Source organism: Chionomys nivalis, chromosome 1, assembly GCF_950005125.1.
Source record: "Chionomys nivalis chromosome 1, mChiNiv1.1, whole genome shotgun sequence".
NCBI lineage: Eukaryota > Metazoa > Chordata > Mammalia > Rodentia > Cricetidae > Chionomys > Chionomys nivalis.
The window spans coordinates 47832280-47904368 of NC_080086.1; positions in this window are offsets into that span (position 1 = coordinate 47832280).

The following is a 72089-nucleotide window of genomic DNA, read 5'->3' on the forward strand; positions in this document are numbered from 1 at the left end:
ATCAACCATCTCCAAGAGCTTACAGAGGACTTGATAGTTTTCTGCTGAGCATCTTGTTTCCAGATGCCTTTGATATGGTCTTCAATGTGAACCTTTCACAGACTTTCATAGCCTTGCTGGCTTCTACAGTTATTGAACTTTCTGACTCCTGTTTTAAAACTTAGATAAGTATAGGCTTATCCAGAACATTAAAATTATTTTATACTAATTTATGAATTCAGGGAACAGTTTCTGTAGCATTAGAGAGGGACTCACATACAAATTTAAGCCAAGTAACACATGCTGTAAAAATAAAATATGCTAATATATTCTGGAGCAATGGTATATTTGCCACCTTAAGTTGAATGTTATTTTCATTTAAAATTAAAGTATTATGAAAAGTAATAAATGATTTTTATGTTTTAAATGTGTTTGGATGTAACCCTAAAGAACTCTGTAAAATAGAAATACAAAGGATTCTGAATATTTTAGAAGAATTTTTATATAACATACATGTATAGCTTCTTCCAGTCCAAAGCATTTGTACTAATCAATGTTATTGAGAATCTAAAAGCATTATTTAGACAGTTGCAGTGTAACAAAAAAGCTAAAATGTATTAGGACTATGGATGTCTGTTATTACATTATGTAGACGTTCCTATAACAAAATAGGTTACAAAAGAGATTAATCATGTGCTTCCCCTTCAAAAGACACAAACTTCTGAATGTTTCTATAGCAACTACATACAATTACAACTATTAATGTTTTTATTACAGGAAAAAAATTAATATATACATCCACTGCCTGAGATAGCACATAGCTTTAGAAGATGACTATTTATTTACTAATTATTATTACAAAAACTACATTGTTATGAGAAATCAAAAACACATGCATTGTGTGTTAGCTGAATATATCAGCACCATAAAAGGTTTAGCAGAGTTAGCCACACTGACCTCTTCCTAGTGATTCAAACACATGTCTGAACTAATTATGTGTAAAGTATAACCTCCCCTGGTCAGCCAGGCCTGATCTAATCATGCTAGTTCCAACCATAAAGAGATACCAATAACCTTTGCAATTTCCTTTCAAATTAAAACAGCAGTTAACTTTCTTCCAGTTCAAACTAAATGTTTCTGGCCTGAATTTCCAGAACAAGGTTAGAATACTTAAACGTAGATCAATGAAGTTTTCTCTTTTCCCCAGAAAAACTGTCAAATTAAATGGTTTGTATCTTTGGGGAGTTAGCTAAACAATTATTTGATCCACATTTCACCTGGTAACAGGCTTAACTTTCGTGACTTTCATTTCGACACTCTTTAATTTTCTCTCTCAGATTCAAATGCCTTTGCTTTGCAATTGAACAAATAGAAATGTTGTCATAGTTGTAAAAATGGGTTTGGAAAGGCAAGTGAAGTTCCAATGAATGAGAAGATCTTGTTTGGTCAAAATAATTATCATTTGTTCACCCGTTTAAGCTTCTGGTCACATAAACAATCACCTCTGTGTGTCTTGTATAGAGGGAAAGGAAAATTGCTTAATTGAAAACATTCTTCCCACTTTTATCCCAACCTTTACTTGATTAAACACAAAGAATTTGTGTTTTCTTTTACTTTTTCTTTTGGTATGGAAACAAGACACAATCCAAATACTTATGTATACCCTTATTCATTCCCTTGACCTCCAAAGTACAAAATCAAAAAGGAAATGTAATCATATTATTTGGTTCATTCTTTTTTTTCTATTCCTTTCTTTTCTCTGTAGCCAAAGGATTGAAATAAAAAATGCAGCTGCATGATATCCAGTAGCCAGAAGGGTTCATGGTTTTTATCTTTCACACTGAAAATGGGTCTCAGGCTTTAGATGTGAAAAAGAATGGTTTATACTTTTATCTAAGTCTTCCTGCCCCACTCATGGAACAATAGCTTCTGAAATTTGGCTCGAGGTATCAATTTTTTTAGTCGCATTTCAGCCTGAAACATAAAAAGGGCAAGGCATAAAAGCAAAGTGGTGAACTATGTTACAATTCTTGAATACTCAGATCTGGAAAAGCCATGGCTGTTTCTATTATTTGACTTTTATTGTGATGGTGGTAAGGCATAAAAAGATTCTTACTGGATTCCATTATAGCCTACTCACTGACTAATCACATGTACTGAGATGTATCTGAACCCTTTTCAAATAGAGACTCTGCTGGACTGAATTCCTAGAGACTGGAAATTGACCCAAGATGATCTTCTCTCCAAAGCAAGGTCCATTGTTCTTAGTACTAGCCAATGTCTGCATAATCAACTGATTTTTTTTTAACCTGGCTTTCCTTGATCCCAAGGCTCTTCATCATTTATTATCTTTTGAGCTATGGTACCTTCAAATGAAATAAGCAAAATAATGCTTAGCAACCAATTCAGGCATGCTTCCATAATGGGTTCAACTTCATTAAATTCAGTTTCACAAATGAGAAAGCCAGCAAAAACTATATCTAATTTAGAAATTTAACTGTGAGTGCACATATCATTTTCACATCCCCTATTGGACTTCCACATTATTAAATTTGTTATCACAGAATCAAGTGGTGTGGTGCCTCACAATGCAGGGGCATTTCACCTATGGTAGTTCCTAATGGATGATAGGTATGGAGACTTTCACAGCATCTAGTGTTTAAAACCTTTATTACAATACCCAAAATATTTTCTTACATAAAGTCAGTGTACTCCTGTTTATCACTCTCACTGAAGTCGTATTAATATACAGTGGCCTCTTAATTTTATTCATTCTTGCTGACATAGCATAGCTTTTTATTTGTTTCTATTTATTTTGCTGGAGGAAATGGGAATTAAAACACTCATTCCTCAGAAAATCATACAGGAAAAGATTTCAAATGAAAATCATCTTCTTATCAATTGGATGATTCTGAAGTATCATAGGTATTGGGAGATAAATCTTACCCTTAATCGAAAAACACTCCTTTTGAACACCCCATATGCACACTGAAGCCCCCACTATTCATATGAAATGGGACCATGTTCGCATTTACTTTGAAAAGTCTACTGTAGATAGAACCATATGATTAATAGAGTATCCTGGGAAATGTAATAAAGAAGGCTATGCATATTTTGGATATCAGACCTCTGTCTGATGTGGGGTTGGTGAAGATCTTTTCCCATTCTGTAGACTGTCATTTTTTTCTTGTTGACCATGTCCTTTGCTTTACAGAAGCTTTTCAGTTTCAGGAGGTCCCATTTATTAATTTTTTCTCTCAGAGTCTGTGCTGCTGGGGTTTTATTTAGGAAGTGGTCTCGTGTGCCAATACATTCAAGTGTACTCCCCACTTTCTCTTCTATAAGTTTCAGTGTGGCTGGCTTCATGTTGAGGTCTTTGATCCTTTTGGACTTGCATTTTGTGCATGGTGATAGATATGGGTCTATTTTCATTTCTACATGTTGATATCCAGTTATGCCAGCATCATTTGTTAAGATATTTTTTGCTTCTTTGTAAAAAATCAGTTATTTGAAGGTGTGTGGAATAATAGCAGGGTCTTTAATTTGGTTCCATTGGTCCTCGTGTCTGTGTTTATGCCAATACCAGACATAAAAGAACAAATAATCCAATAAAAAGTGGAGTACACACCTAAACAGAGAACTCTCAACAGAGGAATATAAAATGGCTGAAAGACACTTAAGGAAATGTTCAACATCCTTAGTCATCAGAGAAATGCAAATCAAAACATCTCTGAGATTCCATCTTTTTATACCTGTCAGAATGGCCAAGATAAAAAAACACTGATGACAACTTATGCTGGATAGGATGTGGGGTAAAGGGAATACACCTGCATTGCTGGTAGGAGTGCAAACTGGTACAGCCCCTTTGGATGTTAGTGTGGTGATTTTTCAAAAAATTAGGAAACAACCTCCCTCAAGACCCAGTAATACCACTATTGGGTATTTATCCAAAGGATGCTCAGTCGTAAGGACATGTGCTTTACTATGTTCATAGCAGCATTGTTTGTCATAGCCAGAACCTTGAAACAACCTAAATGCCCCTCAATCAAAGAATGGATAAGAAAAATGTGGTACATTTACCACAATGGAGTACTACAGAAAAAATAAGAACATCTTGAATTTTGCAGGCAAACGGATGGAGCTAGAAAACATCATTTTGAGTGAGGTAACCCAGACCCAGAAAGACAATTATCACATGTATTCACTGATAAGTGGATTTTAAACATAAATCAAAGAAAACCAGCACACAAATCACAATCCCAGAGAACTTAGACAACAATGAGTACCCTAAGAGAAACATACATAGATCTAATCTACATGGGTAGTAGAAAAAGACAAGATCTCCTGAGTAAACTGGGAGCATGTGGACCTTGGGAGAGGAATGAAGGGGATGGGAATGGCAGGGAAGGGAGCAGAGCAAAATGTAGAGCTCAATAAAAATCAATAAAATAAAAGCAAAAACAAACAACAAAAAAAGCTATGACCATAGTCCACATGTTTATCTCAGCTAATGGCTAATGGCAGATGAATACAAATCTATTTTTTGCTCTGATTTGTTTATTAATTGTCATTCCGAACTCCGAGAAAGTATTTCAATCCCATCCTCTGTTACATTTCTGGATGGTGCTGCCTTAACATGTGTGTGTGTGTGTGTGTGTGTGATAACATGTAGTAAAAAAGATGCCATGAATTTGAACATACACACAGACATAAATATATATCTTTAGAATTAAAGTTTATATAACTTGTAAAAAAATATGACTTTACCTGCTATTGTCTTCCCTGTTTTCAGTTGATGGAGGAAGGTCATTGGTTAAAAAATAAAGAAACTGCTTGGCCCTCATAGGTTAGAACATAGGTGGATGGAGTAAACAGAACAGAATGCTGGGAGGAAGAGGAAGTGAGCTCAGATGCCATGCAGTTGCTCCCCAGGGCAGATGCGATGAAGCTCCAACCCAGGATTGACATAGGCTAGAATCTTCCTGGTAAGCGCACCTCAAGGTGCTACACAGATTATTAGAAATGAGCTAAATTAATATGTGAGAATTAGCCAAGAAGAGGCTAGATATAATGAGCCAGGCAGTGTTTAAAAGAATACAGTTTGTGCGTTGTTATTTTGGGGCATAAGCTAGCCAGACGACCAGGAGCTGGGGCGGCAGGAACACAGCCTGCAGCTTCCCATAACAGAATGGCCCCCAACGTGTGGACAACTATATCCACAGAAAGCCTGAGAAAGCTTGGGAAAGAATAGAGTACAGCATGGCTTCTTGTTAGCAGCAATTTCTAGGTTCTGCTCTGCTTGCCAGAGGCAAGCATGCACTCTCATCTAAGAGAGGCTTCCTGACTCAGCTTTAGCTGCAAAACCCTGCAGCTCTTAAGAGGTCCTGCCATGAAACACTTAAATGGTATTGATAAAAGCTGACTGAATGCTTGTTGTTTTCAGCTGTAGCAGGAAAAAAGTTGTGCTGTTTTAAAATGCTGGCGTTCTGGTCTGTCCTGCCAGGGCAAACTCTGACTGTTTGAGGCAGGAGGGTCGACTACAGAGAGAGGACTTGAGTGTTGTCTGTGGACATAATGCTGTAGCTTGCTTGTTGACAGGGACCTTGAAACGCCACAGAGTTGTGGTGATAAACATGGCTACAACTGGTATCTCCGCCATGAGGCTGGAAAACTAAGGATTGGTCTAAATCCAGCCGCCAAAGCCACAGCTTTAATCCTACCCATATTGCTCAGTAATTTCAAGGCTTGTGTGCTCAGAAAAAGAGAGATATACAGTAAAGAGAGATTCAAAGACAAAGAAAACCTTTAAATGATTTACAGTGTGTTTAAAAATATATGCAGGCTAAAAGTTAAAGTTCTTAAAAGTAAAAAAAAGGAAGACAGAAAATAGTTGGGTGTGGTAGTATACACCTTTAATCCCAACACTTGGGAGGCAAAGGTAGATTGACCTCGGAGTTGAACTCTGTGACTTCAAGGTGTGGTAGCACACACCTTTAATCCCAATGCCTGGGAGGCAGAGACAGATGGATCACTGAGAGTTCAAGGACAGCCTGGTCTAGAGTTATTCCAGGACAAATATATACAGAGATGTTGTAATAAGAGCTGCGGGGCTGGGTCCCCGGCACCCGGCTGCCCGCATGGCTTTACCCAAAATAATTACACGGAAACTGTATTCTTTTAATCACTGCCTGGCCCATTAGTTCCAGCCTCTTATTGGCTAGCTCTTACATATTGATCTAACCCATTTCTAATATTCTGTGTAGTACCACGAGCTGGCTTACCAGGAAAGATGTTAACCTGCGTCTGTCTGGTGTGGGAGAATCATGGCGACTCACTGACTCGGCTTCTTTCTCCAAGCATTCTGTTCTTTTTACTCCACCCACCTAAGGGTTGGCCTATCAAATGGGCCTAGGCAGTTTCTTTATTTAACCAATGAAATTAACTCCTCCATCACAGAGAATGTAAAATATAAGTAAAAATAAACAAAATAGAGATTAAAACAAAGCCGCACAAAGATGGAAAATACAATGAGAATCTTGATACTATATGTTATTATGCTCTGTTTGAATTGTTTGAATGCTGAGGAAGGAGCAATAGCTGCTAAAAGATATTTGTTTATTAATGCTTCTGAACTAATCCAACATAGATATTTTGAAAATACCTTGACTTTAAAATTTGGATCTAAGGACATGATGCTTTGTAGAGGAGTTTCTTCTTTTGTTTTCACAGACGATGAGATCCTGTGTATTGCTTCTATCCCAATATGGTATGATAAACCACGCCCTCCTGAAAGGTTGCTGTGAACACCCTCAAAAAATTACTTCACTCAACTGCAGACAGAGAGGAACCTAGCAGACAGGTTATACCATGAAAGACTTGATTAACAGCGCCCCCATTCAGCAGGAAGCAGTTTGGAGAGAAATAACTACGTCCATATTCCCAAATATTGTTTATAAATGTTCTTCTACATTTAAAGGGGGAGATGATATAGATGTGAATAATTTGCATTGATATGAATCTTGGTTTATTGATACAAATTTAAAGTCAATTTTGTTATATGTATATGTATTTCTGATATTGATTAAGGTATTGTGATTGTGTGGTTCACTTAAAAATGTAATGTATATAGGTTGTTAATGGATAATTATCAATAATAGTCAAGCTCGTAGTTATGTTAGTTAAGATTTTCTAGATGTACATAGATATATTTCAGATAGGCATTCATCATATCTTTCAAAGGCTAGAGAATATGGTATTTTAAATGCTTTAATAACTTAGGGTTTTTCATGACAATGAGACATGTCTGCTCCTGGCAGCACCAATCTACTTAAAGAGGAAGATGGGCATCAAAGAGGATCGTTATGGAGTTTGATAGCCATTTGGGCAAGAAACTGCTCTTGACTGGACCATTGCATAAACTGGACACAGAGAACCCGCAGAAAGAGGACTGCTGAACTTGCCTAAAGATGAGATGATCTTTCAGGGTTCCTGATTCATGAAGGAGTCTGCAAGACATTCTGCAGGACACAGCAGATAGTGACTGAACTGCCTTTGAAATTTCCTGCCCACAGCTCCCCACTACATTCAGTAACTGTATTTCATTATTGATTGGATTTTTACTTTCTTGTATTGAGAATTTTTTTCCCATACAGTATTCCCTGATTATAGTTTCCTCTCACTCTACTCCTCCCAATTCTCTCTACCTTCCCTACCTCTCTGGATCTATACCTTTTCTGTCTCTTTTTAGAAAAGAACGGGTTTCTAAGAAATAATAATCAAACATGATAAAATAAAATATAATAAAATGAAGCAAAAATTGTCATATAAAAGTTGGACATGGCAGTCCAACAGGAGGAAAAGTGTCTCAAGAGCATGCACAAGAGTCATAGACTCAGTCATTCTCCTAGTCAGGAGTCCCATAAAAACACTTAGATATTAGCTTTATTATATATGAAGAGAACCTATTGTCAATTCAGGTAGGGCCCATGCTTTCTGCTTCAGTCTCTGTGAGTGCATATTATCCTTGTTGAGTTGATACAGAGTACCTTGTTTTTCTAATGTCCTCTATTACCTAAGGCTCATACACTATTTCTGCCTCCTCCTTCTCCTCAGGATTGCCTGAGCTCTGTGAAAAGGCATTGAAGGAGACCTCCAAAATAGACATAATTTCTGGTGGTGTGTCTCTGTATTTGTTCTCCTCTATTGCCAGAGAAAGTTTCTCTGATTATAATGCATTGGTCTATGAATATAGCAGAATAGCATCAGAAATCACTGTATTGCTATTTTTAGACCAGTGGTGTTTGATATTTCACTAGGTCTCTCAGCTATCTATTCTCTGTTTCTCGGTTACCCAATCAATGTTGGAGATGGGTTCTTTCATGTGGAATGTGACTTAGATCAGTTAAGACATTGAATGGATACTCCCACAAGTTCAGTGTTACTATTGCCCTGGCACATTTATGTAGAGAGTACAGATTGTAGGTCAAAGGGTTTGTGGCTGGGCTGGGGTCCACATATCTCTTTTAGTAATCTGCTGAATACCTTCCTGCATCAAAAAACTACAACATAGGTGTGAGGGGTCAGTGTAGGTACCAGAGGTACCAGCTCAACTTTGCCATATTGAATTACTTCTGTAGGTATTGTTTTGGGAAATGACATCTCTCTGTCAGTTTGCAGAGAGCAACCTGTGTCTTAGCAGCAGCCAGTATTGTTTGGTGATTTCCAGGAAACTAGCTATCAAAACAACAACAATGAATGATAATGTAATTAAAAAGTGAAGAACAGCCGGGCAATGGCAGCGCATGCCTTTAATCCCAGCAGTCGGCCAGCTGGCCTTGGTGAGTTCCCGATAGAACATCACCATTGTCTCAGTGTGTGGGTGCACCTCTCGCGGTCCTGAGTTCCTTGCTCGTGCTCTGTCTCCTTCTGCTCCTGATTTGGATCTTGCGATTTCAGTCCGGACCTCCAATGTGGGTCTCTGTCTCCTTTCATCGCCTGATGAAGGTTAATATTCAGGAGGATGCTTATATGTTTTTCTTTGGGTTTACCTTCTTATTTAGCTTCTCTAGGATCACGAATTATAGGCTCAATGTCCTTTATTTATGGCTAGAAACCAAATATGAGTGAGTACATCCCATGTTCCTCTTTTTGGGTCTGGCTTACCTCACTCAGAATAGTGTTTTCTATTTCTGTCTATTTGTATGCATGGGATAAAACCGGACTTGCTGAACATAGCGGACAATGAGGACTACTGAGAACTCAAGAACAATGGCAATGGGTTTTTGATCCTACTGCACATACTGGCTGTGTGGGAGCCTAGGCAGTTTGGATGCTCACCTTACTAGACCTGGATGGAGGTGGGTGGTCCTTGGACTTCCCACAGGGTAGGGAACCCTGATTGTTCTTTGGGCTGACGAGGGAGGGAGACTTGATGGGGGAGGGGGAGGGAAATGGGAGGCGGTGGCAGGGAAGAAGCAGAAATCATAAATAAATAAATAAATAAATAAATAAATAAATAAATAAATCCCAGCAGTCGGGAGGCAGAGGCAGATGGATCTCTGTGTGAGTTCAAGGCCAGTCTACTCTACAGAGTGAGTTCCAGGACAGGCTCCAAAGCTACACAGTGAAACTCCATCTCAAAAATTAAAAAAACAAAACAAACAAACAAAAACAGTGGAGGAAAGTTCTAAACAGACAGTTATTAATAGAGGAATCTCAAATGACTATAAAACACTTAAAGCAATGTTCGATATGCCTAGCTGATGTGGGAGTGATTTCTTTCCAATCTGTTGCTTTCATTGGTTATTTAATAAAGAAACTGCCTAGGCCCATTTGATAGACCAACCCTTAGGTGGGTGGAGTAGACAGAACAGAATGCTGAGAGAAAGAAGCCAAGTCAGCCAGTCGCCATGATTCTCCCGCCAGACACAGAGGCAGGTTAAGATCCTCCCTGGTAAGCCACCAGCTTGTGGTGCTACACAAAATATTAGAAATGGGTTAGATCAATATGTAAGAGCTAACCAATAAGAGGCTGAAACTAATGGGCCAGGCAGTGATTAAAAGAATACAGTTTCTGTGTAATTATTTTGGGGCATAAACTAGCCATGCAGGTGGCCGGGTGCCGGGGACGCAGCCCTGCCGCTCCTATCAACACCTAGCCATGAGGGAAATGCAAATCAAGCCAATTCTTTCACCTACATATGTCAGAATAGCTAAGATCAATAATACAAGTGACAGCTCATGCTGGCAAGGATGTGGAGCAAGGCAAACACTCCTGCATTGCTGGTGGGAGTACAAACTTGTACAGCTATTATGGAAATCAATATGGTGGTTCTTCCGAAGGTTGTGAATCTATCTACTTCAAGTTCCAGCTATACTACTATTGGGCATATACCCAAAGGATGTTCCATCTTACCAAAAGGACACTTGTGAAGCTATGTTCAAGCTTTATTTATAACTAAAAGAAACTCAAAAACACCTAGATGTCTCTTAACTGAAGGATGGAATAGGAACATCTGATAAATTTACACAATGGGCTATTACTCAGCTGTTAAAAATGACATCATGAAATTTTCAAGCAAATAATTGGGACTTGAAAAAACACACAAGAAAGATAAATATGATTTATATTCATTTATAAGGGGGATATTAGCCATTAAGTAAATGATAACCAAACTACAATCCATAGATCTAGAAATTTAGGTAAAATAGGAGAATGTAGGGAGGATGCATGGATCTCCCTGGGAAAGGGAGATTGCAGAGATCCTACGAACTGACTGGGGGCAGGTGGGAATAGGAGCAGGGGATCAGGTTGGGGTGACAGGGGGTGGAGGAACAGAGTACAGGGAGAGACAGGTGGAATTGGTGGGCTATCTGGTGGGGGGACGTATGCAGTGGTGAATTCCTGGAATCAATGAAAGTGATCTTAGTGAGGACTTCCTGCAATGGAGAGTATGGATTCAAAATTGGCCATCTCTGGTAGCCTGGAAAGGCTTCAAGCAACAGGACTAGGTTGTATTCAATTGAGTTATTGGCTCTCACTAAATTTGGAGAAAGTACTGTGTAACTTGCCTTCAGATATTTATCAGCTTATTCTTGATAGATAAGAGCAAACAAATACGGTTCTATTTAAAATGGAATATTTAGGGTATTTTATTTTTTGCCTCTGAGAATGCTAACTTTTATTTTTTTTGATATTGAAATTTTAGGATTTAAAAAATATTAGCCATTATTATTTCATTAACCAGAAACTAATTGATGATAATATATACATGAAATACTGTTTGTTTAATTTATTCAGTATTTAAAAATCTTTTGATTCTCTTTAATTAATAAATCAAAGCCTTATTTAATGTTTTTTATCCAGAAAACCTAGATGACATTGGCTACATAATCACTTCATTTTAGTTTATCTACATACAACCAAGGGGTGACATTTTCCATGGGGTGAAATTAATACTTAATAACTTTAATTAAATTTATAATAATGATTTTAATTGAACTTCATTCCTTTAAAACTTTAATTGGAAATTCTTAACTGTCCCTACCTCCTTCATGAATCTTGTCCTCTCTCCTAAATCTATCTTTTATTCTCTGACTCTTGGGTTTTTTTGTTTTTTTATTTATGTGTTTGTTAATTTCTCAGACAGGATCTCACTATGTAGCTCTACCTGTCCTGGAACTTGCTTTGGAGACCAGGCTAGCCTGGAGCTCACAAAGATCCACCTACCTGTGCCTTCCTGAGTGCTAAGATTAAAAGCATGCAACACCACCTCCTGGTTTAATCCCTTGTTTTTATATGGACACTATTAAGTAGCTCATTTATACTCTCTAGAAAAGATACCTAACATCTGACATAAAAAACAATCTATAATTTTTAATGTGATCACATTATGGCTGATTATTATTAAAAATTATAGAAATGGTCTATTTTATTATATATTGATATCAATATGAAGTCTGCTTTAAGTAAATAAGTACAATGATACTCATCTGTAGCTTTTAGCCAGTTTTATTTCATAGCATGTGAAAGTGGAAAGCTTAAATCAATTTTTACATCTTCAGTTGCTGATGCCAGATTTCTGAGAAGTAAATAAGTGGAACCAAAAATAGTTAACCCTAAAAGTCATACTTATTACTAAAATTGAAATACTAGATTTTTAAACAACATTACCTTATAATACATTCTCAGGTTCAAAACTTGAGGTTCTTCATTTGTATCTAAAACATTTTGAGTAGTCATGATGATAAAGAAGATACATAAGCTCTTTTTCCTATTCCTTTCAGTTTTCACTCTTTCAAACAAATGATTCACAGTCAACATCTCCCAAATATTTCTATTATCAAAAATACAGTTTTTGCTCTACAGTGAATCTGTTTTTTTTTTTTTTGCACTTATCTTTAATCCTAGTACTTGGGAGGCATACACAGGAGTTAATGATCTTTCATGCAAATTTATCAAAGTTAATGTTCCATCATGATAAATTTAGGCATATTTATAAGTATTTATTGTTTCAAAAAGTATTCTGAAGAGGTAAGGGGATGGATCAGAGAGTAAAGTGTTTGCTACACAAGCATGAGAACCTGAGTTCAGAACCTCAGTTTGTGACTTGGAAACAGAGAATCCACAAAGCATGCTGGGTAACCAAACTAATCAAAACAGCAAGTTCATAAATGGCTAAGTGACTTTATCTAAATGTTCAATGTCAATCTTCAGCCTACACACTCATGTGATTTCAAATACATGCACATATACCACAAAAATTATACCGAGAAATAAGAATGTGTCAAGCATCGAGAAGCATCCTTGAATCATAGTGACATGAACACATCCAAAAAAAGAAGGCAGTTCTCCATAAATAACCGTTTCAGCTACGTAATGTCAATTCAATATGCTGTCCCAAATTAATTTATTTCTTTTAAAATAGGTTTCTCATCCCATCTGTTTTATAAAACATTCTTGACGCATGTGCTTATATTATATATTAACTTGATTGTTTTTGCATTCACATAACAAACTTCTTTTTACCATAGAGAAAAAAGGGAGTGATGCAGCCACTTAAAAATAGAACAAAACAATTGCCACCTCAACTGAATTGTTTGCTTTACAAAGTCTTGTCATTGAACCCTAAACATATGATTTTGAGAGATTATTTTTAAGAAAATCTATGATCTTATCAGAAAAACCAAACTAGAAGTAATCTAATTCACAGACAAAATACAATAGCACAAATATGCTTTCTTTCTGTGGTAGACAAATGGCCATGATTTCAACACTTTATCAGTCTCTGAGATCGAATCTCAGGCTTCAGTTCTAGAGAGAATGCCTATAGATTTTTGGTGTGAACTCTCCTTCAATCTTTAGGCCCACTCATCTTAAGTTTCTCAGTGCAGGTACCTATGGCAGCTAGGAACAGATAATTTTTGACTGTAGGATCTGACCTACCCTTCATATAGTGTTTCATAGCATCACTGAATGCCAAAAGCTTAGACATCACCTGAGAATCTACGAGGAATATGGATTAACATGTAAAATCCCAACTTGCTAAATGCATTTTAATGTGGGTATACAATGACCTGAATTGCAGCCAAAATTTGAGGAGTGAGGCACTCAAAATGTGGGAAACACTAACTTAGGACTTTAATCTCAAATTGGAGTAAGTTTGTTCACAGGAGGTCTTTGGAAATGTTGTGAGACATTACTGACATAACTGGAGGGTGATAGGTATGTGATACTCCTAGCATTTAATGGATGGAGATCAGATGTTAAACATCCTATAATGCACTGGAAAGTCATTCTCCTTCAACAAAGGTATATTCTGAGCAAAACGTCAATCCCTTTCCCCATTACTGAGATTGCCTGGTGTAAGAGGAAGAGGATAATGAAGCAATATACACAGGCCTTCCGTGGTACCTTCACATATTTTTACGCTTTTATTTCATTTACTTCCAAGCACTATTGTGCTTTCAATCTGGAAATAGCACTGAACACCCAGCTCTTCATGCAGACTCCAAGTACACACCTATTATTACCATTACTTCCTTTCACCTTGGATAAAGCCAGCTCAGCTTCTTTCTCACCTCTTTTCATTTGGTTTTTCGAGACAGGGTTTCTCTGTGGTTTTGGAGCCTGTCCTGGAACTAGCTCTTGTAGACCAGGCTGGTCTCGAACTCACAGAGATCCGCCTGCCTCTGCCTCCCGAGTGCTGGGATTAAAGGCGTGCGCCACCACCGCCCGGCGTACCTCTTTTCATTTGGACTTCTGAGAACATTCTTTACTATGGAACGAAACAGCCATAGTCTTCCAAAACCCACTATTATACATTGTTATATACAGCCAAAACTGTTGTCACTGTTCCTGTGGCTCCTGTCACATTTATCCAATGGTGGCTCACCTAAGGGCTTTCTTCAGAAACCCAACTGCCCTAAACTGAGAGCAGAAAGCTGCCTAATCATTAGTCCACTCAGGCTTCGGAATATATGGAAAAATTCACACTCCCTTGCTAATATTTAGTCTTTGGTTTCAAGTATTATCATTGAAACACTCTAATATCTCCCAGTATAGCAGGACCCTACATTATTCAAATGAGATATCTTGGGGCTTCTATTTCTGTGATAAAACAGCTTGACCAAAAGCAGTTTGGGGAAGAAAGGGCTTATTTCATCTTATAGCTTGAAGTCCACCATCCATGGAAATCAAGTCGGAAACTCAAGGGAGGAATCTATAGACAAGAACTAATGCTAAAGACCAGACCTAGAGGAGTGTTGCTTACTGTCTTGCTCCTCATGGCTTTATCAGCCTCATTTCTCATACAACCTAGGACCATGGGCCCAGGGTTGGCATCACCAACAGTAGGTAGGGCCTTGCAACATCAATTACTAATCAAGGAGATGCCCAAGTTTGCCTAGCATAGGTCAGTCTTATGTGACCATTTTCTCAACCATGGTTCCCTCTTTTCAGATAGCTCTGTCTTATGTAAAGTTGACAAACAAACAAAAAAGCCCTAAACAGGGCATGAGCCCAATGTAATTTTGCAAGCTAAGCAGAAATGGAGGAAGATACCACAAAAAGAGGATCAGGTACCCTTTTCTGGTCTCTGTGAACACAAGGCACACACACATTACACATGAGTACATGCACCAGAACATACAAATTCATAAAAAAGTGAAAATTCTAAAATTATGAAGACCAGAGCTCAGACCACAGGCACCTAATACCAAGCCAGGTGTCTGCAACAAGGGCTGTAACCACAATTCCAAGAGGGGAGGAAACAAAAATCTGGGCCTTACTAACTTCTAGCCTATCTAAGATGTGAACCCCGGGTTTAAGGAGTGGATAGAGAGTGTTAGAGTGTGACACCCCTATACCATCTTCTGAGCTCCACTCACAAGCACTAGAACAAACACGTTGGCACATGCTCACCCAGATATACACAGCCAGACACATACACATATAAATAAACAGATAAATCTTATGAAGTTTTCACAGGCCAGCACTGACACCTGCTTTAGCTCCATGAGGCCCTCCTGGACTTATAACTTACAAACTATACAGTAGTAAAGTAAAAGTTGAGATTGTGATGATCCATTTGTACCAATTGAAAGCCAATACATGCAGCGTTTTCTTTTAGACTCACGTCAACAGTCTAAGTCAACATTTTCTTTCCTTCTATTTAGGAAACCAAGGTTTAGAAATATTGAGTATATCGATCAAGGTTCCAAAGCTACAAAATCAAACAGCTGAGATAATAATTTAGATCTTAATCCAAAGACTTAAGCCTTATCAACTGCTCAAATGTGCTTATGAAGGAGAGCATTCCAAGTTAAAAAAAAATAGATCTCACATATTTTTCTAAACAGAGACTGCCTGTTTGTTTTTTGAACCCAGACCTGAGTAATCACACAAAACTATATTAATTACAACACTGCTTGGCCAATGGCTCAGACATATTTCTAACTAGTTTTTATATTTTAAATTAATCCATTTCTATTATTTTATATTTAACCATGAAACCCGTGGTTTGTTACCTTATATTTTGCTTCTTGGGCTACATGGTGTCTTCCTGACTCTGTTTTCTTTCTTCCATCTCTAGTTAGATTTCCCGCCTTGCTATATTCTACCCTGCCACAGGCCAAAGAAGCTTCTTTATTAACCGATGGTAGTAAAACATATTCACAGCATACAGAGGGGTAATGCTACATCAGATTTTATTTTATATTACATATTGGTGGTATTTCCTAAAGAATTTGAACAACTGAGTGACTTATACTAGGATTAGATAAATCTAGATGAGAAAAATGATCTGAAAATCATATAACCATGAGAATACATGGCCTCTGTTGAGATGTTTTGCATTAATTCTGACTCAGAACAGCTGGATTATATAATTACAAGTGAAAAGTGTCAACCAGCTGGAAGGACTATAAACAAAACATGACATTCCAAGTCTTCAAAGAAGAAACTATAAGGGACCTAATGATGTAATGTGCTTTGTTGGGGGGACTCTTCATTTTAGCCCTCCTTGACCCATTCAACCCAACACATTTTTTAAACGTAACATCCCACTGCCAAACAAAATCAACATTAAAAGGGGCACCTTAGTTTTGCTCACGGTGTTGTACGTATTATGTTATCTTTACTTCGTTTCTTAGGTCTTTCTTAAAATCAGTAATGGCATATAACTTCGTATTTTGTATTCATACAACTGTATGAATTTGTATTCATACAACTGTGCTTTTGGGAGAGAAACTTATAAGGGAACAGATTAAGGAGCATGTTTTAATACACATATATGACTTAGAGGAAAGACTACCAAGGAGTCTTTAAAAAATGAAGATGAATAAATGAAATATTTTGGCAACAGGATAATAATCTCAAATCAGCAGCTGCTGAGCAAATATTTATTATTATCATCCATCTGAGGTTTAGTGGAAAATAGAATTTCCAGAAAGACACTGGAAAAGGAAATGATTTCCTGATAATCAAATATGCAAAGCTCTTCACTCCAAAGGATAATTGTTTTCCAGGGAAAGACTTAAACTTTTTTAAGTGACATATAAATAACTCAAAGCTGGCATTGAGGAAAAAAATAGAAAAATAATTGAGCTCAAATCTGTGTGCAAGCAAAGCAAGAAATAAATTATGTATTATTTTGCTGGGCTAATTTGCTAATATCCTCAGATAACTCTAGTTTGTCTTAAACCTGAAAGATTGCAATTAATCTCACCTTTCCCCAGTAGCTATACTTCCAGTCTTTGTGTATGTCCACCTCCATGTCACAATGGATTACCACAGCAACCAACTATCTCCTCTCTTCTTCTCTCTTTATTTCTCTAGAAACATCAGCCTAGACAATCTACAGAGAGTGTTTGTCAAATTGGGCTATACCTCTTCTGAAAATCTCCCACTGGAACCCTTTTCATGCAAAGCTAATGACTGAGGAGGCATGATCCCTCAAACCTCCTATATCTTTGCCTGTCTGACTCAGTCTCTACCACCCTCTTTTAAATGTCTCTGTTTCATAGCTTGAGTAAACCTCATCGCTCCTCAAGTAGGTAAGTAGGTCTGATGTACTTCTACATGATGTTCCTAATGTTTGCCTTCACTCAGTGAGCAGTCTTACTCCATATTTCATGATTCTTTGTTCAAATTTTATTCCTTCCTTCCTTTTTTGAATAACAAATTTAAAGGCTGGGTCTCATGCATGCAAAACAAAGACTAATGGGATGCATTTTAGGCCTTCAAAATATGGTCAAGAATACTTCTGAGTCCTTAGAGTCTTAGGGTTTTATTGCTGTGAAAAGACACCATGACCATGGGAACTCTTATAAAGGAAAACCTTTATCTGAGGGTGGCTTACAGTTCAGAGGTTTAATGCATTGTTGTCATGGTGGGAAGCATTATGGCACACAGGCAGACATGGTGCTGGAGAGCTGAGAGTTCTACATCTGGGGATCAGCAGGTAGGAGGAAGAAAAAGTGAGCCATGGGGTCTGGTTTGAGCTTGTGAAATATCAAGGCCTATGCCACAGTGACACACCTCCTACATCAAGGACACACCTACTCCAACAAGGCCAAACTTCCTAATAGTGCCACTTCCTATTGTCATAAGTGATTATATGTACTTGTGATGGCTTTTTGGTTGTCAAATTCACTATATCTTGAATTACCTAAAACCAAAGATGGCTGGGCATACTTGTGAGTAATTTTTGTTTAATCAAATAGTTTGAAGTAGAAAGATTCACTTCTAATCCAGATTTTTGCAGTGTGAAGACCCACCTCTAATCTGTGCCACATCTTCTGCTTGAAGCATATATGATGGAAAAGGGAAAAGAGAATCTGGTTCTTTTCCTACTTGTCTTCACTAGCAAATCCATTTATTAAACTGGCATTAGAAGTTACTACTTTCAGATTTCAGTATACACTGAAGACAAGCTGAGACATCCTGCCTCATACTTCTACCTTCTGTTCATAGGCAACCATTTTTGGATTGACTGAACAACAACCTTTCAGTCATTTTAATAAATCCTATTGTTGGAGATAGAGAGATTCATACTATAAATTCTGTTACTCAAGTGATTCCTAACAAATACAACACCACATTTGTGAAGAGCCCAAGGAGGCCATAAGGGCATCAAATATGCTAGATATAGAGATAGTTCTGACAGTTTCAGAGACAGGTCTGACAGTTCTAGATCAATGGGTACTGGAAATCAAGCCCAAGTCCTATCAAAGATAACCAACACTCTTCACTATCTCAACATTCTTCACTATCACAACACTCTTCCATATCTCCCATCCCAGGACAAGGTCTTTGCTCATTTCCATATAAGTGCAGCTTTCTAGAAATATATTAAGAACCATATAGAGCATGCATTTTTATAGGGCTTTCATTAAAAAGAAATACTTAGTGCTATGAACTTTCCTCATGTAATATTATACAAATATTGGTGTATTAATCTGTGCTTTCTATCAACCTAAGAAATACCTCAGAAAGTTAAAATTCAAAGAAAAAGGATGGTCAGGTGATTAGACAATTATAATCTCTATCTGCTCTTTTAGAGGACCAGTGTTTAAAATCCAGCTTTGACATGTCCATGACTATAGTGTCAGTGCACCAGACACCCTTTTCTGGACTCTGCTACCACCAGGCATGCACATTGTGCATTGACATAATAAATGCAAGCAACACACTCACACACTTAAATGGAAATAAATAAATCTTTTTAAAAATAAAAGAGAAAAGTTTTGTTTCTACTACTGAATCTAGAGATTCCAGTCTATAATTGATTGACCATACCCACTGCTTCTCATTGGCTTGTTAGATGGTAAGGCAGGGAGTATATGAGGAACAAAATTTACCACTTCAAGGCCAAGAAGCAAGAAAGAGAGAATTGCTCTCACAATCTCTTTCAAAAGTATGCATCCCTCAAACCGTAAAAATCTCTCACTCTTTACCCATGAGTTTCTACTTTGTGCATTCATGAATCTCTAACAATGAACATTCATTCTCCATTCTAACAACAACGAAAACAAAACTTATTTTTGAAAAGCATCCAAGTGTATGTTCCTACATACTTCTGCTCTACTCAAGTCTTCCTGAAAATCTATTCTCAATATAAGAGCCAGAAAATGTTGCTTTTTCAGAAAAAAAAATGACAATAAAATAAAATACCACTCTGACCCATTAAGATAACTGTAACAAAAGATAGAAAAGAAAAGGAGTTGGGAAAACGAGAATAAATGAGAAATAGGAATCGAAAGTAATCATATATTATGTACAAGAGCTAAGTGAGTCTTTAGAGATAAATATAAACTCTCATACAAACCAGCAATCCCACATTTAGATGTATGATTAAAGAATTGAAAATGGATGCTCAAATGTTTGTGTACACATAGTGCAAATATGTCATACATTGTGAAATAAAGTACCACACACCATTGCCATTTGAAAAATAGGTTGTATGCAACCACATTGTCTATGATAGTCATGCATAAAAGGAATGAAATCTTGGCATATACTACAGTGTGGAGAGACTTTGAAATATGATGTTTAGTGACAAAAGTTACATGCAAAGATCAAATGCTGAATAGTTGCTAAATTATTTAACCCAGAGTCAGTCAACCCACACAAATTGAACACAGGTTGGCATTAGTTAATGTTAGTTGCTCCAGAGAAATGAAATGGAAAATGATTACTTATTTGAAATGGAGCATTCTTTTAGCTCATTCTGTATCACAGTATTTCACCTTGATTCATTATAGAAATGGGAAATAGTTGTCCACATCCCTTGTTTGTAAGATGTTTCAAAAACCTTCTGTATGACTTAAGGTCAAAGACCAAGTCCTACCCAAGCTCCATAGTTTGGCCCTCTGTTTCTTTGTGTTCCATTTTTCATTTGTCACTGTCTTGCTTGCTGTTCCATTTAGATTCAGTTTGGCTGTCTTCTACTTCCAAGGACCTAGACTTCAGCACCTCCCTTATCTGGACCTTGTTGTTGCAACACATACTCATGTCTTCATATCTCACTGTTTTATCTTCTTTTGGACTGAATTCAATTGCACATTTTAAACAGAGACTTTTCTTGATCACCATATTTCAACCAAATACTTTCGACCTACATATGGCTTGCTCGGTTATTCCCTTATTTTCCCAAGGCACTGCCTCACAATGCAACACAATGGAATTTATGGACTTCATTGAATAAGTGCTGCATGGGAACCGAGTAAACAAAACCCATAATAAAAAGAGTTGGTGCTCTATTTGTTGTTTTCCCAGTGCCTCACCCATGGTAGATAGTCTAGTCTGATGTCCTTCAGATTCTATACCCTTTGGAATTGATACTAGCAGAAGTGTATTCAAAGCCTGGAAATTAAATTCAGGCTAGAGGATTCCAGAGTTGATCACAGAGCAACAGTAGCACCATATTGCAATGATGGTTTGAATCCTCATGGATGTTGAGAATTGTTGGTTTATTAAGTTTTCCAAATATTTCTAACAATTATTTAAGAACCTTAATAAACGACTTTATGCTTAATTAAAAGCAGACTCTGGTACCTTCAAATGGAATCCTTATATTATATAGTATGTTTCAGAAAATCATGAGGTTATTTTATTAAATTAAAAACTATCAAACAAATAATTAGTATCTTAAAAGTATATTTTTTAAAATTTTTTTCTGTTTTGGTAACCCAAATAGCCCTATGTTTTGAGGTAAAACCCTAAGATTTTTAAATCCCCTAAATTATTGAATATTTTATCCAAAATGTCAGTAACATATATTTTTATTCTTAATAGACAATAAAGGGTTTATATGTAGACAGTATTATTTAGTTCTCAATATTTTTTTATCTTTTTAAGTACCAATCAGTCAATAATGTGCAAGTTACTGTTACAGAATTCTGGCAGTCACAATTAGCAAATATTCACCACACATCTGTGGAACAGCTGCTTGATGGATCAATAATCTAGAATGAGAGATGATTAATTGACCATAAAGTCCATCTGAGCTCCATGCTTTTGGCCAAGTCTGCTCTAGAGTAACCATTTCCTCTAAAGTTATCATCATATCTGACTGGACAGAAACCCTAGTTATGCAAGAATATTTAGGACTGTGTTCAGAACTGCCCACTGTCATACTACCACGTTCCAAGTAGATCAAGAAGTTCCTTGGTATAACTCACAGACAGCAGCTGGAATGTGTACCTTTTGCTTTGAGAAGACTTGAAAACATTCATTGGTAAAGACCAAAGATCTAAGAAAGAATAAAACACTGGGTCCAGGCCACGCAAATTCCCACAAATCTCAACTTTATGTTTCAAGATTTACAACAATCAGAACTCGGACTTTAATGTTATATTGAGTTGCATCTTCACTCATTGAGGGGGTTTGAATGTAAATGTTCCTCATTGACTCATAGGGAATGACATTATTTGAGGTATGGCCTTGTTGAAGGAAGTATGTAACTGGGAAGTGGGTTTTGAGGATTCAGAAACTCAAGCCAGGCCCAGTGTTACTCTCTCTTCCTGCTGCCTGAGTGCCTCTGTGTAGAATTCTGTCCAGTATCATGTCTGCTTGCCTGCTGTCATGCTTCCCGTCATGGTGATAATGCACTAAACATCTGAACAGTAAGCAAGCCCCAGATAAATGTTTTCCTCTATAAGAGTTACCATAGTCATGGTGTCACTTCACAATAATAAAAACAATAAGACACTCATCTTAAAAAAAAAAAACGGTAAGTGTATAGTTTTGTTGTTAATTAATTATAGAAACACAAACATTACCTTGATCTTAAAGAAATAAAGAAAAATTATAGGTTGCTATAGGGTGAGCACAGAATTATATGCCTTAGACCTTTGTGGTCCCATCATTTATAGATATACACTCATATAAACATGTATATATATATACACACAGACACACATATACACACAAACCCATACCCACATACACATGATTTACTACACCATTGGAGACCATTAAATGATGTAAGCATAAAAATCAACTAAAAAACATACTTTCAATACTCTGCACTTGCATATAACAGGAAGAACACTGTGCCAAATAAATACAGAGTCCTTCATTAGAACTCTTTCTAATATTCTACATACTAATTGAGCTTAGCATGTAGAGTATGATGAGAAGGCCACGGCAAGAGAAATAAAATAAGAATTCAGATAATTATGTTACTGAACTAATAACTGCAATTAAACATAGGCAACCTTTCTACTTTTATTTGGATTTTTCCTTTGTGATATAGCTTAACTAAGTGCCATGCTGTTCTATAACCACATTCATTGGAAATAGACCTGAATCACTGTAATTTTCCCAAAAGATTTTTTTCTGCCAGGATTCATGCATGTGCACACATATGCTCTCTCTCTCTCTCTCTCTCTCTCTCTCTCTCTCTCTCTCTCTCTCTCTCTCTCTCTCACACACACACACACACACACACACAGACACACACACACACTGTAAGAATTTTAAACAGAGGGTGTTAAAGAACACCAAAGTAGTTATATCCCTTATAACCTTTCTGATGCCTAGAAATAGGTAAAGTAAAGGCAGGAGATCAAAAGTAAATTGCTGTCACACTTGCCAGAGATCAAGTCTTTCTTAGACTCATTCTCATCCCAAAACCAAAACTATACTGGAGAATACAGAACTTCAGACTATATTACTCTTCTCTTCCACTCAAAGGCAAGATCACAGAACTACAAAGCGGGGACAGATGCACGCGTGGGGCAGAGACCGGTGGGCAGATGCGGCGGATGTGGGATAGTCCAAGCATGAAATAGTGAAGCCCACACTGAGAGCAGATCGCCCCACTACAATTAAATCAAGTAGGTTTCTTGGGGCCTAACCTGCAGAGTGGGAGGCCTTTTATTGGTGAGGTCCTCTAGTGAACGGGGAGACTGTTCTGTCCCTGAAGACCTTCCTGGGTGGGGAGAGTGTTCTTGGCCCACTGTGGGACACAGGAAATGGAGCAGGGGCATTCCCCAACTCCCTTGACCCTCTGGTTAGTCTGTGAGGGATGGTCCCTTCTGCTGGGGCTGCTCCTCCTCTGCTGTGACCTCTCTCTCCCTGGCCCATCCCAGCTTGCACCCAGGGGCCTCCTTCACTCTCCCTCCCTTCTGCGGGGCCGCAGGATCACCCAGTTTAGCCTCTTTGGGCTCTGGGTCGGGAGCTTGGGACAGAGGGCAGGAGGAGTTTCTTTTGGTGGCTGGCCTGCAGAGTGGTAGATCTTTTGTTGGTGAGGTCCCTGGTGAATGGGGAGCCTGGTCCTGTTCCTGAAGACCCTTCTGAGTGGTGAGAGGGATCTCGGCCCGCAGCGGGAGCCAGGAAATGGAACGAGGTCATCTTGTAAGAGGGGCCCCTGGCCAGCAGGGAAACCTGATCCTGCTTTAAAAGACCCATTAGATAGCATGATAGGAGAATATGGACAAGCGCCAAGGCAAGAATTCACCCAGCAATCTGAAAAACAACATGAAAACACCAGTGCCCAATGATCTTACAACACAAGGACTTGAACACCCTAACACAAAAGAAGTAAAAAAAAAATTGAATTTATGAAAGCAATAGAATCCCTTAAACAACATATAAAAAAATGCCCTTATAGATATGGATGAGAAGTATAACAAAAAGTATGAAGAAATGAGTAAATACATAAATGATACCCTGGGAAACCAAGAAAAAACAATCAAACAGGTAATGGAAACAGTTCAAGAATTGAAAACTGAAATGGAAGCAAGGAAGAAAACACAAACTGAGGACCAGCTGGATATGGAAAATCTAGGTCAATGAGCAGAGACGACAGAAACAAGCATAATCAATAGAATACGAGACATAGAAGAAAGAATCTCAGATTCTGAGGACACCGTAGAGAAAATAAACACACTGATCAAAGAAAACAGCAAAGCCAACAAATTCTCATCACAAAATATTCAGGAAATATGGGACACAATAAAAAGACCAAACCTAAGAATAATAGGCATAGAAAAAGGAGAAGAGTCACAGCTCAAAGACCCAGAAAATATTTTTAACAAAATTATGGAAGAAAACTTTCCCAACATAAAGAAAGATATTCCTTTGAATATTCAAGAAGCATACAGAACACCAAACAGACTGGATCAAAAAAAAAAAATCCCCTCGCCACATAATAATCAAAACCCAAAATATACAGATTAAAGAAAGAATATTAAGAGCTGCAAAGGAAAAAGGGCAAGTAACTTATAAAGGTAAACTGATCAGACTTACACCTGACTTCTCTATGGAAACCATGAAAGCCAGAAGGTCCTGGATAGATGTACTGCAGAAACTAAGAGACCATGGATGCAAACCCAAACTACTATACCCAGCCAAGCTATCCTTCACTATCAATGGAGAAAACAGGACATTCCAGGATAAGAAAAATTTAAAAAATATGGAGCCACAAATCCAGCCCTACAGAAAGTAATAGAAGGAAAATCACAACCCAAGGAATCCAACATAGCCAACACTGCCTACAATAACTCAGGCATCTAGCGACCCTTCACCAGCACTACTCAAAGAAGGGAGACATACAAACTCTACTACCAAAAACAATAGGAATAACATATAGGCATCCTCCTGAATATTAAACTTTATCAGGCGATGAAAGGAGACAGAGAGAGATCCACATTGGAGCACCCAACTGAAATCTCAAGGTCCAAATCAGGAGCAGAAGGAGAGAGAGCAGGAGCAAGAAACTCAGGACTGCGAGGGGTGCACCCACCCACTGAGACAATGGGGATGTTCTATAGGGAACTCACCAAGGCCAGCTGGCTTGGGTCTGAAAAAGCATGGGATAAAACCGGACTCGCTGAACATAGCGAACAATGAGGACTACTGAGAACTCAAGAACAATGGCAATGGGTTTTTGATCATACTGCATGTACTGGCTTTGTGGGAGCCTAGGCAGTTTGGATGCTCACCTTACTAGACCTGGATGGAAGTGGGTGGTCCTTGGACTTCCCACAGGGCAGGGAACCCTGATTGCTCTTCGACTGATGAGGGAGGGGGACTTGTTTGGGGGAGGGGGAGGGAAATGGGAGGTGGTGGTGGGGAGGAGGCAGAAATCTTTAATAAATAAATTAATTAATTAATTTAAAAAAGAACTACACAGCGGTACTTGGTTGAGACTTTACTGTAATGCTGGGTTTTCTTTCTGCCTAGAGAGTGCTTGGCATATAGAAAACTTAATGTTTGGTGTTACTTGGTTTCCAGGTGTGTAGGAAAAAAAAAAAAGAAATACTACATTCCTGTGTGTACATTCTATTCCTGAAAATCTGGCAATGAATAGGATAAATTAGGAATATAAAATGAAATAATTGTTATTTTGCATTTCTATCCTAAGGTAAAGAATGCATTTAATTACTTTTACATAGGATTATTAGATAAATGAAAGGAAGGAAGAGAGGGAAGGAGGGAGGAGGGAGGGGGGAGAAGGAAGGAAGGAAAGGAAGGAAGGAATAAATGGAGGAAGGAAGGAAGGAAGGAAGGAAGGAAGGAAGGAAGGAAGGAAGGAAGGAAGGGGAAGGACAGGGGAAAGCTTTTGTGTGTACAGCACGTAATAGCTGTGACTAACAAAAACCTCTGTCCTCTCTGACTTTTACTCAAATGTGCTACTGAGCCAGTACTCTGTGTTCAAAAATGTGTTTATCTTTGTCAGATCTTTATTTTTATAGAACTTTTGCAACTTGTTGAAGTATTTTTTACTTAATTTTATTTAAAAAATAAAAGGAAGAAAATTATATCACTTTTCTAGTGTGTGTTTCTGACTTCTTTACAAACAATCAGGTGTCCATCAGTTTGTGGATATATGACTGTGTCTTAGACTCCATGGATAAACATGTCTGTTTTGTGTGCCAGTCCCATGCTGTTTTACTACTACAGCTTTGTAGTTCAACTTGAAATCATAAATAGTGGCAGCTCCTGCAGTTCTTTTATTAATTGGGATTGTTTTAGCTGTCATATGTGTGTGTGTTTCCATATGAAACTGAAAATTGTTCTTTCAATATCTGTGACAAATTGTTCTGGAATTTTGCTGGGGATTGCACTGAGTTTGCAGATGTTTTTGGTAGAATGACCATTTTTATTATACTGATCCTATTGATTCATAAACATGGGAGATTTTTTGATCAACTGAAATCTTTTTCAACTCTTTCTTCACTGATTTGAAGATTTTTATCATATAAACCTTTTATTTTCTTGCTTTTTAAAGGTATTTGAAGTTGTTTGAGGCTATCAAACTGGATGGCATGTAGGAGAATCCAAACAAAACTCAGCTCCTAAATGGATCAAAAACCTTAACATAAAATCACTGAACCTGACAGAAGAGAAAGTGAAAAAGGTTTTGAACTTATTGGCACAGGAGTCTACTTTCTGAATATAACACTGATAACACAGGCACTAAGACCAACAACTAATAAATGGGACCTCCTGAAAATGAAATGTTTCTATAAGACAAAGGACACTGTCAATCAGACAAAGCAGCAGTTACAAAATGGGAAAAGACTCCACATCTAATAGAGAACTAATATTCAAAATAAAGAAAGGAAAACACTAGATAATAAAACAAATAACCAAACTAAAAATTGGGGAACAGATCTAAATGAAATACTCAATAAAGGAAACACAAATGACTGGAAAAACTTAAAGAAGTTTTCAACATCTTTAGCCATCAGGTAAACATAAATCAAAACTACTTTGAGATTCCAACTTATACCTGCCAGGATAGACTAATCAATAAAACAAGTACAGTTCCTGATGATGAAGATGTAAAGTAGGAGGAACACTTATTCACTCCTGTTGGGATTACATACTCATACAGTCACTATGGAAATCAGTGTGGCATTTTCTCAGGAAGATGAGAATCAATCTGCTTTAAGATCCAGCTATACCACTCCTCAACATATACCAAAAGAATTCATCATATTACTATACAGACAGTTACTTAGTTGTGTCCATTGCTTCTCCATTTATAATAGACAGAAATTGGAAACAACCTAGATGACCCTCAACAGGAGAATGGATAAAGAAAACAAGGTACATGTAAACAATGGAGTATTACACAGCTGTTTAAAAGAGTTACATCATGAAATTTGCAGGTAAATGGATGAAACTAGAAAAATCATCCTGAGTGATGTATTCCAGATTCAGAAAGACAAATACAATATGTGCTAATATTTATGTAGATATAAGCTCTTATGTCACATTAACAACTTATAATCAGCAGAACAACAAAATATAGTATAGTGTAAGGCATTAGGGACTACACACAGATCTCCTTAGGAAATAGAAATAAAATAGACAGTTATAAATCACTGGGAAGCTAAAATGAAAGAATCAAGGGGGCAGGTAGAGAAGATGATGGAGGGAATATAGGAAGAGACAGATGAAATTAGGACCATTTGAGAGAAAATATGAAATCATAATACAGTAGAAGCCTCTTAAAATACAGATATGAAGGCAGTCTTATTGAAATCAGCAAATAATAAAGTAGATAGATTCTCAATGGAAGTTTCCAGCCTCAAGATTGGGTTACATCTAGTAGAGTCATTAGCCAAAGGGGTTCCTTGGGAACCCCCAAACAAACCAGGCTGCTGTCCATACTATTGGTTGCTTTCCACAAGCTGACAAATCCCATTGCTGAATATAACACCTCCACAACTCACTGAATATGGAGAAATGAAACTGGTGCCTACATAGAGCCTTCACCACTGTGTTCTAGCATCTTTGATACAGGAGGTATCACTGAGCTTGCAGGTAAACAAGAAGTGTCAAGCCAGCCAGATATAGTCTTTCACATACAGTGGTGTACGGCCTAAAAATATGCTAGGGCAATGGTGGAACAAAGATTGTGTGAGTAATCAATCAATCACTAATTTGACTTAAAGCTTGCTCCACCGAATGGAATCCATGCCTGGCACTGCTTGGGTACCAAGAACCAAAGACCAGATAGCCCAGTTACGAAAGGTAAAAACAAATACTACTAGTCTAAAATGATAAATAATAATGATGCAATAATAATAATAGCAATAAAATGACTCCTAATGACACTCTGCTATACTCCTAGAGCATCACTGTGCTCAGCCATCATCAGAGAAACTTCCTCCTGCAGCAGATGGGAACAAACACAGAGACCCACAGTCACACTGTATGCACAGTGGGACACTCAGCTGTAAATGGGGTAGCTCTATTTAATGTCTTCTTTCAGGATTCAGCGCACCCTGCAGAGGAGGCAGAAAGAGTATAAGAACCAGAGGGGATGAAAGAAACCAAGGAAACAAGGTCCTCTAAACCAACACAAGAAAAGTTCACATGAACTCACAAAGATTGGGGCAGCCTACATTGGTCTGTGCCAGATTCTATGCACATGTATTATGGCTTCCAATTTAGTGTCTTTATGGGATTCCTGAGTATACTAACTCTCTTGAGCTTTTGTCATCTGTTTTTTTTTTGTCTCATTAAACTTTGGTGTGATAGTTTTTGCTTTATATTATGTTTTATTATTCTCCCCGAGAAGCCTGTTCAATTTTTAAGGAGAGACAGAAAGGTTTTGAATCCAGATTTGGAACTGGGATGGGGTGGGGCAAATATGAAGCAAGAGGAGTAGAGGGAAGGGAAACTGCAATCAGGATATATTATGTGAGGAAAATTTTAAAAAACGATTTTCAATAAAAGAGGAAATGAATATTTTATATCTAGTGCAAGATATATATATATATATACATATATATATTATTTTCCTTACATAAATGATTCTCTATTCTAGTGTTAGGCTGCATATTTTGATAGTTCTCAGCTTTTTTCTTGCAGTGTGAGCACACCTATTTTTTAGTATACTTGAGAATAACAAGCAAATAAAATAAAAGGAAGAAGATGGAAGAAGTAGCAGTAGTGTGATTTCTGTAATTGAAGAGAGATTGTTCCATGAGCTTGTATTTTATTTTTTAGCAGACACAGGGAATAAAAATTAGAACCCTATATTTGGCTTACTACCAAAAAAGGCCTATGTGATCAATTTGGTAATGGGTGTGTCCTCCTCTGAGTTATCACGTGAACTGAAGGGATTCCAAGGAATCTTAAGAGTAAAAGTGAGTTTCCCAAGTTCCAACACCTAAGATGACAAAAATAAATCTGAGTTGAAACTTGATGTATTTGGTCACAAAGCTACAGAGTTTTTGCAATTTTTACAGGCAAGTAAGTTTTTCCATTAATATCCTTCAACTTTTGGAAGAAACAGATTTCTTTTTTTTTCCTGGAATGTACAAGAATGTGTAGGTTGTTTGTTTTAAGATGAAAATGTCAAGCTATGGTTTGCAAACTTCTTTCATTTGTAGATTCCAATAAAATTGTCAAAGAAAAATATGTTTAGGCTATTGCTTAACTACCTCAACTTATTCATAATGACATCAGTAAGTACTTGCTAGAAGCTAAATATGGTTAAGTTTCAAATGCTTGATCTAAAAAGGAATTGTATGGTCTGTTTCTCTTCAAATTGTAGAAATCTTTTTACTGAAAAGAACTTGAATTTAGAAACACAAAAGAGAATTATATTTTTAATAGCTTCCCAACCAACAAACACCCAAGATACTTCCTGGAAACTCAATGTATCGACTATCAAGGAAATTTTCTGTTTCTTTTGCAGGTATCTGATGTGCATCTCAGTTAATCCTTGCTGTAAGAATAGCATCCTCAACTTCATCAGTTATTAAAGCACTACAGAGAGAACTCACGCAGCCAGCAAAGAGCTGGGCATAGTTTCAAGGAAGCCTTCCCTGTGATAGTCTTAGAATAACAGCTAAATTATAAATGAAGCAGGAAGTCATCTAGATTCTGCCAGTCCCATGCTGTGCAGTCCCCCTGGGGAAGAAAAATCCCCTTTGAAGAGATTAGCGAGGAAGTCTGTATGTGATCACTGCATTGAGATGATGTGTAACTTGGGCCTGGCTTAAAGTGGATTAGCAAGACTTAAAAGATGGAAATTGTTTTGTGCAAGGCTCACCATGCTTTCAGAAACATAAATGAAATCACAGCCCTGTGAACTAAAATCTGATTTCTATTAGTTCAATGTGGTGAAAATCCCCTTCTAAATGTTTAAACAGAAAAGGATTGGGGCTTGCCAATATTCTCACTGGCTAATGATTTTTAAACATTTGAAAACCATTTCTTGGGATTGTTCTTATCGGTTTTGGATTTATTCAGAGAGATGTCAGTTTATCTGTTCTAAGAGGCAGTGTAGTGAAAATAGAACACTAAACCAAAAATAAAATACAGTAAGATTCTGCTCCCAGTTCATCATCTGACTATCTGGGTGACCTTGAATTAAACATTTAACCATCCTTTTGTTTGTATTCTTATCTAAAAAATGCATTTCAGCCCTTAAAACTTTGCCAAGTACATCAATTTATATATTTTATTTTAGAGAGCTCTAAGAACAATGGGGCAGCTTGATTCCTATTACTTACAATCTTACTGGCTACTGATAATTGTTTGTGCTCATATAATAAACAGATTGATCAGTATGAGAGTTCTGGAAGTTCTTTTTCCCATAATAATAGAAAAGACAACTAAGGATGATTTATAAAACACATCATAGACTTTACAGTGAGTATTGTCATATTCCTTTTTTCCATCAGCAAAATTCATCACTCCATCTCAGTAAGAAATTTAGGGTGTTTTTAAGCCATCATACCTCACTCACCCTCTCTCAAGTATAAGAAAACAGGAGCTATTGTAAGTGCTTAATGGTGACCCATGGGCTATAGGTCTCTTTACAAAGTACTGTCTTCAAAAAGCAAGAATGACTGCAAAAAGAATTTTTGTCTTTCTTTATTCTATAGGCCTTCCATGTGTTATCATCTGGAACTTTCATCTCTGTCAATCTTCACAAAGTGAAGGATAGTTTTTAGAAACCCATCAAAGTCATTAAGAATATAAATAGGAACTAACCATCTGTTTTCATATCCTCCCTTTTTTCCATTGACATTTGACAGGTGCTTAGAGAGATATATTTTAATGCCCTGATATTTTTTATAAAAAAATAAAGTTTATTGACAAATTACTTAGACACTCTATCTTTAGTATAACATTAATCTTACTAGCTTTTATAATTCAGAAATTCAAAAATAGCATGCTTTTCCCCCTGCTATTATTTCACCAGTAGAAGTGTTTCTATGAAGAAGTGTGTTATTAAATTAAACGCATTTTTTACGTCTAGGGATATTGTACAGTGACAGGGCTAAATATATGCAGCCATCTTGGATTTGATCCATGGCATAGCAAAGACTACAAGAAAACATATCTCAAAGAAGTTACTGGGTAAAATAGAAGACAAGAAAAGATGGGGAAAACAGTAACGAAAACAACCAGGACATCTTTCTAAAATTGTCATTTTTTACTTTATGTAAATTAAGTCCAGATTAAGATATATTAGACATTTCTACCAGTTACAAAGAAACTATTAAGAATCCATTTATTAATGATTGAAGAATGCTTATCTGGAACTATAAAAACAAAGAAGGAAAATATGTACACCTCAGTTTGGTGCTGGTTTGGTGCTATGGGATAATGCAAAACCAATATATATACTTCAAAGGTATCTTGATTTCAGAATTTGGGTCTAAGGATACGTTGCTTTGAAAAGAGGTTTTTCTTTTGTTTTTACAGAGGATGAGAACCTGTGGATTAATTCCAGACTAATGTTGTTTGATGGACCAAGAGACCCTGAAAGGTTGCCTTGAACACCCCTTAAAAAATTACTTCACCCACCCAAAGAAAAACATATATAGACCCACCTAGAAATTATAATCAGACAAAAATTTGGGAGCAGGGGGACAGGGGATAGAAGGAAAGAGAGAAGGAGGGTTGAGGAGAACTTGAAGGAATGGGATAGTTGAGATGGAGGAAGAACAGATATGAGAGCAAGGAAATAGATATCATGATTGAGGGAGCCATTATGGAGTTATCAAGAAACCTGGCTCTAGAAAAATGCCCAAGAACCCACAGGGATGACCCCAGCTAAGACCCTAAGCAATAGAGGAGAGGGTGTTTGAACTGACTTTACCCTGTAGTCAGACTGATGATTATCTTAAATATCACCATAGAAACTTCATGCAACATCATATGGGAACAGAGGCAATGACCCTTATCAGAGCAATGGACTGAGCTCCCAAGATCCAGTTGAAGAGTGGAAGGAGTAAGAGTATGAGCAAGAAATTCAAGTCCATGAGGGGGTGATCCACTGAGACAGTTACTTGAGCTAATGGGAGCTCACTGACACCAACTGGACTGGGAGTGAATGAGCATCACAACAACCGAGCCCCTCTGAAAGGGGTTGACAGCTGGGGCAGACTGAGGAGCCACTGATAGGGACACTGGGATGTGTCTCTATTGCATATACTGGCTTCATGGACATCCTATTCTCTTTGGATGTAAACCTTGCTCAACTTTGATGTAGTAGGGAGGGCCTTGGACTTTCCACAGGGCAGGGTACATGGCACTCCCTTAGGGTTATAGGGGTGGAGGGAGGGTCTGTGGAGGGAGAGGGAGGGAACTCTGAGGAGAGGAGGGAGTGGGAATTTTTGATTGGTATTTTTTAAGTAATAATATAAAAGAAAGAAAAATATCACTTCCTCTAACAAACAGCAGGAAGCAGTTTGGACAAAAATATGCCCAAAGTCCCTAAATAATTGTTTATAAATGTTTGTTTAAATTTAAAGTGTTATATGCTGTAGAGATGGATACTTTGCAATGATACGGATCTTGGTTTATTGATACAAATATAAGGTCAACTTTCTTACATGTATTTTTGCTCTAGATTTTGGTATTGTGTTTGTGCACTTTAAAAAATGTAATGAATAATTAAAAATATATGTTAAAAGAGAGTCATCTATACTATTCAAGCTTGTAGTCATTTTGGCAAGGTTTTATAGATATACAGAGATATATTTGTTAGGTAGATAATCTTCAAATCTTTGAAGATGGCAGAATATGGCATTTAAAGTGTTTAAGAATTTAGGACATTTTCATTGCAGTGAGACACATGTGCTCCTAGCAGCAACAATCTTTATATAGGCAGAACTGTTTTTGAAATTACCTGCTCTGTGGAAAAGTCTTCCAGACACTATGGGACAGTAGGGTGAAGATGGATGCCCAAATGATACAGAAAAACTTTAGGTAACTATCCAGGCAGTGAAATGTGTCTGTCAGTTTTAGAGTTTTGAAAGTTACTTACAAATCACTTCCTGCTTATTTAGGTAATATTATATCTTTCTAGAGTCTTTGATGGAGTTGATGAATTTATAGCTATAGATTCCTTAGTTATGACAAAAGATAAAGTAGATATAAATATTGTAACTATAATTCTTGCTTGATACCCATTTTGTATATGTGATTTTACTATGTTAAATTTACAAACCTTTTTTTATTTAAATAGAAAAGATGAGGTGACATGGAATTCCCCTCTGTATGCTGTGACTATCATTGGTTAATAAAAGGACTGCTTTGGGCCTGTAGAAGAGCTATAGGGGAATAGAACTAGGTGGGGAAAACTTAACTGAATGCTGGGAGAAAGAAGGAGGAGTGAGAGAAACCATGTAGACCCACCAGAGATAGACACCGAAAATTTTCCCGGTAGGCCACAGCTTCAACTTCCTTAGTTATCAGGGAAATGCAAATCAAAACAACTTTGAGATACCATGTTATACCTGTCAGAATGGCTAAAATCAAAAACACCAATGATAACCTATGCTGGAGAGGATGTGGAGTAAGGGGAACACTCATCCATTGCTGGTGGGAATGCAAACTTGTGCAACCACTTTGGAAGTCAGTGTGGCAGTTTCTCAGGAAATTGGGAGTCAACCTACCTCAAGATCCAGCAATACCACTCTTGGGAATATATATGCCCAAGAGATGCCCAATCATACTACAAAAGCATTTTTTTTTTTGGTTTTTCGAGACAGGGTTTCTCTGTGGTTTTGGAGCCTGTCCTGGAACTAGCTCTTGTAGACCAGGCTGGCCTCGAACTCCCAGAGATCCACCTGCCTCTGCCTCCCGAGTGCTGGGATTAAAGGCGTGCGCCACCACCGCCCGGCTACAAAAGCATTTATTCAACTATGTTCATAGCAGCATTATTTGTAATAGCCAGAACCTGGAAATAACCTAGATGTTCCTCAATGGAAGAATGGATAAAGAAAGTGTGGCATATATACACATTAGAGTACTACTCAGCAGTAAAAATCAATGGCATCTTGAATATTGCATGCAAATGAATGGAAATAGAAAACACTATCCTGAGTGAGATAATCCAGACCCCAAAAGATGAAAAGGGCATGTACTTATTAGTGGATTCTAGCCATAAACAAAGGACATTGAGCCTATAGTTCACAATCCTAGAGAAGCTAAATAATAAGGTAAACCCAGAGAAAAACATATGTAGATCTTCTTGGAAATTGGAAGCAGACAAGGCAAAAGTTGGAAACATGGGGGTGGGGGTGGGTGAGAGGAAGAGGATAAGGGGAAAGAGAAGGGAGAGGGGGAGGATTGGGGAAGTTTGAGGGATTGGGATAGTTGAGATGGAGGGGGGAGCATATATGGGGGCAGGGAGGAAGATATCTTGATTCGGGGAGCCATTTTGGGGTTGGAAAGAGACTTGGCTTTGGCAGGGGGTTCTCAGGTGTCCATGGGGATGTCCCCAGTTGGGTCTTTCAGCAGTGGAAGAAAGGTTGCCTGAACTGGCCTTGTCCCATAGTCACACTAATGAATGTTTTGAGTATCACCATAGAACCTTCATTTGGTGATGCATGGAGATAGAGGCAGAGATGCACAACATCAGAGCACTGGACTGAGCTTCCAAGGTCCAGTTGAAAAGCAGAAGGAGGAAGAAGATGTGCAAGGAAGTTAGGACCACGAGGGGTTGGTCTACCCACTGAGACAGTGTGACTTATCTAGTGGGAGCTCACCAAGGCCAGTTGGACTGGGACTGAAGAGCATGTGAACAAGCTGGACTCTCTGAATGTGGCTGATGCTGGGGGCTGACTGAGAGGCCAATAATGATGGCACTGGGTTTTGATTCTACTGCTTGTGCTGGCTTTTGGGGATCCTGGTCTGTTTGGATGCACACCTTCCTGGGCCTGGATGGAGGGGGTAAGGCCTTGGACTTCTCATGGGGCAGGTTGCCCTGCCTTCTCTTGGGACTGGAGGGGGTGGGAGAGGATGAGTGGGGGAGTGGGAGGGAAATGGTAGTAGGGGAGAAAGTAGAAATTTTGAATGGTGATGTGGGATTCTTCTCTATGCTGTGGTTACCATTGGGAATAAAGAAACTGCCTCGGCCTGTTAATAGGGCAGGGTGGAGCTAGGCAGGGAAAACTAAACTGAATACTGGGAGAAAGGAGGAAGAATCAGAGAGAAGCCATGTAGCTGCTGCTGGAGACAGACATGCTGAAACATTGCCAGTAGGTCATGAGTCTTATCATAAAATATAAAATAATGGAGATGGGTTAATTCTAAATTTAAGAGCTGTCTAGCAATGCACTTAAGTAATTGGTTAAGCAGTGATTTAAATAATATAGTTTCTGTGTGATTATTTCAGGTCTGAGCTGCCAGGTGGCTGGGAAAAAAACAAGTGACCTTCTTACAACAGCAGAGAGTTAGTCATCAGCCAGATGCAGAGGAAGCAAGATGAGAATGTGACACATGCCTTTTATTAAAAAGGTACCAAGCCACATGGCTAAACATAGACAAGAATTATGGGTTAACTTGTAAGAGTTAGTTAATAATGAGCCTGAGCTAATAAACCAAACAGTTTATAATTAATATAAGCCTCTGTGTGCTTTGTTAGGACTAAGGGACTACAGAACCAATCAGGGGAGAAATTTCCATCTACAGTATAGGGAGTAGAGATGGAGAGTAAAGGATCATGGAGACATAGGATCACCAATCAAGCAAAAAGCTTCAAGCTCAAGGAAGTGAAAATCACAGGTATAAAGGCATATACTCTGTGTTCTCCTTTGTCCTCCATCCATATGCACCACTCATACACCCACAGTGAGTATATGAGGTAAAAAATTAATAGCAATTATTCTGCTATTTTATAGTGTAAGATATAAGGCCTCTGCATCTTTGTATATTTAAAGAATGTAACTAAGAAGAAATTGTTGGGAGTAAATAATAGCAGCCAGAATAGTAAAACTTCCAATCAAAATGATTTGTGCCAATTTAATATTATGCTAAAATATTAAAATGTAGTTAACCTTTAGGCTAGATACAGATGGAGAGAATGGAAATAATAATAATATTTCTGCTCAGTTCTCATGTGACATGCTCAGTAATTATGAAATCTATGAATAATGCCATTGAGGACCTAGGCTATTGGCCTGCAAACTTTGTATAATATTATGGGATGTAAGTTATATCCTGTGCCATTTTGATCAAAGTGTATTGTGGCTTAAATCTGACATAGGGGAAAAATAATGGGGAGATATTTTAAAAGATGAATATTTTACAAAGTATTTATCTTATATTCATATCTATTCAGAGTATATATGTTGAATTGCTACAGAGTCTTCTGTTCTTAAGTTATCACTTTGTATTTCATGAATGCTCACAATCAATCTCATGAACCATGGATTCTTATTTATAGTCATTTTTAAAATTTAAAAAATATATCATTTTTCTCCCTTCCATTTACTCCTTCCACTCCTTCTTTCCACATATGTAAAACCAGCTCAGTCAATTTAACGTTTCCACTATTGAGTTTGTTCCTGAAGAAGACTATTTCATCTGCTCTCAGTGTTTCTTAGTTGCCTGCAGTTCTTTGTCTAAGTTTGGAGCCTTTAGAAATTTTTTTTTCTCCAACATGCGTGTGTCTATAGATGCTGTCCTTGTTTGGGTCTTGTTTAAGCAGCCATATTGTTGAGGAGTCATGGTTGAAGCTTCCCTGTCATTTCTAGAAGACAATCTTTGATCACAGAGTTTTTGGTCCTCTGACTCTTACAATCTTTGGGCACTTTCTTCTGTGATGTTTTCTGAAGTGGAGAAATTGTATGGTAGATGTATCTGCTGGGGCTGGGCTCCCCAGGATCAGTCCTTTTATGCATTTTGATCAGTTTTTCCATAAACTCTATGTTCTTGATAGTTGTACATCTGAAAGGTATGCCATTTTTTTTCTTTTTATCAATCAAGTAAAACCATACTTAAGCAGGGGTTAAACAGAGACCAAAGGTCTAAAATAATCTTCAGTTAAAAACAGAAAAATGAAATCAATTAGTTATTAATAAAGTTATAATTTTATTTAAAAAGAGCCAAAAGAAAATTCATTCACTCCAGTGATTACTTAAAACTACTCTGACTTCATATAAAAAGTTTTCTGTACTTTCTGAAGGAAATTATCCAACTGTATGTACCAACATCAATATGACACAAAGATGATGAAGGTTCTCCTAGAGATCTGATCAGTTGTGGAATGGTGAGGGTTATGAAAACACCATGACCAGTCGAGCATGCATCTGCAAGAAGCAAAAAGGAAGTCCAATTCAACACAACTCAGTAGCCGGCACAAGTTCAGATTTCAAGAGTCTGACACCTGGTAGTTTATTTTAGGCATCGACAAGCATAGCAAAATTTGGTTTAAAAAGTTTCCTGGTGATTCTTAACTCAATCCTGTATGTACAGTAAGGCTTAAGGCATGATTACATTTACACTCTTATAACATAGAATTGACATCTCCCATAAAGATAGGTTCTATATACTCACTGATAGCAGGCGCAAGGCAAACAATGCTCCTGATAAGGATCTCCCAGATGATAAAGCCATAGATTAACTAAGATAAACAAGAAAGTCTGGAGAAATTGGTGAACATGACTATACAGATATGCAGAGGTCATCAGACTATGAACGACCTCCATTTCCAGCCTTCAGGGTAAAAAACAGGTTATGCATCTCTCTCCATGAAGAGACAGTCCTGTGTATTTGCCTGTTCCCTAGTGCTTTCTGTGAGCATAAGTAACTACATGCTTTCTACAAACACCACTCTAGTATTATATATCCAGTACTTTTGGCCCTAGCACCTCATTAAATCACCAGAAGAACTTGAGGTGGACATCATTATTATGTATGCTTTATATAGAAAACCTCAAGATGGACTCTGCAAGTCACCTGTGTCTCTCAGCTGCACCCCCAGCTCTATAGCTGCACATATAAATATCAGCCCAAAGGACTAAAGCATACCTATATAATGTCTCTCCTGAGAACTCAGATAGAATTCATACAGTCTATTCAGAATAATTCTAGAATAAGCACTGGCTTCCTATCTCCATTGAGGTTGCCACTGTTTTCAAAAGTTAAAATAAAATTTAGGTACTAGTGTGCCACATATCAAATGCTATGAGACTAATTAAAATTAATATATGAGACATGATTTATAAGCAAAAACTTTTGTTTGTTTATTTTCTAACTCATTAGCACCAGCTCCACTGAGCTCCTGAATGTGGTTCACGTTGTTGCAAACTTCAGCCCATGCCTATTTATGAAGTCTTTCTCTGAATCAAAAAAAAAAAGAGAGATATTTTTCACAAATAATGTTTTGACTTAGAGTAGACTAAGATGGTTAGAGACAACAGAAACTTCCTTTTGCTATCAGACTGCCAACATCAGGTGGTGTTTTGGCATCAACTTTATGGGATACATAAAATCTTTACATACAAATTGTTATATACTGCCCATCCTCCATATTCAAAAGTCCAACACAGGCATTACAATCAGTTGGAGATCAAAAGTATTGCAAAACCAAAATTTTTCTATGCTGATGGAAGAGGGTCATATGTTTATTGGTTAATAAAGAAACTGCCTTGGCTCTTTTGATGGGACAGCAGCTCAGATAGGCAGAGTAGACATAACAGAATGCTGGGAGAAAGAAGCCTAGTCAGGCAGTCACCATGATTCTCCCATTCCAGACAAACTACGCCCATGTTCCCAAATATTGTTTATAAGTGCTCTTTTACATTTAAAGGGGGATATGATATATATGAATAATTTGCATTGGTATGGATTTTAAGGTCAATTATGTTATATGTATATGTATTTCTGATATTGATTAAGGTATTGTGATTGTGTAGTTCATTTAAAATGTAATGTATAGTCGGAAATATAGGTTGCTAATTGATAATCATCAACAATAGTAAAGCTTGTAGTCATGTTAGTTAGATTTTTTAGATATATAGAAATATATTTCAGTTAGATAGGCATTCTTCATAGCTTTCAAAGACTGCAGAAACATTACGGCATTTAATGTTTTAATAATTTAGGGCTTTTCATGACAATGAGACACTCTGCTCCTGGCAGCACCAATCTACTTCAAAAACAAGATGGGCATCGAAGAGACTCCTTATCGAGTTGGATAGCCATTTGAGCAAGAAACCGATCTTGCCTGGACTTTTGCATAAACTGGACACAGAGAACCCACAGAGAGAGGACTACTAAACTTGCCTAAAGGTGAGATGCTCTTTTGGGGTTCCTGATTCATGAAAGAGTCTGAGAGACATTATGTAGGACACAGCAGATAGTGACTGAACTGCCTTTAAAATTTCGTGCTTCATGGAAATGTCTCTGGAAATTATGGGCCTGTAGGCTGAAGATGGATGCCCCAATGGTACAGAGGAACTTTGGGTGACTGTTCAGGCAGCGAGATGTCTCTGTCATTTCTAGAGTTTGGAAGTTACTTATTTCTTGTTGGCTTAGGTAATATTATATCCTTCTGGAGTCTTTGATGGAGTTAAAGAATGGATAGATAATTATAGTTTTCCTTAGTTATGATAAAAGATAAAATAGGTACAAATACTGTAATTCTTGCTTGATAACTGTTTGGTTATATGTAATCTTACTATGTTAAAATGAAAGCCTTTCTTTTTTGTTTAAACAGAAAAAGGGGAAATGATGGAGGAGGGTCATATGTCTACTGGTTAATAAAGAAACTGCCTTGACCCTTTTGATAGGACAGCAGCTTAGATAGGCAGAGTAGACATAACAGAATGCTGGGAGAAAGAAGCCTAGTCAGGCAGTCGCCATGATTCTCCCACTCCAGACAAACGCAGGTTAAGATCTTTCCTGGTAAGCCAGCTCGTGGTGCTACACAGAATATTAGAAATGGGTTATATCAATATGTAAGAGCTAGCCAATAAGAGGCTAGAGCTAATGGGCCAAGCAGTATTTAAAAGAATACAGTTTCCATGTAATTATTTTGGGGCATAAGCTAGCTGGCGGCCAGGATCCTGGTGGCAGGAACACGGCCCACCGCTTCTCTCAACACTATGCTTAGTATGTACCTTTAAAAGGATACAAGGAGCATACCTAAATATAATAAAAGCTATTTACAGCAAGCCGACAGCTAACATTAAATTAAATGGAGAAAAACTCAAAGCCATCCCACTAAAATCAGGAACACGACAAGGATGTCCACTCTCTCCATACCTCTTCAATATAGTGCTTGAAGTTCTAGCAATAGCAATAAGACAACATAAGGGGATCAAGGGGATCCATATTGGAAAGGAAGAAGTTAAGCTTTCATTATTTGCAGATGATATGATAGTATACATAAGCGACCCCAAAAACTCTACCAAAGAACTCCTACAGCTGATAAACACCTTTGGTAATGTGGCAGGATACAAAATCAACTCCAAAAAATCAGTTGCCTTCCTATACACTAAGGATAAGGAAGCAGAGAGGGAAATCAGAGAAGCATCACCTTTCACGATAGCCACAAATAGCATAAAATACCTTGGGGTAACTCTGACCAAGGAAGTGAAAGATCTATTTGGCAAGAACTTTAAGTCTTTGAAGAAAGAAATTGAAGAGGACACCAGAAAATGGAAGGACCTCCCTTGCTCTTGGATTGGGAGGATCAACATAGTAAAAATGGCAATTCTACCAAAAGCAATCTATAGATTCGACGCAATCCCCATCAAAATCCCATCAAAATTCTTCACAGATCTGGAGAAGACAATAATCAACTTTATATGGAAAAACAAAAAACCCAGGATAGCCAAAACAATCTTATACAATAAAGGATTGTCTGGAGACATTACCATCCCTGACTTCAAACTCTATTACAGAGCTACAGTACTGAAAACGGCTTGGTACTGGCATAAAAACAGAGAAGTCGACCAATGGAATAGAATAGAAGACCCTGACTTTAGCCCACAAACCTATGAACACCTGATTTTCGATAAAGGAGCTAAAAGTATACAATGGAAAAAAGAGAGCATCTTCAACAAATTGTGCTGGCAAAACTGGAAGTCAATCTGTAGAAGAATGAAAATAGATCCATATATATCACCATGCACAAAACTCAAGTCCAAATGGATTAAAGACCTCAATATCAGTCCAAACACACTGAACCTGATAGAAGAGAAAGTTGGAAGTACTCTACAACACATGGGCACAGGAGAACACTTCCTACGTATAACCCCAGCAGCACAAACACTAAGGACATCATTGAATAAATGGGACCTCCTGAGACTGAGAAGCTTCTGTAAAGCAAAGGACACTGTCACTAAGACAGAAAGGCAACCCACTGACTGGGAGAAGATCTTCACCAACCCCGCAACTGACAAAGGTCTGATATCCAAAATATACAAAGAACTCAAGAAATTAGACCGTAAAAGGTTAATCAATCCAATTATAAAATGGGGCACTGAGCTGAACAGAGACTTTTCAACAGAAGAAGTTCAAATGGCCAAAAGACACTTAAGATCATGCTCAACTTCCTTAGCAATCAGGGAAATGCAAATCAAGACAACATTAAGATACCATCTTACACCGGTCAGAATGGCTAAAATAAAAACCACCAATGATAGCCTCTGCTGGAGAGGTTGTGGAGAAAGGGGCACTCTCATCCATTGCTGGTGGGAATGCAAACTTGTGCAACCACTTTGGAAAGCAGTGTGGCGGTTTCTCAGGAAAGCAATACCACTATTGGGAATATACCCAAGAGATGCCCAAACATACAACAAAAGTATATGCTCGCTGGGCTCCCTGCAGGGGCTCTACACCCTGCATACTGCCTCTCTCTTCTTGTCCCACCCAGCTTGCATCCAGAACCCTTCTTCCTTCCGCCCCCTTTCCTCTTTGGGCACATAACACCATCCAGCTCAGTCTGTCTGGCGCTGGGGGCAAATCCTCAGGGCAAATAGGCAGATGAGACTTCCTTTGTCTCTCCAGCCTGCCTGCATCAAGCAAGGTAAGGCCTTTGTTTACAAACTACCCAACCTGCATGGAGATCTGATCTAGGCACTAGGAGAGACAGCAGCGGGGTGAGTTTGTGACCTGACTGGCTGCTGTGGAAGCAGCCCTGGACAGGGAACTCTGAAGTTCCTCATCCCCCACCCTATACTCCCTGGGCTCCCTGCAGGGGCTCTACACCCTGCATACTGCCTCTCTCTTCTTGTCCCACCCAGCTTGCATCCAGAACCCTTCTTCCTTCTGCCCCCTTTCCTCTTTGGGCACATAACACCTTCCAGCTCAGTCTGTCTGGTGCTGGGGGCAAATCCTCAGGGCAAGTAGGCAGAGGAGACTTCCTTTGTCTCTCCAGCCTGCCTGCATCAAGCAAGGTAAGGCCTTTGTTTACAAACTACCCAACCTGCGAGGAGATCTGATCTAGGCACCAGGAGAGACAGCAGCTGGGTGAGTTTGTGACCTGACTGGCGGCAGCAGAAGCAGCCCTGGACAGGGAACTCTGAAGTTCCTCATCCCCCACCCTATACTCCCAGGGTTCCCTGCAGGGGCTCTACACCCTGCATACTGCCTCTCTCTTCTTGTCCCACCCAGTTTGCATCCAGAACCCTTCTTCCTTCCGCCTCCTTTCCTCTTTGGGCACATAACACCATCCAGCTCAGTCTGTCTGGCGCTGGGGGCAAATCCTCAGGGCAAATAGGCAGACGAGACTTCCTTTGTCTCTCCAGCCTGCCTGCATCAAGCAAGGTAAGGCCTTTGTTTACAAACTACCCAACCTGCATGGAGATCTGATCTAGGCACCAGGAGAGACAGCAGCGGGGTGAGTTTGTGACCTGACCGGCGGCGGCAGAAGCAGCCCTGGACAGGGAACTCTGAAGTTCCTCATCCCCCACCCTATACTCCCTGGGCTCCCTGCAGGGGCTCTACACCCTCCATACTGCCTCTCTCTTCTTGTCCCACCCAGCTTGCATCCAGAACCCTTCTTCCTTCTGCCCCCTTTCCTCTTTGGGCACATAACACCATCCAGCTCAGTCTGTCTGGCGCTGGGGGCAAATCCTCAGGGCAAGTAGGCAGGCGAGACTTCCTTTGGTTCACTGGCCTGCCTGCACCAAACAAGGTAAGGCCTTTGTTTACGAACTACCCAACCTGCACGGATATCTGATCTTGGCACCAGGAGAGCCATCACAGGTAGAGCTAATCGGGGTACCAGGATTGCCGTCTTTGGGCACGAAGATCTGATATTGGTAACAGGAGAGACATCACTGGAGCACCAGGAGAGCTATCACTGCAGGGTGCCATCACTGGGAAAGTACATCAGTAGGCAAGGAGACCTGATCCGGTAAAAGAAGATCCATAGGGGAGCATTCGGAGAAAGAGATGGGCAGGCGCCAATGCAAGAATTCACCCAACAATCTGAAAAACTATATGAAACCACCAGAACCCAGCGACCTCACAACAGGAGGACATGAACACCTTAATCATGAAGAAGTAGATAAAATTGACTTTATGAAAGTGATTGACGCCCTTAAACAGCATGTAAAAAATGCCCTTATAGAAATGGATGAGAAGTATAACAGAAAGTTTGAAGAATTGAGTAAATCAGTGAATGATACCCTAGGAAACCAAGGAAAAACAATCAAACAAATAATGGAAACAGTTCAAGACTTAAAAACTGAAATGGAGGCAAAGAAGAAAACACAAACAGAAGGCCAGCTGGACAGGGAAAATCTAGGTAAACGAATAGAGACTACAGAAGCAAGCATAACCAACAGAATACAAGAGATAGAAGAAAGAATCTCAGATTCTGAAGATACCATAGAGAAAATAAACACGCTGATCAAAGAAAACAGCAAGGCCAACAAATTCTCATCACAAAACATTCAGGAAATATGGGACACAATAAAAAGACCAAACCTAAGAATAATAGGAATAGAAGAAGGAGAAGAAGCGCAGCTCAAAGGTCCAGAAAATATATTTAATAAAATTATAGAAGAAAACTTTCCCAACCTAAAGAAAGATATACCTATGAAGGTTCAAGAAGCATACAGAACACCGAATAGGCTGGATCAAAAAAAAAAAACATCCCCTCGCCATATAATAATCAAAACACAAAGCATACAGAATAAAGAAAGAATACTAAGAGCAGCAAAGGAAAAAGGCCAAGTTACTTATAAAGGTAAACCTATCAGACTTACACCTGACTTCTCTATGGAAACCATGAAAGCCAGAAGGTCCTGGATAGATGTACTGCAGAAACTAAGAGACCATGGATGCAAGCCCAGACTACTATACCCAGCCAAGCTTTCGTTCACTATAAATGGAGAAAACAAAATTTTCCAGGATAAAAACAAATTTAAACAATACATAGCCACAAATCCAGCCTTACAGAAAGTAATAGAAGGAAAATCACTAATCAAGGAGTCCAACATTGACCACAGTAACTCAGACATCTAGAAACCCTTTACCAGCACATCTCAAAGAAGGGAAACACACAAAATCTACTACTAAAAAAAAAATGACCAGAGTTAACAACCACTGGTCATTAATATCACTTAATGTCAATGGACTCAACTCACCTATAAAAAGGCACAGACTAAGAGATTGGATACGAAAACAGGATCCAACATTCTGCTGTTTACAAGAAACACACCTCAACCACAAAGACAGGCACCTACTCAGAGTAAAGGGCTGGGATAAGGCTTATCAAGTAAATGGACCTAGGAAACAAGCAGGTGTGGCCATACTAATTTCTAACAAAGTTGACTTCAAACTTAAATCAATCAGAAGAGATGGAGAGGGACATTTTCTACTCATAACAGGAACAATTCATCAGGATGAAATCTCAATCCTGAATATCTATGGCCCTAATATAAAAGCACCCACGTACGTAAAAGAAACATTGTTAAAACTCAAGGCAGCCATCAAACCGCACACATTAATAGTAGGAGACTTTAATACTCCTCTCTCACCAATGGACAGGTCAATCAGACAGAAACCTAACAGAGAAATAAGAGAATTAATGGAGGTAATGAATCAAATGGACTTAACAGACATCTATAGAATATTCCACCCAAATAGGAAAGAATATACCTTCTTATCTGCAGCTCATGGAACCTTCTCAAAAATCGACCACATACTCGGTAACAAAGCAAACATTCACAGTTACAAAAAAATATTCATAACCACCTGTATCTTATCAGATCACCATGGATTAAAGCTAGAATTCAGCAACAATGCTACCCCCAGAAAGCCTACAAACTCATGGAAACTGAATAGTCAACTACTGAACCATACCTGGATTAAGGAAGAAATAAAGAAAGAAATTAAAGTCTTCCTTGAAGACAATGAAAATAAAGAAACAACATACTCAAACCTATGGGACACTATGAAAGCAGTCCTGAGAGGAAAGTTCATAGCACTAACTGCCCACTTAAAGAAAACAGAGAAAGCACACATTGGAGACTTAACAGCCCACCTGAAAGCTCTAGAAAAAAAAGAAGCAGACTCACCTAGAAGGGGTAGAAGACTGGAAATAATCAAACTGAGGGCTGAAATCAACAAAATAGAGACACAGAAAACAATTGAAAGAATCAATAAATCAAAAAGCTGGTTCCTGGAGAAAATCAACAAGATTGATAAACCCCTATCCAAACTAATCAAACGACAGAGAGAGAATTTGCAAATTAATAAGATCAGAAATGAAAAGGGAGACATAACCACAGACACAGAGGAAATTCAGAGAATCATTAGATCTTACTACAAAAGCCTGTATGCCACAAAACTGGAAAATGTAAAAGAAATGGACACTTTTTTAGATAAATACCATATACCAAAGTTAAACTAGGACTAGGTGAACAACCTAAATAGACCTGTTAGTCGTGAAGAATCAGAAGCAGTTATCAAAAACCTCCCTTCCAAAAAAAGTCCAGGACCAGATGGTTTCAATGCGGAATTCTACCAGAACTTCCAAGAAGACCTAATACCTATACTCCTTAAGGTATTTCACAATATAGAAACAGAAGAGTCATTGCCAAATTCCTTTTATGAAGCTACAGTAACTCTGATACCAAAACCACACAAAGACCCAACCAAGAAAGAAAATTACAGGCCAATCTCACTCATGAACATCGATGCAAAAATCCTCAACAAAATTCTGGCAAACCGAATCCAAGAACATATTAGAAAAATTATCCATTATGATCAAGTAGGCTTCATACCAGAGATGCAGGGCTGGTTTAACATACGCAAGTCTATCAATGTAATCCATCATATAAATAAACTGAAAGAAAAAAACCATATGATCGTTTCATTAGACGCTGAAAAAGCATTTGACAAAATTCAACATCCCTTTATGATAAAAGTCTTGGAGAGATTAGGGATACAAGGGTCATACCTAAATTTAATTAAAGCTATATACAGCAAGCCGACAGCTAATATCAAATTAAATGGAGAGAAACTTAAAGCCATCCCACTAAAATCAGGAACACGCCAAGGCTGTCCACTCTCTCCATACCTCTTCAATATAGTTCTCGAAGTTTTAGCAATAGCAATAAGACAACATAAGGGGATAAAGGGGATTCAAATTGGAAAGGAAGAAGTTAAACTTGCATTATTTGCAGATGATATGATAGTGTACATGAGCGACCCCAAAAACTCCACCAAAGAACTCCTACAGCTGATAAACGCCTTTAGTAATGTGGCAGGATACAAGATCAACTCCAAAAAATCAGTCGCCCTCTTATACACAAAGGATATGGAAGCAGAGAGGGAAATAAGAGAATCATCACCTTTCACGATAGCCACAAAAAGCATAAACTATCTTGGGGTAACTCTAACCAAGGAAGTGAAAGATCTATTTGACAAGAACTTTAAGGCATTGAAGAAAGAAATTGAAGAGGATACCAGAAAATGGAAGGATCTCCCTTGCTCCTGGATTGGGAGGATCAACATAGTAAAAATGGCAATTCTACCAAGGGCAATCTATAGATTCAATGCAATCCCCATTAAAATCCCATCAAAATTCTTCACAGATCTTGAAAGGACAATAATCAACTTTATATGGAGAAACAAAAAACCCAGGATAGCCAAAACAATCTTATATAATAAAGGAACTTCTGGAGGCATTACCATCCCTGACTTCAAACTCTATTACAGAGCTACAGTAATGAAAACAGTGTGGTACTGGCATAAAAACAGAGCAGTCAACCAATGGAATCGTATAGAAGACCCGGATTTTAACCCACAAACCTATGAACAACTAATTTTCGATAAAGGAGCTAAAAGTATACAATGGAAGAAAGAAAGCATCTTCAACAAATGGTGCTGGCACAATTGGATGTCAACCTGTAGAAGAATGAAAATAGACCCATATCTATCACCATGCACAAAACTCAAGTCCAAATGGATCAAAGACCTCAATATCAATCTGAACACACTGAACCTGATAGAAGAGAAAATGGGAAGTACCCTACAACATATGGGCACAGGAGATCACTTCCTATGTATAACCCCAGCAGCACAGACATTAAGGGCAACATTGAATAAATGGGATCTCCTGAAACTAAGAAGCTTCTGTAAAGCAAAGGACACTGTCATTAAGACAAAAAGGCAGCCAACTGACTGGGAGAAGATCTTCACCAACCCCGCTACAGACAAAGGTCTGATCTCCAAAATATATAAAGAACTCAAGAAACTAGACTTTAAAAGGATAATTAACCCAATTAAAAAATGGGGCACTGAACTGAACAGAGAATTCTCATCAGAAGAAGTTAAAATGGCCAAAAGATACTTAAGGTCATGCTCAACCTCCTTAGCGATCAGAGAAATGCAAATCAAAACAACTTTGAGATATCATTTTACACCTGTCAGAATGGCTAAAATCAAAAACACCAAGGATAGCCTTTGCTGGAGAGGTTGTGGAGAAAGGGGTACCCTCATCCATTGCTGGTGGGACTGCAAACTTGTGCAACCACTTTGGAAATCAGTGTGGCGGTTTCTCAGAAAAATTGGGATCAACCTACCCCTGGACCCAGCAATAGCACTCTTGGGAATATACCCAAGAGATGCCCTAGCATATGACAAAAGCATTTGTCCAACTATGTTCATAGCAGCATTATTTGTAATAGCCAGAACCTGGAAGCAACCTAGATGCCCTTCAATAGAAGAATGGATGAAGAAAGTGTGGAATATATATACATTAGAGTACTACTCTGCGGTAAAAAACAATGACTTCTCGAATTTTGCATGCAAATGGATGGAAATAGAAAATACGATCCTGAGTGAGGTAACCCAGACCCAAAAAGAAGATCATGGGATGTACTCACTCATAATTGGTTTCTAGCCATGGATAGGGGCCACTGAGTCTATAATTTGTGATCCTAAAGAAGCTAAACAAGAGGGTAAACCCAAGGAAAAACATATAGATATCCTCCCAGCTATGGGAAATAGACAAGATTGATGGGCAAAAAATGGGAATCTTGGGGGGTGGGGTGGGATGGGGATGAGGGGAGATGGGGAGAGAAAAGTGTGAAGGAGAGGATGAGGGGAACTGGGGGAATCGGGGTGATTGGGGGTAAAGGAAGGTTGGATGGGGGAGCAGGGAAACTCATACCTTAGTTAAGGGAGCCACCTAAGGGTTGGCAAGAGACTTGAACCTGGAATGGCTACCAGAAGCCCAGGGCAATGTCCCCAGTTAGTTCATTGGGGCACCTGAGGATAGGGAACCTGAAATGAACCTATCCTATAATCATACTGATGAATATCTTGCATATCGCCATAGAACCTCCATCTAGTGATGGATGGAGATAGAGACAGAGACCCACACTGGAGCACCGGACTGAGCTCCCAAGGTTATAATGAGGAGCAGAAGGAGAGAGAACATGAACAAGGAAGTCAGGACCATGAGGGGTGCACCCAACCACTGAGACAGGGGGGCCGATCTATTGGGAGCTCACCAAGGCCAGCTGGACTGCTACTGAAAAAAACATGGGATAAAACCGGACTCTCTTAATGTGGTGGACAATGAGAGCTGACGAGAGGCCAAGGAGAATGGCACAGGAACTTTCATCTGGCGATGGATCGAGAGAGAGACAGAGACCCAATTTGGATCAACCGTCTGAGCTCTTAAGGTCCAAATGAGGAGCAGAAGGAGGGAGAACATGAGCAAGGAAATCAGGACCACGAGGGGTGCACCCACCCACTGTGACAGTGGAACTGATCTATTGGGAGCTCTCCAAGGCCAGCTGGACTGGGACTGAATAAGCATGGGTTGAAACTGGACTCTCTGAACAAGGCGGACAGTGAAGGCTGATGAGAAGCCAAGGACAATGGCACTAGGTTTCGATCCTAATACATGAACTGGCTTTGTGGGAGCGTAGCCTGTTTGGATGCTCACCTTCCTGGACCTAGATAGAAGTGGGAGGACCTTGGTCTTCATGTAGAGCAGGGAATTTGGACTGCTCTTCAGTATCGAGAGGGAGGGGGAGTGGACTAGGGGGTGGGGATAGGGTGAGGGGAGCGGGGGGAGGGGGCAATATGTGGGAGGAGGGGGAGGGAAATGGGAAACGGGGAGCAGTTGCAAATTTTAAGTAAAAAAGAATAAAAAAAAAAAAGTATATGCTCAACTATGTTCATAGCAGCATTGTTTGTAATAGCCAGAACCTGGAAACAACCTAGATGTCCTTCAATGGAAGAATGGATGAAGAAAGTATGGAATATATACATATTAGAGTACTACTCAGCAGTAAAAAACAATGACTTCTTGAATTTTGCATACAAATGGACGGAAATTGAAAACACTATCCTGAGTGAGGTAAGCCAGACCCAAAAAGAGGAACATGGGATGTACTCACTCATATTTGGTTTCTAGCCATAAATAAAGGACATTGAGACTATAATTCGTGACTCTAGAGAAGCTAAATAAGAAGGTGAACCCAAAGAAAAACATATAAGCATCCCCCTGAATATTAACCTTCATCAGGCGATGAAAGAAGACAGAGACAGAGACCAACATTGGAGCACTAGACTGAAGTCTCACGATCCAAAGGAGGAGCAGAAGGAGAGTGAGCACGAGCAAGGAACTCAGGACTGCGAGGGGTGCACCCACACACTGCGGCAATGGGGATGATCTATCGTTAACTCACCAAGGCCAGCTGGCCGGGGACTGAAAAAGCATGGGACAAAACCGGTCTAGCTGAACATAATGGACAATGAGGACTACTGAGAACTGAAGAACAATGGCAATGGGTTTTTGATCCTATTGCACGTAATGGCTTTGTGGGAGCCCAGGTAGTTTGGATGCTCACCTGGATGGAGGTGGGTGGTCCTTGGACCTCCCACAGGGCAGAGAAACCTGCTTGCTCTTTGGGCTGAGGAGGAAGGAAGACTTGATTGGGGGAGGGGGAGGGAATGGGAGGAGGTGGCGTGGAAGAGGCAGAAATCTTTAATAATTAAATTAATTAATTAATAAAAAAATCAGCAAAAAAAAATAAAATAAAATAAAAAGTTATAATGACAAAAAAAAAAAACAAATACCACGCATGTCCACACCCATAGCCATAGTCACATTTTAGCAGATTCCTCGGCCTTTTATTATACAAAAATATGTCATTTGTATGTATTTTATTTCTTTCCTAATTATTCTAATAAATGTTTCAGCACAGTGCTCAACAGAAGAAAAAAAAATACAGAATAACAGCCTTTTACATAGAATTAATTGAATTTGATGTTAGTATAAATGCAATCTAGTATATAGAGTTACACAATGCTTTTATACAAATAGTATAAGCAATTTTGTATATGGACTTTGTTATCTGTGGATTTTGTTATTTGTAGGAAAATACTGGACTTAGGCTTTAGCAGATATTCATGGATATCTGTACGCATATGCAATTTTTCATATATACTTTAATTACACATAAAGTTTTGAATGCTAAGTAAGTGAGACACTTTTTTCTGTTTTTGGATTTTTTAAATTTTTTATTTATTTTTAAATTTTCATTTTACAATCCAACCACATTTCTTCCACCCACCCTCTTACCTCTTCCTAGCCCATCCACCATTCATTTCAAATAATATTCAACAATACAACAAAGACATAGCATTATTTAAATTTCAGATCACTATAATTAAGTTGCCCATACCTCCCTTCCTAAAAGAACATAGAATGAAGCTGTGCCTACGAAGGATTGTCATTATGAAGACACTTTGTCATCATCTATCATAGGTTATCTTATAGGTATGATTGTATTTTTCTTCCAAGAATTTGTATTTGGTGTGTGATAAATGTATTCATCATCCATTTAAGTAATATTTATTGACTGTCTATTGTGTCTGGTTTTCAGGGGACACAATTGTAATAAGGAAATCTGCAAAAATATTCAACAATTAAACATGAGACAAATTCCCACAGATATAGCAATACTGTGGAAACATATTAGGGTAAATGATTTCCTTAAAAAGTTTGCATCCTTCCAGAACCTGAGATAGATGTAGATCCCTACTAAATATTTTTTTCCACTCAAAGAAGCTGCACTGAATTCCATCCAATCTTTTCAATATGCATTCAAATCCATGATGATTCTTTGCATTATAAAAAGGGGGAACATGAACACAGAAATGACATACAGGGACCAGGCTGTGGTGGCTCACACCTTTAATCCCAGCACTTAGGAAAGGCAAATAAATCTGTGAGTTTGAGGCCAGCCTGGTCTACAAGAGCTAGTCCTAGGACAGGCACCAAAGCTACAGAGAAACCCTGTCTCAAAAAATACACACACACACACATGACATACAGAGAATAGCACATGAAAACATGCTCTAAAAGCAGTAATGTGTATATCAGTCAATGAGTCAGAGAAGATAGATAAGATAAAAGAATAGTCTCTTGAGTCTTCAGAGAACATATTGCAAGCATCATGATTTCAGATCACAAGGCTCTAGAACTAAAAAAAAAATAAGTTTATGTTGCTTATGCCACTTCATTGTGATCCCAGAACCATAACATGGCATGTAATAGAAAAGAATGAAACAGAAAACAATGCTATGTGAACAAGTAGGTCTGAGTGCTAGAGAAGACAATTCTGTGAGAGATAATTTTCAGGGTAGAGTTTAAGTATGGTTAAATGTTGTGAGAAAGAGAGAAAAAAAGAATTCTCAGCATGGGGAATGGAAAAATCAAAAATCCAGAGTCAAGAAAGTATTCTCAAAACAAAAAGAGCTTTGCAGGCACAGGCTCATGAGTCCAATCTGGGACCTTGGTGAAAGTAGGCCTGAGCCAGAGAACTCTGTAGGACAGGATGAAGCCCAGACCAGAGACCTCTGCAGGACTGGGGCCAAACCAGGGACCTCTGTGGGAGTAGGACCAGGTCAGAAACATTTATAGAAACAAACCTGAACCAGCTACCTCCAACAGAGCAAGCCTGAGGCAACAAACTCCACAGAAGCAGATATAAGGGAGCAACCCCTGAGGGAGTTGGCTGGAGCCTGAGAAGGGGTACAAATGTGAATTTAGTTCAGGACCTCCAAGGGAGTAGGCATGAGCCAGAGAACTCTGTGGGACCTAACTAGACATAATAAAGGCAATATACAGCAAGTCAACAGTCAACATCAAACTAAATGGAGAGAAACTCACAACAATCACACTAAAATCAGGAAAAAGACAAGGTTTTCCGTTTTCCGTTCTCTCCATAGCTGTTCAATGTAACGTTTGAGGTTTTAGCTAAAGCAATAAGACAATAAAAGGAGATCAAGGGGATGCAAATTGAAAAAGAAGTCAAACTCTCACTATTTGCTGATGATATGATAGTTTAATGAGTGACCCCAAAATTTCTACCAAGGAACTTCTACAGCTCATAAACACTATCAGTAATATAGCAGGATATAAGATTAACTCAAATAAATAAGTAGCCCTCCTTTACACAGATGATAAATGGACTGAGAAAGAAGTCAGAAAAGCTTCACCCTTCACAATAGCCACAAATAACATAAAATATCTCAGAGTAACTCTAACCAAACAAGTGGAAGTCCCATATGGGAACAACTTTAAATCTTTGAAGAAAGAAATTGAAGAAGACACCAGAAAATGACAAATCTCCCATGTTCTTGGGTAAGTAGAATTAAAATAATAAAAATGGCAATCTCAACAAAAGCAATCTACAAATTCAATTCAATGCCCAACAAAACTCTTCACAGACCTCAAAAGAATGGTAGTCAACTTCATATGGAAAAGCAAAAAAACGAAGAATAGCCAAAACAATACTGTATAGTAAAGGAACTTCTTGAGCTAACACAATCCCTGTCTTCAAACTCTACTACAGAGATACAGTACTGAAAACAGCCTGATATTGGCATAAAAACAGGCAGGAGGACCAATAGAGCCAAATCAAAAACCCAGATATTAATCCACATACCTATGAACACCTGATTTTTGACAAAGAAGGAAAGAACATAAATGGAAAAAGAATGCATGTTTAACATTTGGAGCTGGCATAACTGAATATCAACATGTAGAATAATAAAAATAGACCCATATCTATCATGATGCACAAAACTCAAGTTCAAATGGATCAAAAACCTCAACATAAAGCCAAAAACAATGAACCTCATAGAAGAGAAAGTGGGACGTACACTTGAATGCATTGGCAAATGAGACCACTTTGGTAAATATAATGCCAGTAAGACAAACACTGAGAGAAACAATTAATAAATGGGACCCCCTGAAACAGAGGAACTTCTGTAAAGCAAAGGACACAGTCAACAAGACAAAACAGTAGCCTACAGAATGGGAAAAGATCTTCACCAACCCAACATCAGACAAAGGGTTGATCTCCAAAATATACAAAGAACTTAAGAAATTGATCATCAAAAGAGCAAATAGTCCAATAAAAATAAAATGGGATACAGACCTAAACAGAGAATTCTCAACAGATGAATCTAAAATGGCTGAAAGACACTTAAGAAAATGTTCAACATGCTTAGCCATCAGAGAAATGCAAATCAAAACAACTCTGAGACACCATCTAACATGGGTAAGCATGACCAAGATCAAAAACATTGAGGACAACTTATGGTGGAAAGGATGTGGGGGGTAAAGGGAACACTCCTGCATTGCTGGTGGGAGTGCAAATTGGTACAGCCCCTTTGGATATCAGTATGGCAATTTCTCAGAAAATTAGGAAACAACCTTCCTCAAGACCCAGCAATACCACTTTTAGGTATATACCCAAAGGATGCTCAATCGTACCACAAGGACATGTGCTTAACTATGTTCATAACAGCATTAATTTCTATAGTCAAAACCTAAAAACAACCTAAATGCCCCTCTACTGAAGAATGGATAAAGAAAATGTGGTACATTTACACAATAGAGTACTACACAGCAGAAAATAAATAATGGCGTCTTGAGATTTGCAGGCAAATGGATGGATCTAGAAAACATCATATTGAGTTTGATAACTCAGACCCAGAAAGACAAATATCATATGTACTCACTCAAAAGAGGCCTTTAGACATAAAGCAAAGAAAACCAGACTGCAGTTCACAATCCCAGAGAACCTAGACAACAATGAGGACACTAAAAGAGACATACATGGATCTAATCTACATGGGAATTAGAAAACGACAAGATCTCCTGAGTAAATTGGGAGCATGGGGACCAGGGGGAAGGGAAAGGAATGGAGGAGAGCAGAGAAAAATGTATAGCTCAATAAAAATCAATTAAAAAATATTTAAAAACTTATAAAGAAAGCAATGTAGGTTGAAGAAGAGACTAAGGCCAAAAGAATGAAACGTTTAGGAAAAAGTCAAAAAGGCACATCATATCAGCTGTTTCCTGGCTCAGGATATATCTTACCCAGTGAGCAAAAACCTACATTACTAATAGGCATAATTCATGGTATGTTCTTAATAAAAATTCTAAGGAGTTATCAGATTTCAGAGATAAAGAAAGCTATTCATTCTGAAAGATCAGTTAAATATATGATGGCAAAATTACATTAGTTCTTGAATAGAAGCAAACACAGAATTTTGGTGTTGTTTAGGTCAGAGGAAAATGAAGCCAGAGATGAGGGTGCTAAAGAATGGAAGGACTCTACAGAGAGACAGACTAAGGACATGATTTTATTTGTTTTATTTGTTTTATTCTGAACCCACAGAAGTGGTAAAGTATAAACTACATAGAGGAATCTTTTGCTATGTTCTTCAGGGAAGTGATTGTGCCTTTCTACTCTTATACTAGTTAGTCATTGGCTGCAACTCATTTAGGAGAACCCCATTCCTGGTTATCTTCCAAGAGGGCAACTTCAATTGCCCATGAGCCATCAAATGAACCAGGAATATTTGGGAACCATACTAATCCTAAATTCTGAACAAGAAAAACAGGTCAGTGGCCAAGTGGACAGGCAGAACAGGCAGAAACAGAGTTGTTCAGAGTTCTCTACATAAGAACAACAAGGGCTAGGTTCGGGCTATTAAAATCAACTCCAGCTGACCAACCTTCTACAATGTAGCAAAGCAGTCAGACTCAGAATGTATCTCTGTAGGAATTCTCTGCTAATTTTCCTTCCCCAACACAAACACACACACACACACACACACACACACACACACACACACTGAGGCTTTATGGGAAGCTAAATTGTAGAAGAAAGAAAAGAGTGTAGCTGCCCTCATTACTATAAATTCTTTCAGTGAAGTAAGTCAGTGATAAAAATTTTGGTGTAATGTTGAGAATAGATTGTTCAAATAGCAAGAGTAGCCATTTATAGAAAACTATTTACAATAGGATAAATGAACAGCTACCTTTTTTTGTTTTGTTTCTTCCCAAGTAGTGCAATAACTAATTAGTCATCCTATCCAGGGAGTTATAACTCTTCTTGAAATTTGCCTTCAAGGAATCCTCGAGCTTTTATTTCACTCACTTAACTCATAGTACTCACCATTTATTTACCAAACAGCAAACATTATCAGCTCTGGGCAAAGAGAGTTGCAGGAAACTAGAAATAATTTCTTTGAACTTTCTTGTCAAAGTGGGATTCTGAGTAACATTACTCCTGATACACAACCATGCCAGAAATCTACTGAAGTAAAAAAAAAAAAAAAAAAAAAAAAAAAAAAAAAAAAAAAAGTTTGTATGCTACTTCAGTAACAAATAAGACAAAGACCTAATAGACGCCATTCAGTGGAGTCAAGGGCTATTTTAGCTCATGTTTTCAGATAGCTACAGTCTATTATGGTAGGATTGGTAAGGCCAGGGGCTTTCTCTGTGAGCTTAGGACTCTGTGACAGAAGTTATCTGTGGTGGCACACACTTTTAATTTTTTTATTGTTAAATTTAATTTTTATAAAACAATCTTTTTTCATTTTACACAACTATCCTAGTTTCTATTCTCTCCCCTCCACACTTCCCCCCATCTTCCTCCCTCCTCAACCCTCCATCCACTCCACAGAGAAGGGTAAAACTTCCCAAGTGGAGTCAACAAAGTCTGACACAACACTTTGAGGTAGGACTGAGGCCCTCCACCGTATATCTAGACTGAGCAAGGTATCCCTCCCAAAAGAATGAGTTCCAAAATGCCAGTTCAAGCACTAAGGATAAATCCTTTTCCCACTATCAGTGACCCCACAAACTCCCCAAGCCACACAACTGTCACCCACATTTAGTGGGCCTAGTTTGTTCCTATCTGGTTCCCCTGCTATCAGTCCAGAGTCAACGATCTCTCACGAGCTCAGGTCCGCTATTTCTGTGGGTAACGCCATTATGGTCATGACTCCTTTGCTCATAATATCACTCCTCCCTCTCTTGAGCTGGTCTCTGGAAGCTGGGCCCAGTGCTTACCTGGGGATCTCTGCATCTGCTTTCATTAAGTGCTGGATGAAGTTTCTACGATGACGGTTGCGGTAATTATCAATCTAATTACAAGAGAATGGCAGTTCAGGCACCCTCTTCACTCTTAGATGGGGTCGGGTCATTCTTATGGATTCATGAGAATTTTCCTAGTGCATGGTTTCTTGCTAGTCTCATAATGGTTCCCACAATTATGATATCTCTTTCCTTGCTCTCTCTCTCTCTGTCCTTCCCCCATCGCAACCATCCCATTCTGTAGTGATACTTCATTTGTATTTTATTAAATATATCTTGCCTAAAGATCAGAGAGTAAAAGAGCCCCACAGGCCAGCCTTACAGACAGACTGGGCAGTGGTGATACACACCTTTAATCCCAGTAGCATGAAGTTTGCCATAGAAACTGAACGGTAGTGGTGCACACCTTTCATCCTAGCCCTGGAGAAGAATATAGAAGAGGAGGCGATGGCTCTCATACATAGTCTCATTCTGAGATTACTGGAGGTAAGATCACCATTTCATACTCAAGAAGAAGTGTCACTGGTTGGATGGTTTGCATTTCTGACATCCAAGAAGAACCCCACACTCTGTCTCTGAGTTTTTATTAATCATGCTACACTGTTCACTCATGTTCTCCTCCCTCTCCTTCTCCCCTCCTTCTTCACTTCTGGCCTCCCTTCTCCTCCCCACACTCACAATTTTCTCAGGAGATCTTGTCTAATTCCCTTTCTAAGGGGATCCATGTATGTGCCTCTTAGGGTTCTTCTTGTTACCTAACTTCCATGGGGTTGAAACTATAGGCCGGTTATCCTTTGTTTTATGTCTAATATTCACTTATGGGTGATCACATACCATGTTTGTCTTTGTGGGTCTGGGTTACCTAATTCAGGATATGTTTTTCCTAGTTCCATCCATTTGCATGCAAATTCCAAGATGTAATTACCACTGAGTAGTACTCCATTGTGTAAACGTACCACATATTCTTTATTTATGTTTCAGTTGAGGGGCATCTAGGTTGTTTCCGGGTTCTGGTTATGGCAAATAATGCTACTATGAACAAAGCTGAACAAATATCCTTGTGGTATGAGTGTGCATCTTTTGGGGAAGAGTGGTATTGCTGGATCTTAAGGTAGATTGATTTCCAATTCCCTGAAAAACCACCATACTGATTTCCAAAGTGGCTGTTCAAGTTTGCACTCCAACCAGCAATGGGGAAGTGTTCCTCTTACTCTGTATCCTCTCCAGCATAAGCTATCATTGGTGTTTTTGATCTTAGCCATTCTGATAGGTGTACGACGGTAGGTCAGAGCTGTTTTGATTTGGATTTCCCTGATAGCTAAGAATGTTGAGAAATGCTGCTATGAACATAGTTGAGCATATACTTTTGTTGTATGTTTGGGCATCTCTTGGGTATATTCCCAATAGTGGTATTGCTGGGTCGAGAGGTAGGTTGAACCCGACTTTCCTGAGAAATCGCCACACTGCTTTCCAAAGTGGTTGCACAAGTTTGCATTCCCACCAGCAATGGATGAGAGTGCCCCTTTCTCCACAACCTCTCCAGCAGAGTAATAGCCAGAACCTGGAAACAACCTAGATGTCCTTCAATGGAAGAATGGATGAAGAAAGTATGGAATATATACATATTAGAGTACTACTCAGCAGTAAAAAACAATGACTTCTTGAATTTTGCATACAAATGGACGGAAATTGAAAACACTATCCTGAGTGAGGTAAGCCAGACCCAAAAAGAGGAACATGGGATGTACTCACTCATATTTGGTTTCTAGCCATAAATAAAGGACATTGAGACTATAATTCGTGATTCTAGAGAAGCTAAATAAGAAGGTGAACCCCCAAAAAAACATATAAGCATCCACCTGAATATTAACCTTCATCAGGCGATGAAAGAAGACAGAGACAGAGACCAACATTGGAGCACTGGACTGAAGTCTCACGATCCAAAGGAGGAGCAGAAGGAGAGTGAGCACGAGCAAGGAACTCAGGACTGCGAGGGGTGCACCCACACACTGAGGCAATGGGGATGTTCCATCGGGAACTCACCAAGGCCAGCTGGCCGGGGACTGAAAAAGCATGGGACAAAACCAGTCTCGCTGAACATAATGGACAATGAGGACTACTGAGAACTGAAGAACAATGGCAATGGGTTCTTGATCCTATTGCACGTAATGGCTTTGTGGGAGCCCAGGTAGTTTGGATGCTCACCTTAATAGACCTGGATGGAGGTGGGTGGTCCTTGGACCTCCCACAGGGCAGAGAAACCTGCTTGCTCTTTGGGCTGAGGAGGAAGGAAGACTTGATTGGGGGAGGGGGAGGGAATGGGAGGTGGTGGCAAGGAAGAGGCAGAAATCTTTAATAATTAAATAAATTAATTAATAAAAAAAAAGACTCCAGTCTAAAAGAAAAAAAAAAAAAGAATGTTGAGAAATTCCTTAAGTGTCTTTCAGGCATTTGCAATTCCTCTGGTGACACTGCAGTATACACCTTTGTTGTTGTTGTTTGCTTTTTGAGATACAGTTTCTCTGTGTAGCTTTGGTGCCTGTTCTGGAACTAGCTCTTGTTGAGCAGACTGGCCTCAAACTCATAGAGATTTTCCTGCCTCTATCTCAAGAGTTCTGGGATTAAAGGTATGCACCACAACTTCCTGGCTCTGTACTCCATTTTTGATCGGATTATTTGGTATTTTGATGTCTAGTTCCTTGAGTTCTTTATATATTTTAGAGTTCAATTCTCTGTCTGGTGTGGGGCTAGTAAAGATATTTTACCATTCTGTAGGCTGTCATTTTCTCTTATTGACTATGTCCCTTACCTTATAAAGCTTCTCAGTTTCAGGGGGTCCTATTTATTAATTGTTGCTCTTAGTGTCTACGCTACTGGAGTTATATTTAGGAAGTGGTCTCCTGTGCCCATGCATACAAGTCTACTTACCACTTTCTCTTCAATAAAGTTCAGTGTAACTAGATTTATGTTGAGATCTTTGATCCATTTGGACTTGAGTTTTTTGCCTAGGGATAGATATGGATCTATTTTCATTCTTTTACATGTCGCATCCAGTTATGCCAACACCTTTTTTTTTTGAAGATGCTTTCTTTTTTTCATTGTACAACTTCAGATTATTTGTCAAAAATCAAAATTTCATAGGTGTATAGAGTCATAGTAGGGTCTTTAATTCAATTCCATTGTTCCAGCTGTCTGTTTTTATGCCAATACCAAGCTGCTTTCATTACTATAGATCTATAGTAGAGCTTGAAGTCAGGGATGGTGATGCCTCCAGAAGTTCTTTTATTGTAAAGAACTGTTTTGGCTATCTGGGGAATTTTGTTTTCCCATGTGAAGTTAAATATTGTCCTTTTGAGGTCTGTGAAGATCTATGTTGGGATTTTGATGGGGATTGCATTGAATCTGTATAATGCTTTTGGTAAGATTGCCATTTTTCTTATTTTGATCCGACCTATCCAAGAGCATGGGCAATCTCTTAATTTTCTGGTATATTCTTCAATTTCTTTCTTCAGACTTAAAGTTCTTTCATACAGGTCTTTCACTACTTTGATTTGTTACCTCAAAATATTATATGTTATTTGTAGCTAATGTAAAGGATGATGTTTCTCTGATTTCTTTTTCAATTCTTTTACCATTTGTGTATAGGAGAGCTACTGATTTTTTTTTTTTTGAGTTGATCTATTCTACCACATTAGTGAAGGCATTTATCAGTTTTAGGAATTCCCTGGTAGAATGTTTGGAGTCACTACTTTCATATCATCTACAAATAGAGAAAATTTGACTTCTTCCTTTACAATTTGTATCCCTTGTTTGCCTTTTGTTGTTTTATTACTCTAGCTAGAACTTCTGGTACTATATTAAATAGATATGGTTATAGTGAACAACCTTGTTCTGTTCCTGATTTTAGTGAAATCACTTTGAGTTTCCATTTAATTTGATGTTGGCTGTCAGCTTGCTGTATATTGCTTTTGTTATATTTTGATACATTCCTTGTATCCCTGATATCTCTAAGGCTTTTTATCATGAAGGAGTATTGAATTTTGTCAAAGACTTTTTCAGTATCTAATAAGATGATCATGTTTTATTTTTTTCTTTCAGTTTGTTTATATGGTGGATTACATTGACAAATTTTCATAAGTTGAACCACCCCTATATCTCTGGGATGAAATCAACTTGATCATGGTGGATGATGGTGTTTTTTGCTTTTGTTTTTTTGATGGTTCTTGGATTTTACTTGCAAGTATTTTGTTGAGTATTTTTGCATCGATATTCATGAGGAAAAGTGGTCTGTAATTCTCAATCTTAGTTGATCTTTGTGTGGTCTGGGTATCAGGGTAACTGTAGCCTCGTAAAAAGAGTTTGGCAATGTTCTGTTTCTATTGTATATAACAATTTGTGGAGAATAGGTATTAGCTCTTCTTTGAAGTTCTGGTAGAATTCTATGCTGAAACCATCTGGCCCTTGGCTTATTTTGTTTGGGAGAATTTGTGTGTGTGTGTGTGTGTATGTGTGTGTGTGTGTGTGTATGGGTGTGTCTGTGTGTGTGTGATTGTAATAATTTTCATTTTCTAGTTACTGTTTTCAATTATAAATGTTCAGGTAGATTTTATAAAATGTACATTCTACTATAAGATTTAGTACTGGTTAAACATATTTATTATAGGTTTTATCATAATTTTCACAAATTTACCTATGGTCACTTATGACTTTGAAGAATTAAAACAATTCGAAATTATAAACAGCTAATATGGATATAAAAGCCAATACACATAAAACGCTGTCTTTCTAGCTTATTAGTCTGTAGTATAATCTTATTCAAATACTAGTAATTTAACTTTATCATAAAACAGAATTAAATTACACACATTTATAGTGTTATGATAAATGTATTGTCAACTAGAAATAATCAACAATCAAATCTGGGTATTGAACTGATATAGATATAGATAGATGATATAGATATATTATATATAATGAACACATATATATTATATATTTCTGTAATTCTTATTGAGAAATAATGATCTTTTACTACCCTACTATCACACACACACACAACATATGGTACTTAGAGAAATACTTACTTCATTTATAGTTTATATTCAGAATATTACAGAGATATAATATATTTTTTACTTCTTGGGCCTTTGGGAGAAGACTAGAAATTTATTTTTTTACTATACAGAGGCTTTTCAAAACATGAGATAAATGCCATATATGATCAGTAACTTGCCAAGAAAATGTTCTAGTATTCTAAGCAAAATTCCTACAGCATATACAGAACAAAGTGAGATCATTACCTAAAAAGTCTCCTTTTTCCACTTTCAAGGAGAAGAGAAGCAATATATAGGTACCATAACTGATAATCAGACTATACTTGAGTCTACTGTGTCTTTTCTGGAGCACTAGACTGAGCTTCCAATTCCAAATGAGGAGCAGAAGGAGGGAGAACATGAGCAAGGAAGTCAGGACCACAAGGGGTGCGTCCACCCACTGAGACCGTGGGGCTGATCTAATGGGAGCTCACCAAGGCCAGCTGGACTGGGATTGATGGAGCATGTGATCAAACCGGACTCTCTGAATGTGGCTGATGGTGGAGGCTGACTGAGAAGCCAAGGACAATGGCACTGGGTTTTGATTCTACTGCATGGACGGGCTTTGCGGAAGCCTAGTCTGTTTGGATGCTCACCTTCCTGGACCTTGGGGGAGGGGCGAGGACCTTGGACTTCCCATAGGGTAGGGAACCCTGACTGCTATTTGGACTGGAGAGGGAGGGGGAAGGGGAAGGGAAAGGGAGGGAAGTGGGAGGAGGGGAGGAGGTGGAAATTTTTAATAATAAAAAAAAGAATTCTACCTCTTAGATACAGCTGATACGGTACTGTACTCTAATTCTTTACCTAACACTGTATTTTTACATCATCTTATATGTATGTAATTTGTGACATTGATTTTTAAATCTATAATTAGTTATTTCCTGCCATTGAAAATGGTAATAGTATTTTTATTGGAAAAAGTAACTTACAAATGTTAAAGGTCCCTAGGTCTATTTAAGTTGTTTATCTGGTCTTGATTTAGTTTTGGTATTTGGTGCATATCCATAAAATTATCCATTTCTTTTAGATTTTCCAATTTTGTGGAGTACGGGGTTTCAATGTATGACCTAATGGTTCTTTGGATTTCCTCAATGTCTGTTGTTATGTCCCCCTTTTCATTTCTGATTTTCTTAATTTGGATATTCTTTTTCTTTTTTTTTTTTTTTGTTTAGTTTAGAAAAAGGGGTTGTCTATCTTGTTGATTTTCTCGAAGAACCAACTCTTTGTTACATTGATTCTTTGTTTTGTTTTGTCATTGTTGTTGTTGTTTTTATTGACTTCAGCCCTTGAAACACACGTTTTGTTTTGTTATTTGAGACAGGGTTTCTCTGTATAGCCTCAGTGCCTGTCCTGGAACTAGCTTAGCTAGCCTCAAAGTCACAGAGATCCACCTGCTTCTCCAGAGTGCTGGGATTAAAGGCTGTGCCACATTGACCAGCTCTTGAAACACACTTTTAATGGCAGCTCTGGGGAAGACTGATGTTAATTTCTGACTTATAAAAGCACACACACACACGTCAACTTACCGTTGTGCACACACACACACACACACACAAACAGAGAGAGATGCATATGCACACAAGAAACCTAGTCCTGAAAGAAATAGGTACAGCAAAAAGATAACAATATAGTCATAATGAAGCAACTTTACTCTTAGAGACTATGAAAAATATGCTAAATTTTAGCATGATTGCTGATTATGCATTAAGACCATAGAGACTTCATGATTTAGATCAGTAGAAAATCAGAGGAAAACCAAAACAGAGAGTTTTATTTCTTAAAGTCACATTAACTGTTATTTCCTTCAGTGACTGCAGGGTGTTGACCGTAACTACTTCATCACAGTGGTGTTGTTTTGTTTTGCTGTGATTTCATTTTTTTCCCTTTCATTGGGAGAAAATATCCTCAGGTAAGTCAGCTATTGTTATTTTTATATTAATATAATGCTGATCAGTGTGTGGTAGGTACTGACAGTTTTGCCTTTTAATAAAAATGTAATTATTTTTAATAAAAGCAGCTATAAAGTACTTCTTACTACAATAATTTACAAAATCATTTTAATTTGTTTTAGAAGATTCTCAAGGATCAGAACACATTTATCACCTCAACAGGGTTGAAAAGTGACATCTTTTAATGTTTCTGCTCATATATTTCAAACACATTTCTAGGTTACATTAAACTTTTAAACAGTTTGTTTCTTATCATAAAATTATTAAAGAGGACTTAATCACTTATTATATTTTATAAATTTTAAATGTGTATTTATAAATGCTATCTGGAAGGAATGTGTTAAATTTTGTATTTAGGACATTTAGAGACTTAAAGCATTTTTCTGTGAATAAAAGACTGTCACAGGTTATAGAAATGTGCAAGCTTGGTAAATTACATTCAAACACTACTCGGGTATTTTATTGTAACTTTAAAAAATTGTTTATAAAATTTAGTAGCATTAGCAAGAAAAATCCTATTTTTCACTTTGAGGATAATATTGAATTTTTTATGCCTCTGCCTATATTCGTAGAAGATGTTTTAAGATTTAGCTGTATAATTCTGACCATATTCACATGAGAGCACTGAACTGAAGAAGTCATATAAGTTCACTTCTGACCTACTGCCATATATAGTCTACTATGTAAGCATTTCTAACACAAGAGCCTCTAACTCAGACAATACTAGAAGTTCTGTAATAAATATAATTATGTAAAACTTCAAAGTTAAGTTTTTATATTAAAGTGTTAGTGGTTTTATTTACAATCTGTCTATAGATGCATATCAAAAGTGAAGATGGGAGGGCTAGAGTCCTTCATTTGGATTTTAGACCAGATTCCTGCTCTTTTGATTATTTTAGTTCATCTTCTTCATCAAGGTTTTACAATTTTTAAGTTTGTTGTCTGTATTTAAAGATGATCAAACAATCTGCTCACTATATGTGGGTTTTGTTCAGGTGGAGAAGGTACTTTGTGGTACCCATGCTACTCAGTTGTACAACTCCTGCTATGTACCCAAAAGGCTCTATGACCTATTGCAAAGGTATGTGCACCTCCTTGTTTATCACAGCCATCTTTTCAACAGAAAGGAGATCAGACTAGGCAAGGTGTTCATTAACAGATGACTGGATAATAAAAATGTGGTTTCTAATGCAACAGAAGTTTTTTCTCCAGTAAAGAAAAAACATGAAAGCCGGGCGGTGGTGGCGCACGCCTTTAATCCCAGCACTTGGGAGGCAGAGGCAGGCAGATCTCTGTGAGTTCGAGACCAGCCTGGTCTACAAGAGCTAGTTCCAGAACAGGCTCCAAAACCACAGAGAAACCCTGTCTCGAAAAACCAAAAAAAAAAAAATAAATTAATTAATTAAAAAAAAAAACCATGAAGTTGTGAAGTATATTGGAAAATAAATGGATGTGGAAAATAATATTTGATGAAATAACAGACTCAAAAAGACATGCACACTTCAGTGTGTGTGTGAGAGAGAGAGAGAGGGGGTGGGGGGAGGGAGAAATATAGGACATGAAACATAAGACAAGAGATAAGAGAATGAGGGGAAAATAACAAAATGTGTGTGATCCAAACACCAGTGGGATTATAAGGAGAGGGATGAAGGAGAAGAGGGAAGACAGAATATATTTTCACAGAGTGATTGAAAATGCCATTATAAGAACTAACACATTATATGTTAATTGAAGCATAAAAACTTTTTAAAAGAATTTGTTGTAGGGTCTGCCAGAAAAGTACTGGTTTTTTGTTAGCTCTCATTTTGCAGTTAATCAGTGTCTGGCTACGAGACAAATGAAAATATGGCTTATACTTTTAACAGCAAGAGAATATGCATATGTTAACATAACACATCAATTACCATTTAAAATAAAGACAACAAAAATCAAGTCTAAGTTATTCAAAACAATAATAAACACCAGAGTGAAACCATTCGCTTTCCCATAAACATCAGCCTGCAAGTTTTCTATTGTAAATGTTACATTCAAACATGTTTGTGACTACGCAAACATATTCTGTACACAATTGATTTTCACTTATTTGCGCATTATATACAGACTTCAGATTGCCCAAAAAACAGGAAACACTCAAATAAGCCATAAAAGATATATGCAACTGAACAGTTTGACAAGGCATATTTAGTTCACTGTATGTTTTTTTTTTTTTTAATTGAAGTAAACATTCTCATTTAACTACTATACTGACTTTTGGGCCTCAATTGCCCAAACATCATCATTTCCTACTTAAAATTATTGAATCCTAGTTTCTTGATTTTTTTTCATATTTTTATTCATATGACTGAAAATATGTATTATTTGTATCTGACTCCTCTCACTCAACATCATGTTTGTGATGGTCCTCTAGTTTTTCTCTTTCTTTGGTATGGCATTCACTTTCATTGTGGATAGTATTTCAAAATAATTGCATAAGCATACACAATTTCTTTATTTATTCTATTCTACACACAAGAGTATCATTTTTTAAATTTGTCTATTAAGAGTGCTAAAGCATTCTTAACCATATCTTCTGAGAGAAGGCATATGTGTGTTCTTATGTTGTGATTATACCTAAGAGCAGAAATGACCAAGTCAGGGAATCTTAGGGGATTTTCAAGTAAATCTGTGACTGTTTTTTTTTTAACTTGAATAGGTACTTCCTAAGGAATATATGTCAGTAGAAATGGGAATTAGTCATACACCATTTTATAGGTATAAAAACAATGAACTGTGTGTAAAGTGATTTCTTCACTGGGTCTAGGAAGTATCAATCAGGAGAAAAACATGACTGAATGTCTTCTACCAAACACATTCAATGTGGTACATTTTTAAAAATAAAAGAAAGAGAAAAACTGTCTTCTCATCTTTCATAGACTATAGGATTGAGAAATATAGTTAAGGAAACAAAATAAGCAAAAGCTGATTATCTCATGACTCATTATTAGTCTATTGGTTTATTCTTCTGAATAAAAGGAGCACAAGCTTCAAGCATCAAGTAACAATGTAATAATCATATAATAATTCCCCAAATGGGCCTTCCTATGGGTAAGGAAATTGAAACTTATAGGGAGGTAATGAATATTTAATCATGGAAAGAGGAGGCAGAGGGACTTTGCTAACATAATAGCATACTCAGAACTCTATGATGTTGAGGAAATTAGCTGCATGGAAGGATCTCAAAGAGTAGAGAAAATAAGATTACAAAGCAAGCGAAGAATAGTTTTAGCCCTTTCCACAGGTAGAATGGATACTATGAACAGAAAATTTATGAGGATATTTGAATATAATAGTGCATAAAAGCACAGAAAAGCTGCTGTGTGGAGAAAGTTGTGAAGGAGCGCTAGCACACAGGAAGAGCACAAAGTGACAGTTCTGTATAGAAAGGGTACCCACCAGGACAAGGGAGATGGTAATGGAGATGATAACATGACTGATTGCAAGACTGTTAAAGTGCTGCTATTTAATTTAAAAAAAAAAAACATTCCTGAGGACATACAACACATCTCATCCCAAATAGGGAGCTCATGATAGACAAAATTACAAAGAACCACCAAAACCAGCTTGGTGAACTAATAAGTTTTAGTAGGGTTACTTATAGTAATAGAGATGAGGGGTTATTTATAAAAGCAGAAATGACTCAAAGACAGCTGTATCACCAAAGCCCACTCCAGCAGGGGTAACAGCTCATAAAGCTGTGAATCTGGAGCATACTGCACAGCCTAGAGGCAATTCAACAGGTCTGAGTGTTCGTTCTACGTGACTCAGTTGGTGTTAAACTCTTTCAGGTTGCTCAGCTGATTCTGTTTCTTCCAGTCAGCTGTGGTGATTTTAAATTTTTTTCTCATTGCATTTTCTACAGACACTCTTCCTGAATTTTTTGGGGTCATCTTATTATCCTGAATGTAATGAAAATATTTCATCTACATAGAGCTGTCACTAAGATGTCTAACTGTTTTGTTTCAATACAACAGTGGGGAAGAAACACTTAACGGCATATACAACAAAAAGGAAAGTGTCTTGTCTATAATTTAGTATTTGTTTCATATAAAACTTGTCTAATTTAAGGTCTGATTGATTCATGTATTTTCTTGTCAGGAACTACTTTTTGAATGTCTAATGAAATTGACATTTTTCATAAGTGAATATGTGTATGTGGCTCTATACTCATGTTCATGCATGGTGGTACATGAGCACATATACGCTTGTTCATACAGAGACCAGAGATCAACCTTACAGGTTGTTGCTTAGGAACCATCTACCTCAACTGATTGAGTCTCTCACTAGACCAAAGGCTTGATGATTCAGGTTTGGCTGATTGGTCAAAGAAACCAGGATCCATTTATCTTTCTATCTTCTGATCACTGGAATTAGGGCAATGTGTGACCACACTCTAACTTTTACATGGGTGCTGGAATAAAACACTGATCCTTCAAAGTTAGCACTTTATTGGTTGATCTCTCTTTCCAATCCCAAGAAATTGTTTTGTTTGCTTGTTTATGTAGGTGGAGGGCCCACTTTTCATCCCAGTTGCCCAGAACCAAAATAATCACACAGAAATTGTATTAATTAAAACACTGCTTAGCCCATTAGCTCTAGCTTCTTATTGGGGAACTCTTATATTAATTTAATCCATTTTTATTAATTTGTATATCACCACGTGGCAGTGGCTTACCAGCAAAGATTCTAACTAGCGTCTGTCTTAGACGGAGGATCCGTCTTCTCTCTCTGCCTCTTCTTCCCAGCATTCCATTTAGTTTTCGCTGCCTAGCTCTGTTCCCCTATAGCTCTGCTATAGGCCCAAAGCAATTCCTTTATTAACCAATGAAAGCAACACATAAACAAAAGGATCTTCTATACCAGTTTTATCAGGAGTTTCTCTGTGCTGCCCTGGCCATCCTGGAACTTGCTCTGAAAACTCATTTTTAAAAGAGAAACTTTAAAATGTAGAAACAAAGTATGACTTTATTTTACTCTACTTAATTCATTGTTTCTTTTTAAATTAATTTAGTATCTTGCTTCTAGATTAGTTTTTCTGGAAATGCACCTTGCCTTACATCATTGGCATAGATAATGCTCACTCCCAAATACAGACTACATGAAACTCCAGGGGTGACCAGTGAGCTCACCCTGAGCACACCATATCTTTTCTCTGCTTCCCAGAATGCTGGTCTTAGCACATCAGACAAACCTACTTACTTTCTCCTTGTCTCTCAACATTTGATCCTTTGTTCACAGAGACTTTCATTCTTACCAGCTTAAGACAAATTCCTCCAAACACTAATTCTCTCTAACTATGGTTAAACTCTAAACCTTCAATTACACCTCCCATATATACTATAGCAACAGTGACTGCTCACTTTTCCGTTTATTTTCATGACAAATAACTGTGATGTGAGTTACTTTAAATAGTTAGTGAACAGGTTTATTCGCTCTCTCTCGCTCTCTCTCTCTCTCTCTCTCTCTCTCTCTCTCTCTGTCTTAGTTTTTTCCTTTATATACTTAGGTACCTATAAAGCTGTCCAAGCAGATTCTCAAAAATGAAGAGATTAATTGATTGACCAATTAATTGGAACATTCTGAGATATTTTATTAAGCACAATTTAGCAGTCTGGTTTGAATGTTATTTTCAAAATTGTAATTACACTAAAGGAGATAAGCATTCTACTTACACTGTTTAATCTTTCTTTGTAATCCTGTCAAATATTTTCCAGCAACTAGAGAAAAAGTCAAATATTAGATCTAAAATAAAATCTACTGAGCCATTTGGAAACCCAAAGCTATTGAAAGAGGAAAAGCAAAAGCTGCTGAAATGAGTCCCACTCTCCCAACAATTATGGAGTAGCATATGGCTGAATGTGCCCTTGTGATGTCTGTTTATGGGATCTGTGAATAAAGATAAATATCACAAGTGCACACCAATATATCATCCTAGGAGTTATACAGGGGTTCGATGGGTAGAAGAACCTATGGGTAAAATACCAATTGTTGCAACCTCTGTCCAGAATTTTAGAACCCATATTAAAGGTCAGGCAGACATACAACCCAGCCTATAATCTCAATCCTCAAGAGATTACCTGGACTATAAAGCCAAATCAGGGAGGTCTGGGTTTAACTGGTAGACGCTGTCTCAATATGTAATATCTAGGGGGACTTGTATGATTATCCTATGCCAATCCCTGGCCTATAAGGACCCTGGAATATACATTTGCATGCACATATACAAATAAACATGCCAGCTTATATTCAAGCACACAACTCACACACACATACCAGTCATTTGAGGAACATGCAGGATTATGTGCATAATATTTACAAAAATCAACTTAAGAATTAATTTATATGAAAAGATGCATACATCTTAGGAAATATCTATTTAACATTAACAGTAAAATATGCCCGAGAAATCTATATATGTAATGTATACATATACCTATTAATGTAATAAGCAAAGATTGACTACTTGGCATATGATAAAGCAAAGTTAAAATGGAAATCAGGCTTGAAACTTCTCTAGAATTAATTAGACTTTAAAAGTAGCCTTAACTGTACTAAAACTTCAAACATAAGCAAATTAAATTTGTATCATTTCTGGTAAAGGCTTATGACAGACAAAAACAAAACTTGAAACCTGCTAATCACAAATAACCAATGAATATATTTTTCAACATGTCACTGGAGACTTTCCACCAAGTCTGAAATGACAAATTTGAAAATGTAAACAGACAAGTAAAACTTCCTCTTTCTAATCTGCTCTGAAAATTGTTTCCTCTGGGGTTTTGTCACTGACTTAGTGACCACTCTGGCTCTGCCTTTCTTAATTTGTGATTTTTATGCTTTTTAAATGACTGTTGTGGTTTAGGATTCCTTTCTTTTAAACATACCACAGAAAAAAATCTTAGCTATTTGTTAAGTATACAGCAAAAAATAAGAGAGCAATTAACACTGATATTTATAGGCACCATGTAGAGGAATACAGTCACAGAGAAAGAAAGACAATAATAAATTTGTTATGATTTTTTTTAAAAAATGCTGCAAGATCTCCGGTGGGCAGTAGGCAGCAGAAATGCTATAGGTCCCCAAATGGTGGTAGCGGGTCATGCGGTACTGGGCTGATCCTGGTGACAGTGAGTCCCCAGAAGGTGCAGGTTCCCAGTGGCGAGCGACTGGGCAGGCGAGCAGGTGGGAAACAGACACGTCGTACAGAATAGAATTGGATATTTATTACTTGGAGAAGGGGGAGGAGAAGAAGAGGACAGAGAGGCAGAGGGGGAGCAGAGAAGTGGGGAGGGAGGCAGAAGCAAAGTTGCCTATCCAAGAGGAAGATGGAAAAGAGAGCAAGCTCAGGCCGGAAGCTGAAGATCAGCCTGCCTCAGCAGATGGGGGAGAGAGTGGGCGTGGCTTGTACAAACAATCATAACAGAATTGAG